Genomic DNA, 72,089 nt, shown 5'->3' with positions numbered 1-72,089 from the left:
AGATCAGGTATCCGAAGGATGGCCGTTATTGATCAGTCGAGCTGTGAACCTTTAGAGTCAAGAGTATTTATCAGTGTCTAACGCTCCTCTGACTCTTGGTCTCGAATGGAAACTGACACCGGTTGAAATATTCGCCTCCACATGCTGTGAAGCTGAATGTCTTGTCCCGGTGCTCCAGAATCACAACTAAGGTCCCATTTGCATTTGATGGTCTCATTAAGCAGGCCATTAGGGAGCCGGGCTTTTGCAGAAGGGAGTTGCTGCGTGGCAATTTGCGGTTTGATTGCCGTGGGATAAGTTCTCATGACACTTTTTCTGTGCCCTTGAGAAGTACGATGCACTTTTGTCCCTAAAAGGTGGCTCGGCAGTTATCTTATTAAAGTTATTGTTAGTACTGACAAAACTAGTCATTCTGGCTCTGATGATAGTGCCATCCCAATTTTTAAAATATGTTACTTCCTCATCAATACCAGCCTGTCACTCCCACACAGAAGGTGTGGTAGAAGGTGTGAGACGTTAAGAAAATCTTTGTGGAACTCACAGCTGTCACTTTTTTGGAGAGGAGAATTTTATATAAAGGTGTCTTTACTTAAACTGAGAAATTTTATGAGCCAAAATGACACTTTTCTCTATGACTTTGTGACAGGTGACAGGTCTGATTCCAGCTGCTCCACTGGCTCCAGTGTTTAGCAAGACGAAGAGTTAGGGGGAAGGAAAATAAAAAGTGGATTTTTTTTTCTCCTAAATTCCCTGTTTTGACGTTACTTCATATTTCTACGTGCAGCAGAGCCTTCATCGCTATATATAAAAACCTGAAAGTGACAGCGATTACTGTCTGCAGAAAACAAGCCAGAGTTTTAGCTGAATCTATGTCTCTTTTTTCCCAAATTCTTCAAAAGACCTCACATTTCAGTGTCTCTTTTCTACAGCTTTTGTTACCGGCGGGCTGATGGGAGGTCTTTTTTGTTGTTTGGCCGTTTCTGTCACAAAGTTTCAAACTACTGTAATCCTTCCATCTGTTCACCATTACGACATGGCGGCTGAAGTTTGAGGAAGTAAGAGAAATCCTTCTGATGAAGCTGAGCAGCATTTACATCATCAGTTGATTTGTGGGTGTGAAGTCAGGTCTCTCTTCGTTACTTCAAGTAAAGAATCCTTGCAGACTGTAAGCTTCATAAGGAGCCTCTGAAGACATGCATCTGTGATGATTATTCATTCATTCATTCATGGAGCTGATCCCAGCTGACTTTTGGCAAAGGGCAGGGTTCACCCTGGACCGCTTTCCAATTGATTACAAGGACACATATAGAGTCAAACTGTCATTCACGCGCTCATTCTTCCGTCGTGGCAATTTAGGATCTCCAATGAACCTACTGCATGATTTAGGCTTGATAGAGTAATCCCTGACCCCCTGATTTCGTATACAGAATAGGAACGCAGAGGGACAGATGGTGGTAAATTTTGCAAAAGGGATGGAAATGGCTGTAGAGAATCCTTTTTTTCAAAAGAAAAGACAGGAGCATAGGATAACGTATAAGAGCGGAGTTAGGATGACGCAAGTACACTACATCTTGTATAAACAAGGTAAACTGAAAGAGATAAGTGACTGCAAAGAAGTTGTAGGTGAGTGCGTAGTCAGACAGCACAAGAAAATTGTTTGTAGAATAACTGGTGACAAGGAAGATCAAGAGGACAAAGACAGAGCAAAGGACAAAGTGGTGGAAGCTGACAAGGAAGGAGTGTTGTATGGTTTTCAAGGAGGAGTTGAGAGAGGCTCGTGGTGGTCAGGGAGAGCTTCGGCGTGATTGGACAACAACAGCTAATGTTATAAAGGAGACAGGTGGGACAGTACTTGGTGTATCATCTGGAAGGAAAGTATATAAGGAGACTTGGTGGTGGAATGAGGAAGTGCGGTTAGCAAAGAAGAAGTGGGAAACTGAGAGGACTGAAGAGAACTGACAGGAGTACAGGGAGACTCAACGTAAGGTAAAGATAGAGGTAGCAAATGCAAAACAAAGGGCGAACGATGACTTGTATGCTTGTATGGAGGGAGAGAATGATCTGTCCAGGTTGGCGAAACAGAGCAATAAAGATGGAAAGGATGTACAACAGATCCGAGTGATTAAGGATAGAGAGGGAAATGTATTGACAGATGCTAGAAGAGTGATGGGAAGATGGAAAGAGTACTTTGAAGAGCTGATGAATGTGAAAAATGAAAGAGAGGCAAAGGCAGAAGAGATGACTATTGCAGACCACAAAGTAGAACAGGTTTGTAAATGTGAAGTGAGGAAGGCATTGAAGAGGATGAAGAGTGGAAAGGCAGTTGGTCCTGATGATATACTTGTGGAGGTGTGGAAATGTATATGAGAGGCAGTGGTAGAGTTTCTGACTAGATTATTCATCAGGATCTTAGAGAGTGAGAAGATGCCTGAAGAATGGAGACGAAGAGTGATGTTGCCCATTTTTAAGAATGAGGGCGATATGCATAATTGCAGCAACTATAAAGGGGTTAAAATAGATGAGCCATACAATGAAGTTATGAGAAAGAGTAGAGGAAACTAGACAGAGAAGAAGTCAGCATTTGTGAACAGCAGTATGACTTCATGACTAGAAAGAGTACTACAGATGCAGTATTTGCTAACAGAGAAGCACAGAGAAGGCCAGAGGGAGCTGCATTGTGGTTTTGTAGACCTAGAAAGAGCATATGACCGGGTGCCAAGAAAGGAACTCTGGTATTGTATGAGGAAATCGGGATGAGGAAATCTGGAGTGGCAAAGAAGTATGTTGGATGGTGCAGGACATGTATGCTAGCTGTGAGACAGTGGTGCGGTGTGCTGTAGGGGTACCTGAGAAGTTCAAGGTGGAGGTGGGACTCCATCAGGGATCAGCTCTGAGCCCCTTCTTGTTTGCAGTGGTGATGGACAGGCTGACAGATTAGGTTAGATGGGAATCTCCATGGGCCATGATGTTTGTAGATGATATTGTGAGCTGTAGTGGGAGCAGAGAACAAGTTGAGGAAAAATCTAGAGAGGTGGAGGAATGCTCTGGAAAGGAGAGGAATGAAGGGTAGTCGCAGCAAGACAGAAGGTATGTGTGTGAATAAGAAGAACCTAGGTGGAACGGTGAGTGGAGATCAAGAAGTTGGAGGATTTCAGGTACTTGGGCTCAACAGTCCAGAGCAGTGGAGAGTGTGGCAAAGAGGTGAAGAGACGGGCTCAAGCAGTTTGGAATGGGTGGAGAAAACTGTCAGGGGTATTATGCAATAGAAGACTCTCAGCCAGAATTAAAGGAATGGTGTACAAGACAGTAGTGAGACCAGAGATGCTGTATGGCCTTGAAAGAGTTACAATGATGAAAAGACAGGAGGCAGAGGTAGATGTTGCAGAGGTTAAAATGGTTCTCTTTGGGAGTGACTAGGATGGATAGGATCAGGAATGAGTCTATCAGAGGATCAGTACATGTTAGATATTTTGAGAGAAGTTCAGAGAAGCAGAGGAGGGATACAGAGGAGGGATAGCGAATATATTGGGAGACGGATTCTGGCATTGGAGCTGCCAGGAAGGAGTGTCTAAAGGAAGACCAAAGAGAAGATTTATGGATGTAGTGAGAAAGGATATGAAGGTAGTTGGTGTGAGAGAGGAGGATGCAGAGAATAGGGTTAGATGGAGAAGGTTGATTCACTCTGGTGACCCCTGAAGGGAAAAGCCGAAAGGAGAAGAAGAGGAATCCGTAATACCCAGATGAAACCCACGCAGTGATGAAAGGTCCCCTGTCAGAATTGAACCAGGGACATAAGCTTTTCGCAATGGTGTCAGTGGCAGCATTAAGAGGAAAGGATGATACCTATAACAAAAATCTCTTAACAACATCTCGTCGTGCCAGGGAATGATGAGAGGATTCCTGCACATATGTTGACCTTAAAGTGATGTGAACTCCTGCTTTTTAAAAAAAATACAAATCGGTTCAGTAATTGAGAAATTTTCAGTAATTTAGGCACACACACATGTACACACACCATCCCTCCTAAACTGACATCATTATGCCTGAATTATGAGAGAAATATTCATGAAAAAGCATCAGTGAAATGAGAAATCTGATTAGGTGAGAGGGTAATGATCCAAACCATTCACTCAGCTGAATACAGCAACACAATGAGAGGGGATTATATTTTGAAAACACACAGAGAACGCATGAACGACACTCAGAAACTCTGCAGCTGAGAACTTTGATTCAATGTGTGAATAGCTGGATGTGATGTTTAAAGCATTTTAATGAGCTACTTTGAGTGTTTTGTGTAACAAAAATACCTCAAGACAAACAATGACTGCAATCACTCTCTAAAAAAGGGAATGAAAACATTAAAACCTTGAAAATAAGAGGAATCATACAGTCATAGGAAACATTTGAGGGTGGTTGAATGTCAGCCTTTGTTGTTGTTTACAAAGTGCTAGGTTTCCCATTTAGTAAGATGTAATGCTTTTGATATACCTGGATGAAAATATTTTGTTATTTAAGAGTATATTTGTTATATATTTGTGGCACATATAAATGTGAGCCCTTTTGGGATCAGTGCTGAAATCATAACCGAATCTAAATGCAATTTCACATAATGAGTTAAGAACAGAACAGAAATACAGAAATATATATATACATGTATATATGTATATATATATATTTGTTTTTAATCTCCCCTCCGTGAGCTGCCACCTTACTGTGGTGGAGGGGTTTGTGTGTCTTCTCAGTGATCCTGGGAGCTATGTTATCAGGAGCTTTATGCCCCTGGAAGGGTCCCCCAAGGCAAATAAGGCCCAGGTGAAGGACCAGACAAAGTGTGGCTCAGAAGACCCTCATGAAGAAGACAAATTTTGGACATACTTTTCCTTTACCCAGAAGCGAGTCACCAGCGTCCCTTCCTGGAGCCAGGCCTGGGGGGCCTTCACCCATGAGGCTCGGCCCAGCACAGCCCGCAGGATCGACATGGGTCCCTCTTCCCCTGGGCTCACCACACACAGGAAGGGCCAAGGGGGTTGGGTGCAGAGTGAGCCAGGCAGTGGCCAGAGCAAGGGACCTGGGCGTCCGCTGCAGAAGCTCCGTCAACACTGTATACACTGTATACAGTGGAAGCCAGGGGCTGCTGACCTTGAGATGTAGATAGGTGGCAGGAATACTTCCCAGACCTCCTCAACCCTGTTGAAACACCTTCCAGTTAGGAAGCAGAGCCGGGGGACTCTGGAGCGGGCAAATCTATTTCCGGGGCTAAAGTTGCTAAAGCAGCCAAAAAGCTCTTCAGTAGCAGGGCCTCAGGGATGGATGAGGTCCATCCTGAGTTTGTAATGGCTCAGGAAGCTGTAGGACTGTCCTGGCTGACATGCCTCTGCCGCATTGCATGGATGTCGGGAATAGTGCCGCTGGATCGGAAAGGGGGATTGGGGTTGTGCTCCAACTACAAGGGGATCACACTCCTCAGCCTCCCTGGTCAGGTCTATTCAGCGGTGCTGGCGAAGAGGGTCCACCGAGTTGTTAAACCTTGGACCCAGGAGGAGCAGTGTGGTTTTTGTCCTGGCCGTGGAATAGTGGACCAGCGCTATACCCTCGGCAGGGTCCTCAAGGCGTCATGGGAGTTTGCCCAACCAGTCTACATGTGTTTTGTGAATATGGAGAAGGCATTCAACCATGTCCCGTGGGCAATCCTGTGGGGGTTCTCTGGGGTACTGAACCCCATCATATGGGCTGTTCTATCCCTGTATGATCAGTGTTGGAGCTTGGTCCGCATTGCCGGTTGTAAGTTCGACTCCATCAGGGCTGCCCTTTGTCACCAATTCTGTTAAGTGGCTGCAGGATCGAGTCTCGCCTCTTGCAGATGCTGTGGTTCTGTTCTGTCGCAGCCAAGTGTGAAACGACCGGGATGAGGATCGGCATCTCCAAATCCACGACCATGGTGCTCAACCAGAAACGGGTGGAGTGCCTACCTCAGGTCGGGGAAGAGGTCCTGCCCCAAGTGGAGGAGTTCAAGTATCTTGAGGTCTTGTTCATGAGTGAGGGAAGGATGGAACGGGAGATCGACAGGCAGAACGGTGCGGTGTCTACCAGTATGTCATGGTTGATCTACGTTCCCAACCTCACCTATGGTCTCGAGCTGTGGGGAGTGCGGATACAAGCAGCCAAAATGAGTTTCCTCCGCAGGGTGGCCGGACTCTCCCTAAGAGATAGAGTGAGCAGTTTGTTCTTCTGGGAGGAGCTCGGAGTAGAGTTGCTGCTGTAAAGCACGGAGAGGACTCAGATGAGGTGGCTCGGGCATCAGATCAGGATGCCTTCTGGATGCTTCCAGGGGGACGTATTCTGTGCATGTCCATCTGGGAGGAGACCACGGTGAAGATCCAACCACTGGCGAGACTATGTCTCCAGGCAGGCCTAGGAACGCTTTGGCGTCCTCCCAGAGGAGCTGGACCATGTGGTCCGACTGCTGCACCCGTGACCCGATGCCGGATAAGCGAGGGAAGATGGATGGATGTTTTTAAATCTTGTGTACTTGACAGATAGATATCTAGGAAATGTCATGCTGAGATATATTTCTTTGGTTATTTCCTCTCAGATTGGGCACCCAACAGCAGGTACAGACAGATGCCAAAGGAAGGGGTCAGGTGTGGACCTGGGCCAGCTGCTCCCTGGAGGTTTGCCTCACTGCACAGATTATGACTGCAAACTGCTCTATTTATTGGTGCAATGGCACCTTTGGCAAAGGTGCACAATGTACCAAATGTACCAAATGGACGAAAGCGTGCTGTAAATCATTATCACGTGATCTAAAATTAAGGTGAACTAGCCAAAGAAGAGGTAGGATATAAGCACATGAGTTGTACCATTGTATCACACCTGTGACAATTCTATGTCACTGTCTAAAATTGACTAGAAATATCAATAATTTACAATCGTCTCTTATATTTTCAGATTGCAAATCTGCAAAAACTCGGCAATTCTGCAAAAAGATAAATGCAGTCTTGTTTGATGGAGTAGCATTTTTTTTTGTGCCTGAGGACACCTTTATCTAGACTTTGAGTGAGTCTCTGGGAAAAAAAAAAAAAAAAAACTATGTCTGAGCGACATTTCTGACCTCTCTCTTCATCTGAATCAGATCAGGTCCATTGAAATGCCTGTAAGCCATCACTAAGAACCTTTTCAAATAAAGGTCATTGACAGTTTGGTAAAGCATCTGCTCCCATTTTGATGTCTGCGTTATGTAATGGCAGCTGTCATATGAGTTGTCAAGGTCACATGGGTCAAAGAGTAAGTGGGTGTTCGCAGTTTACTGTCTCAGTTTACTTCCATTCACTTTTTGGAGCAGCAAGATTTACTAACTGTTTCTGTGGGAGAAAAGTGCAGTGAAGATCTATCCAGAGCTGCTCCCACTGCCACAAGCAGACCGCCTGACACCCTCAGGGACCCTTGGTCTGAGCCAAATAGGGCTCCTTTGAAAAAAGCCATTAGAAAATCCACTGTGAGAGTTTATTTTTGAGTGAACACTACCTTGGTGAAGTGCAAACTCCACTATTGAATTAAACAATACTGAGGCTTACAGGCGCAGACACAGAGGGAAAAAAAGGAAGGAAAGAAGATGTTAATGAACATACCATAACTAACAGCATTTGTCTGAGCCGCTGCTGAAAGTGATAACGTAGCAACCAACATCAGGGATTCTACTGCTTGTCTCTCCCTCTCTCACTCACACAAACACACACTCACACACAAACAAAAAATTGCACCAGCATCATTAAGCTCACAACAAGGACAATTTTGGTTCAATTATTTAAAGCAGGCTGTCGACCTTTGTCCTTGCAAAGTTACAGTGGGGCAAAAAAGTATTTAGTCAGCCACCAATTGTGCAAGTTCTCACGCTTAAAAAGATGATAGAGGCCTGTAATTTTCATCATAGTCACACTTCAACTATGAGAGACAGAATGGTGGGAAAGAATCCAGGAAATCACATTGTAGGATTTTTACTGAATTAATTGGTAAATTCCTCAGTAAAATAAGAATTTGGTCGCCTACAAACAAGCCAGATTTCTGGCTCTCATAGACCTGTAACTTCTTTTTTAAGAGGGTCCTCTGTCCTCCACACGTTACCTGTATTAATCAGTATAAAAGACACCTGTCCCCAATCTGAAACAGACACACTCCAAACCCCACTATGCCCAAGACCAAAGAGCTGTCAAAGGACATGAGAAACAAAATTGTAGACCAGCACCTGGCTGGGAAGACTGAATCAGCAATAGGTAAGCAGCTTGGTGTGAAGAAATCAACCATGGGAGCAATTATAGGAAAATGGAAGACATACAAGACCACTCATAATCTCCCTCGATCTGGGGCTCCACACAAGAACTCACCCCCTGGGGTCAAAATGATCACAGGAACAGTGAGCAAAAATCTCAGAACCACACGGGGGAACCTAGTGAATGACCTGCAAAGAGCTGGAACCAAAGTAACAAAGGCTACCATCATTTACACGCTACACTGCCAGGTACTCAAATTCCTGCAGTGCCAGACGTGTCCCCCTTCTTAAGCCAGTACATGTCCAGCCCGTCTGAAGAGAGCATTTGGATGATCCAGAAGAGGACTGGGAGAATGTCCCATGGTCAGATGAAACCAAAATAGAACTTTTTGGTACAAATTCCTCTTTGGTGTTTGGAGGAGAAAGAATGCTGAGCAGCATCCAAATAACACCATACCTACTGTGATGCATGGGGGTGGAAACATCATGCTTTGCGACTGTTTTTCTGCAAAGGGACCTGGACGACTGAACCGTGTAAAGGAAAGAATGAACAGGGACATGTATCGTGAGATTTTGAGTGAAAACCTCCTTCCATCTGCAAGGGCATTGAAGATGAATCGTGGCTTGGTCTTTCAGCATGACAATGATCCCAAACACGCACCGCCCAGGCAACGAAGGAGTGGCTTCGTAAGAAGCATTCCAAGACTCTAGAGTGGCCTAGCCAGTCTCCAGATCTCAACCCCATAGAAAATCTTTGCAGGGAGTTGAAAGTCTGTGTTGCATTTGACTTCTGTTATTCCCAACAAAGGGTATAAAACAAAGTATTGAGATGACCTTTTGTTATTGACCAAATACATATTTTCCACCATAATTTGCAAATACAGTCTTTAAAAAATCAGACAATTTTCTTTTCAGGATTTTTTTTTCCTCATTCTGTCTATCATTGTTAAAGTGTACCTATGATGAAAATTACAGGCTTCTCTCACCTTTTTAAGTGGAAGAACTTGCAAGATTGGTGGCTGATTAAATACTTTTTTTGCCCGACTGTAGTAAATGAAAAGGGTGCTGGTGAAGATTTCTCATTTGACTATTATTTTTCCAAGTGATGGTTTGTAGTTATTACAATCATATTTTAGTTTGCTTCACCAATACTGAATGCAGTTTTTCATAATCTCTCATTGCCAAAAATAGACACGCCATTTCTATTTGCCTGACAAATAACAGCGAGAGAGGGAGAGAGAATATAATGGAAGAGCAGGTTTGATAGAAGATAGTATTTTCAAGTCTGTGTTTTATATTTTGACTTTTATACAGTTCTCTGTTTAATCCTGTATAGCAAATGCATCCATTCTATGTCAGCAATCCTCATCAGTGTTGCCAGGATCGTCATCATCATCATCACCGCCACCACTCCTGTCATCAACACCTTAGAAACAGCACTCAGTGCAGCAGTAATCACATTTGGTTGGCACTTCCTGACTGGAAGCCAAGGTAAATGCTTGCACCCCAACTGGTCGCTGTGCTACATTAGAAGTGTCAGATCCAAATTCTAAGGTTCAGAGAAAAATGATGTCTTTGCCAACAGCAAAGACATCAAGAACAATGACAAGAGTTCCTGTTGGTGGAAAAGGCTGACCAATGATTCTTAGGCTCGACAGGATTGGACCCGGGGTGTGCTGACACACCTGGCCTGCCACAGTGCAAGAGACTGCAGATGTAGCCTGCGATTCTTTATAACTCGAGTTGTAAACATAACATGCCAAAAACAACAATGGGTCGGATTTTTTCTCTGTTTTCCTGATCTACGCCAAATCTATTCATTGCATAGTTTTATGGCAATTATTTAGCATTGAATTGATCAATATAGTCTACATTTCTAGTCAGACGTGGGTCAACTTTCCCGTAAAATCTCATGCTTTATATCATTGCTATAATCACTTATTCACGCACATTCAGAGTCTGGTGGTGGAAACTCCAAGAAAGACTCCATCCCACTCATCGGCTTGTAACCTGCTCGTGTTTAGCTTTCTAACTTTGAGTGCACGTACACCAAACCCACAAAACCCGGGAAGGAGGCACTGTCTCACACAGTAGTTCAGCTCAGTGATTGGAAAGACACTTGAAAAGAAAAGAGACTGGCATTAAATCTCAGACTATTTTCATTCAACATGTTCAGCGTTGAGTACAGGCAGCTGTTTTTGGAAATGGAGAAATGGGCAAGATAGTCTCGGGGGGTAGAGTAACACACCCTGATTTGGGCCATCGCCTCTCAGTGAATCTCTGAGCTGCTGATTCATCCTCCGGGACCAAAGATCACCAAGGACACACAAGATGATTTTTCTTTCAGGTTGACAAATTTAATGTTCCCTCACAATTTAATGAACAAAATTGTGGTATATCAGCCAGTTTCCTGACATCTAAAAGTAAATCAGAGACCTTGCAATTTTGCCAAACTTCTCAGCTTGTTATTCTTCATCTGGTGAATATTAGCTACAGAAGGTTTGTCCTGTCTGCTGAGAGTTCCTACTCTGATACTAATGAAGGGAACTGGGAAAACCTTCATTTTTCAACTTTGATACTGTTATGGTAACGTCCCACTGTGTATTTCGCCATCACAGCAGGTTCATTGTCTGCAACCAAAGTGGAAACTATTTGTAAACTTCAAACTTAATAGCTCATGCAAATGGTGATGAACAATGACAGTGGATCCGCAAATGAGACGCTCTGACTAAAATATTATTCTCAGGTGGGACAGTGACATTTCAGATTGCATTTGGGAGGACCTTTAATTAATATGACCCACCATACTCCAGAAAGTCACATTTATTTCCAGTTATCTCTAACTACTTCTCTTACTAAGACACTTGATTTGCTCTGTGGACAGTTAACCGGCTGTTTGGTTTCCCAGCATCACATTTGCAAGTCAGAGTCCCAGTGAAGTTAAAAGTTGCTTTTTTACTGAGTCTGATTCTATGTTTTTATTCAGTTTCAAAAGCAGAAACAGCTACTGATTTTTGGTTTATGGATATTCAGGTTGTTGTGTGCTGGAATGTTGATAAAACTGTACCCCTTCCCCTCTGCTTGCAGAGGTGGGTTGGTCAGCTGCTCATTATCCAATTCCAGTTAACTAGAGGGTTCTACAAATTCTGCGGCACACAGCGCTATTGGGGCTGCGGGGTGCCAGAGACAAGCTGAGGTTTGGTTATAAGTTTTGTTATAATTATTTTCACAAATTTTATGGAAAAAAAATCTTTGTATTAGTTAGACTACATGTCATTTACAAATACCTGTATACAGGTACATAGAGTCAAGTGTTAACCAAAGAAAATAGATACTTTCGGACTTTTCTAAAATGATCCAGTGAGACAATTAAAGCTACATCATCAGTTATCAGACCCAAAAATCACTTAACAGTTGCTTTTTATTTACATGGCACACCCATAATAATATTCCAATATCACTCGATCTCTGAATCCTTCCAGAATTATGGATTTCTTGTTGCCTCATTTACCCTGAATTTCACGCTCATGTCCTTACTGATTAGTTTTCTTTTGAACGGAAGGTCTCATGGCATATCTGTTAGATGATCAGGTAAAAACAGCCCCCCCCCTCACACACACACACACACACACACACACACACAGATCCAGATCTTGATTTCTTTGCCGCAAAGTCAGTATTATTATCAGTTAATGAGTTCCATAAAGCAGAGCTGGGTTTATATCTTATCTCTAACCCACCCTGTCTTCTGATGTTCGTATCATCCAGTCGCTCAATGTATCTGGCTCTGTTTTAAGCCACATCAGCTGCTGACAGACACACAAGCAGAGCAGTTAAGACTCCATAAATGCAAAGTCAGTGGTGAGTGTTTCATTCAGCAGGGGAGCCTGCTTGATACCTCACACTAGATTCTGAAATGAGACCACAACCTGAAACATGAACTGACAACTGCTTTAGCAAGATGCCAGTTCATGTGAAAAACGGAGGAAACAAGATATCCAAAGATGGTTGCAACTTTCAGCACTGTGTTTTGCAATTTTCAATGAGTGCCGTGTATTTCGAGTTGAATGAGAAGTCGAATGAGATTTCCAGGCTTACTTACAGCTTAATTATGGTACTTAACTTGATGGTATATGGGCTTGATATGAAGCTGATGGTGAGCTGAATTTTATTTGACAGAGACAAATGCAGAGAGGCAGAAGTTTTATACTGGATGTTGTGGTGATGGGTCTCTTGCTTGAAGGCAAATCACTTTCAGACCCGTTGACTAAGACCATGCGCTCTGTGATGGAAGAGTCCACTGACTTCTCTTAAAGTGAAGAGCTAGGGGTCCGGAAATAATACTTCACAGAGGATTCAACCAATGATTGACGGGAGCTGTATCTGTTTATTTTCATTATTTGTGTTTTTGTGCGTTGCGCCCTTTTCTTGGTAAACAAACCAAAGAAACATGTCTTTCTGCGATGACAAACACTGACTGGCCTATGAGCTCTAGAGGAGGGGCTCTCAATGTGGGGTGTGATTGCAGGGATTGCAGTCCATATCATTTTTTTCAGCAAAATGAAGATTAAGTATGTCAAAATATTGCAACGTTCAAAAATCATCAGAAGATCAATCTTTTTTGTCAAAATCTTTCTTTTTTGACTTTTATTATTCTCATCTGCCCATTATTTTCATTGTTTGGATGATTTCATATTGTTTTACTCCACAGAAAAATCTCATTAGAAAATAAATAGATATTGGACAGCCAAAATTTCGGTATCTGTGAGAAATAATAGGTAAACCACAGTTTCTTCAAGATCAGCAAAATTTTGCAGCAAAATTAAGAATATTTTTATGACACAACTTCACCGTAGTTGTGTGTGTGTGTGTGTGTGTGTGTGTGTGTGTGTGTGTGTGTGTGTGTGTGTGTGTGTGTGTGTGTGTGTGTGTGTGTGTGTGAATATATTTGCAGAATTTAAATTAAATTAATTTTAAATTAATTAATTTAAATTAAATTTTAGGCTCTTCCATCTTTATTTTGTGAGTGCTAAACCTCTGAATAGAAAGAAAGCCTGTCCCATATGATCATTTTCAATGATTGTTCCATGTATTATCTCTTACCACTATTCGATAGGAGTGATACCTTTCCTTAGGAAACTGTTACCAAGGTGCCCTTGACCACAGTGACACTTCGTGTAGTTTCCCAGTCATCAATATCACCGTGTTCCTCTACCTGATACCTTTCAAACTGTAAAGCAGAATAAAGAGCAGAGACAGAACAGCCTTCAACACCTCCAGTAATCTGCTGCTGGACTCACCTATAAACACGCCTGATTTCATTTAGAAAAATCTGATGCCTGCTGTCAGGCTCCCGCAGCCTGATGGATGGATTACTTGCCTCTGGCATCGTCCTCAGTGAAGAACAAAAGATTTTCGTAACAGTCAATATGTATCTGTATTCTGAAAAGCCCTGTCATTGCTGTGGATGGTGCAGGTTAGACATTTCGTCTATACTGCAGAGTAGATATAAATACAAAAAATAATTATAATTCTATGACTGTTAATGCAAAATAATAATAATGGACATGACACCCATAGTCTGAGACAGAAAAAAACATTAACAAAACCATACTTAAAACAATATTCATTACCAATTTTGACGTGCAATATTTTTCTTTTTAAAACAATTGATCACAGTTGACTAATCTGAATTATCTGGAGATATGTTTCTACAACATTGGATTGATATTTATATGTGTGTGTGTGGAGGGGAGGGGGTCTCAAGAAGGTAAACTTATTTCAACCTAAGCCCATAAGTGGCTTGTTTATTTCTGTCTCTTATTTGTTGAATGATTCATTAATTAATTGAGATCAGTTTCAGTATTCCTGCTTTAAAATAATCATTGGAGTGTTAATTATTAAAATCATGCCAAATAGGTCATATTAATTATCATTTCTTATTCAGTTGAGCTTATAACCAAAAGTAAACACCATAATATAGACGGAACTGACTTGTGAATCACTTCCTAAAATGATTTATAAAATCTTGGCAAGTAAGCTACAAAAATTATGAAAGAGCATCAATATTGCATGGTTTAGTACACAACCTTGTAAATGAAAGAAGGTAAAGTACATGCTACATCATGAAACCTTAAACTTTGTGACAGAATATCCAGAACCACCAAATTTTGATTCATCGGGCTGACAGTTTTGTTACTTTTGGTGGGGCATCGCGAGATCTCTATGAAAAGAACTTGCTACTGTTCCAAAGTGCCTCTTGAAATCCCCGCACATTATGCTTAGCCTCAACAGTCAAAGGCTGTTACCATGTCAGTAACTGCGGTGAATGTCATTAGCTACAATTATTCCTTCAAACATGTGCGTTAAAGAATCCAAAAACCCCTCAGGTAATTTTTCAACTCTGAGCAACTCCCTCCCTCATCCATGGTTCCCACTGCCTGCATGCTTAAGTGACCTTGGATAAGACACTGATCGCCCAGTTGTTCTCAATAGCTTGGTTAGGACCTTGCATGGCATGGCAGCTCTGTTGCCATTGGCGTGTGTGTGTGTGTGTGTGTGTGTGTGTGTGTGTGTGTGTGTATGGGTGAAAAGTAAAGTCGAGAGTAAAGTGCTTTGGAACCCCTAAGTGATTCAAGCACAAAGTGGTGACCATCTACCATTTACTATATCCAGAAAAAAAAAAGTCAAGATGCTATTTACTCAAGAAATATGTTATTGAGAGACAGAAAAAGAGGAGTAGGAAGAAGAAACTCCTCTTAAAATGTGTTTTGGACAGTTTTTAAATAATTCATACCCATTTCTTTTTCCGTTTTAATTTTCTGACATCAGCAAATTGACAAAAAAAAAGACAACAATGACGTTGGCCGAACATCTGCATCTGCACATTAAACAAGTTGAGAAAATAGGGACAAAGTGACTTCAAGAAAAGCCAACGGTTCTTAGACAACTCTTGATTTTTGCAAAGGACACACTGAGGTTTAAAACAGGGTTACGAGACCACAAGGCCACAGCTTGTGGCAGAATGAGGACCACCATGATAGTGTGGTTGCTGATGTTGCTCCTGCTGCTGCAGATGAAAAATGTTTTGGATATCATGACGGTGAGGAGGGTGATGGAGAACACGGCGGGGAGATTGCTGTGGAGGAAACACACGGCGTGAACGAGAAAATTGATTACAAAAATGAGACAGGGACAGTAGATGATGATGATGATGATGACGATGATGATGATGATGATGATGATGATGATGATGATGAAAATCCAATGCACCCTGCCCGCTGGTGTAGATTTCTCCTTTCTCTTCGGATGTCATTCTAAGGCGGTTGGCGTCCATTGAGTTGCCCCCAAGGGGGAACCTTCATCTCCGCCCCTCCCATTACGCAGCGTTGCCACGGCGACTGCTGGTTTACGCGATGACGTCGGATGTATATGAGCGCAGGCGGCGGGATCTCGCTCTCCCTTTTACCGCCATCAGAGCGGAGTCTTTTTCCTCTCCCGGACCGCTACACTGCGCACCACTGCTTCTCCAGTCCACCCTCCGACTACACTGAGAAGGTAAGAGATGGAGCCCGGTTGCGGCCTCGGAGGCGACGCCCGACACGTTACGCGACGTTTCGGAAGTAAAATCGACATCTTGTCAAGTGAATAAAGCAGCGTCAGTGGTGAACGGCAGATCTCTGCTAATGCTAGTGTAGTCAGACAGTGGCCGCAGCCATTGAGACTCGCTCCTCCATGATGTGAGAACGTTCCACATGATTAAAAAAAAACACCCCACAATCCCGTTTTCACTTGTCCTCTGTTGACTGTTGCAACGGTCGAAACACGTCGACGTTTAACATTCACCGTCATCGTCGGAGGTTTTCGACATTTGTTGACACGTGTCTTGTATATTCGGAGTTGACCTTATTTTTTTGGAGGGTGGTATCCAGGGCGTGGAACTAGTGAACTCCGGCTTCAAGGTACGCGTCACACGGTGCTCGGTCGAACCCGTCTTACGAGATTATTATTAGACATGGGGGTGGGGGTCAAACACTGTACAGAAACGTTTGCAACACTTCCAAACTGGCCCATATTTCCAGGCAGACAGCGCCGTGTCTGCCGGAGCTGGTCCTCCCACTTGCTCAGACCGAGTAGTGCGCATCAAGCTAGCGGAGCAGCAGCTAGCGCAGCGAGCCGGACTCGGCAATGTTGTACAGTGACAATACCGGGCAGGCCGGCTAAAGTTAGCCTCTTAACTGGCTAAGCAGGACAGAAGGGAACAGGTTGACCTTTGGCTGTTCGGTTGACGTTTCGACAGGTCGGATTTTTACTCGTCGTTGAAGAAGTTGAAACATGCGGCTTCCGGAAGCAGGCAGACTCTCCCACCAGAGGCTTTGTCCGTCATTGATGGCTTGCCACCCTGGGCATGCAACACGTGGTCGCGGGGCAGGATTAGAAGAAAGAGCCAGAAAAAGCTCGCGTCAGTCAACTGCACCACTTTTGACCAGTTTCGTGTCAATAGATCTTTTAAGTCAAATGTATAAAATAATGGGTTTAGAACTCACTCTATTTGTCTATCGTTCCGTTTTGTCAGTGCTATTCTCCCACACGGTTTCACCTAGTCATACTCGCATGGCACGGTCAATTACGGATGTTCGGAAAGTAGTGGATATACATTCTTAAACACCAATTTTAACTGACACAATTTCACATGCTATATGTATCTGTAATTCTTCCTATGGACCACATTCAATGAAATATTTGAGCCCTCTTCTGTAGCACAGCTGGTTGGCCTAAGTTGTCTTTCAGTTTGCAGGTCTTCCTTAATTGTCAAGAAAAAGCAGTCATCTCATTTTTGAGTAGATTGGAAAAATGTTCACTAAGCTGGCTAAGAGCTTTTTGAAGTACTTTGCCATCAATAATTTGTTATTTGTAGAGTCTGCAAGATGTCTTGCTATGGGTGTCATCTTACACTCAGTGTTATGGAGGCATATTGAGCATATGTACTTTGCACTATTATTCCATGCTCAGGTGGAACTCATTTAGTTGTTTTCCCTGGCAAATAACAGTTCTCCCCATTCGAAATGTCCTATATAGAAAAGTCAAAATACATACAATCTCAATCTATTCCCTACCTGTTAACATAAATTTGTTCTGGGTTTTTGTTCTGGTGGTAAAGCCCCAGCTCAAACTGTAGTATCCCAATATAGATGAGCTACCGTGCCCTACAATGAGAAGTGCAAAATTTGCACTTTGTGAAATGCACCTTTTTGCACAAGCTGCATTTCAGTGTTTAGGTTTTGTCGATCTGATGTTTGCTTTGGTGAATAGCTTTGATTTTTTGGAGGGGGATTTTCTGTCAGCCAGGGTACAGGAAGTGTAATTCTGGAGGTTTACCTGTTCTCATTGAGAATGATAGTGCTATTTTGAGCTTGTTTATAGGCAACATTCTGAATAAGGTGCTGGTCAGTTTCAATCCACCAAATTATTTAACGAAGGGCAGCAGTAGTGGCGTGTGCAAACTTGTATAGTAAAATCAACAGGAATGTAGATTAATGTTTAGTTGAGACAATTGTGAAAAAGTAATAGTAATGTCTGTGAAATCAAGACTAGAGTGTCAAGTGACTGAATTTTAGAGGACAGTTGAGAATTCCCTGTTCAGTTAAAACGTTCTGCGTTGCATGTTTAGATTATAACTGTTAGATTATCCTGTGTATCATTATAATAGTACTAGGTGAGTACAAATTGAGAAACGCATCTAAAATTGTAATGGGGGGGTCTCAAAGTCTGAAAGGAGAACTTGTGATGTCACAAAGGGGAAGCAGGGAAGCAGACTAACAGGAATCCCCTCACACACGCACACGCACACACACACACACACACACACATACCACTGGGGCAGTGCAAGCTATGATGAGACATGGTGGGAGCAGTCTGTCTGAGGGAAGGGAGTCCCCTTGTGTAAAGGGAAGCTGTGATGTTATAAAGGGGATGCAAACTGTATTATGTCATTGCCTGCAATCAGCTTTTTCCAGAAGACACCCCCTATTTATAAGATTAATCAAGCTTTTCTTCTGGTGACTGTTGTCATGTTCAAGTTCTCCTACCTGTATCTCATCACTTAAAGCCAACTATTACTGTGACTCAAAGCCAATGGAGAGTTTTAGCACTAAGGCTGACAAAGACTGCTTGAGGGTCAAACCTTAATATTTTGAAAGTGACTAAGCAATCATGGAATTAGCTTTACTTAGTAAAAAAACCAAAAAAACCTAAGGTGCTAACATATTATGACAGCCTGAATGTGTTTTTGATCATGGCCAAAAGGAATGGTGCCCTAAACATGGGTATAAAGCTAATATATTGCATCAGTTTATACACCGCCCAACAACAACTGATACATTTTTGGGACTATAAATCAATGCTTTTGGCAATTTAGAAATGTGTCATCACAGTTTGTACAGTAGCACTTACTCTAAATTGATTAGTTCACACCTAGCTTTGCCTACAACTTGTGAAGGAGTTATATGCATTTCTGCAGCTTAACTGATGATGGTGTGGTGGTTGGATAAGGCGGACGACTATTTTGAATACTGCCTTAGTTGGTGAATCATCATTTGTTCAATGTTTAATAAAGCAGCTTGTTGCGAACCTGCGCATATTGATAAAAAATCCACATTAAGTTTCCTCTGTTGATCTCAAGTGAATCTGCTGAATTAGGTATAAGTATTTAGAAAAAATAGTCTTGGTTATTGAGAAACTTTTGAGACTGAGTCGTAAAAGTTTGAGTGCAATTTTTAAAAAAGTTGCCAGCTTAGTATAGTTTAAATTCACTATCATATCACTTAAAATGTGATGCTACTCTAGTTTCTGTATCTGTGAGCAGTGAGAAGAATATACTTTTGGTATGGGGGTGTATGAGGATCTCCTTTTGCTAAGAGAAGCGTATCTAGATTTTCAGTCAGTTAATTTGATTTGCGGCTATGACTGAGGTTAATTAATTGGAAAAAAAAAACAAAATTAATGCTGCGATTTCAATACATTAGGTATTTCATACAAACTGGGTTATCTAACTTACCCAACTTTTTTCCCACTTTATTGTTAGCAAATCACTGTACAAAACTCAAAGAACAATGTAGTTCCTTTTGTTCAACTAGAACTATAGAACCATGATTGTCTGTTGAACATCAGTCATGTAGATGCTGAACATCTTGGGTGTGTGAGGGGCATCGGATGTGGCATAATTTTATGCAACTGGATATCAATTTTCATATGCAAATTAGTAGAAAACAAATATTTTAGCATTTTCAATTGGAGTGAAAGTCTGTCATTCTTTCACTCCGTTCTTTTCTTTAAATCTGGACTGTTTATTTAGGTGGTATCTACTACTCCTATATGAAAATATATCTGTCCATATGTTCATGGTTGTGGGCCTTGGGAGCCAGCTTAGGGTGATGACAAGATGACTGGTGCAAGCGGCAATATTACAGTAGAATAAACTACAGCAAATTACAAGTGGCACAAATGGAAAGATCAATGCACTACACATATCTCATTTAGCCTTATTATAGTGAAAGTCAAGCACAGTTTTAGAGAACCTGCTCAGCTTTACCTGGCAGTCTGATAACTTCCTGTTGGGAGAAGGGAAACACAGCAGTCGTTTTTGTTTCGAGAAATAAGCATTTAGGGGGCTTCTAATTTTAAGATGTTACTACTTTATGGGACCTCTCAATGTATGACTTGCAATGGATTAGACCTATATTAAATGCCACCCCAATAAGTATTAACTGGAGAACAAACTAGTTTTAAGTATGGATGTATTATATAATAAACATTTTGCCCTCTGTGGTTAAAAAAGGATAATTTGCATAAGTTATGGATTGGATTGTATAGATAATGTTTTGCCCTTCCTTTCATAATATGTGATGTAGTTGAACTATCCCACCCTTTAGACCAGGGCTATTATTTTCACCTGGTGGCTTTTCATCTATGACCAAATGATTCGATGCTCAAGAAGGACAAATTACACCGTTGTTTTCCATAATGGCCAAAGTCAACAGAGATTTATCCGTTCTGGTACCTGTATTGACAATCTGTTTCTCCAACGAGCTGCCCTTGTGGTCCTGATCTACTTACAAAGCAAGTTTTCTCTCCTCTCCACAACAGCACACAAGAAGGCTTTACGATTTAATGACAGCCACTGCGGAGATTGTAAGATTTAGACACTGTAAGAACTTCCAGGTTTTGATCTGTTGTCTCAATAGTGCCTTTCACAGAGATTGTCCAAGTAAGGAATAGTGCTCCACCCTAAAGCCTTGTTTCGTTGGGAAAGTCTATTAACAATACAGTAGCGTTTCATGCTTAACTTACACCTTATTGAAGCTGTGAAACATTTAGCCTCAATAATAAATTAGGTACATTTAAGGTACATTTTCCTCCAGAATTAATAGGGTATATCTGATTCTCATTTGGTGCAAAGGTTACAATAGGTTTAGGGCTAACCTACACACACCCAGGCTTTCACACTAAAAACTCAAGACTTGTGGGTCATTTCAATGGCATAGAAGTCATAAGTCTAATATGGGGGTAATAATTAACAATAAACTCAAATACCCAGAATATTCAAAGAATACATTTATCTCTGCAGGAAAACTCCTCACCTGTCTTTGAGTTGACCTCCGCTGCACCTAGGGCCAATGATATATTTTGTATGTTGCTATTGTCAGAATACCTCCTACATTAATTTAAACATGTTTTTTGTCTGACTTTCATTGAACAGTAGATTCCCTAACTGGAAAATATGAAGAAACTTGTGTAAACATTTGAACACACAAGGAATTACAGGAAAATTCGGGGACTTTATTGTTCAGTGATTTCTGGCAAAATGTATTTCGATAGTTTTTTATCGTCAAAAATCTGAAATTTTTATAAAAAAAATGGTATCTGCGCATTAGGATTGGATATTTTCTCATGGTAATGCATAGTTGTAGCATTGTCTCGTAAAAGGTGTGTTAGCGGTAGAGCAATTGTGTCTTGAACCAGACATTTCTGGTTTTATTCCAGGCTCCTCCTAGTGTGTCGAAGTGTTGTTGAGCAAGACACTGAACCCCCAACTGCTCCCCTGGTGCTGGTGGACGGCAGCCAACTGCTCATGGTTCATCCATGATGGGTTAATTGCAGAGTGTGAATTTCCCCCTGGGATCAATAAAGGATAAATTATTATTAAAAGTGACCTGACTATTTTCTGCAAATTCTAGTGACACTTTCAAGGTCTTGTATTTTAAATCAAGAAATTATATAACAGCAGATTACAGTACATGCACAAACATGCTATTACCCATTGTTTGCTTGTCATCGGTAAAAGCGTCTCGGACTGGAAATTTGTACAAATCACAAGTAAAAGTTTCAAAAGGTGAAAACATTCCTTACCTGGAAGTAAGTACTTTGAGGCTCAGTGCTGCTGTTGCACATCATGGTTGTTCAAGAAGTGTGACTGAATCACAATTTTCTTTTATAGTATCATTTTTTTTACATTTCTTGAATGAATATCATTTCAATGACTGAAGTCAAAGCAACCACCAAATTTGAAAAGGCTTAAAACTTGACAAAGACAGATGTTTCTCATTCATTATTCTTTCTTGACAATTATAATGTACATTTGCTACTTTGGCATTTACTTATTTTATTTGTTTATTTATTTTCAAGTGACCAATAAGGTTTTGAGGATCAATGGTAGTTTGATTGGGCACAGAAGATTTGCATTTCCTATTGGACACAGTTGGAAATGAGGTGCCAGAAATTTGAAAATCTCCACGTGCCAAAATGACGATAACCCACAATCATATATGTTTTTTTATGCAACTATTCAACAACCCAATTTACTAATACAGCGTGTGTGAATGTAAACCTTCATTGCAAAACATTACAATCATTACATAACGTTACAATCATGTTATAGCATAAAAATGCCTCTAGCAACCCTGTCCTTCAAGGTGTTAATCAGTTTTGCCAGTAACATATGTATTGGCAGGTTATACTGGTGGCTGGAGAATTTGTACCTTTTATGTGACACAGTTTCCAAAATAATTACACAGCAGTAGGGATTTTGGCCCATTCCTCCATATGGATGTTCTCCAGATCCTTCAGGTTTCAGGGGAGTCTCTGGGCAATGTAGACTTTCAGCTCCCTCAAAAGATTTTTTTATTGAGTTCAGATCTGGAGACTGGCTAGGCGACTCTAGGACCTTGAGATGCTTCTTACGGAGCTACTCCTTAGTTGCCCTCGCTGTGTGTTGTTGTCATGCTGGAAGATTCAGCCGTGACACATCTTCAAGGCTCTTACTGAGGGAAGGAGGTTGTTGGCCAAATTCTTGTGATACATGGCCCCATCCATCCTCCCCTCAATACAGTGCAGTCGTCCTGTCCCCTTTGCTGAAAAGCATCCCCGAAGAATGATGTTTCCACTGCCATCCTTCACAGTTCGGATGGTGTTTTTGGGGTTGTACTCATTATTCTTCGTACTCCAAACACCACAAGTGGGGTTTAGACCAAAAAGCTCAATTTTCGTCTCATCAGACCACTTGACCTTCTTCCATTTCTCCTTTTGATCATCCAGAGGGCCATTGGCAAACTTCAGACATATGCTGGCTTGAGCAGGGGACCTTGCGCGCGCTGCAGGATTTTAATCCATGACTGGCGTAGTGTGTTACCAATGGTTGTCTTTAACTGAGGTCCCAAATCTCTTCTGGTCATTTACCATGTCCAGCCGTGTAGTTCTGGGCTGATCCCTCACGTTCCTCATGATCATTGATGGCCTGCGAGGTAAGATCTTGCATGGTCCCCCGGACCGACAGATAAACAGTCATCTTGAACTTCTTTCATTTTCTCAGAATTGTGCCAAGAGCTGTTGCCTTCTCACCAAGCTTCTTGCCTATTGTCCTGTTGCCCATCCCAGCTTTGTGCAGGTCTACAATTTTATCCCTGATGTCCTTACACAGCTCTCTGGCCTTGACTATTGTGTAGAGGTTGGAGTTTGTTTGTTTGTTTGTTTAGACAAGTGTCTTTTATGCAGGCAACGAGTTCAAACTGGTGCAGTTAATGCAGGTAATGAGTGGAGAACAGGGGGGGCTTCTCAAAGAAGGACTAATAGGTCTTTGAGGGCTGCAATTCTTACTGGTTGGTTGGTGCAATAATATGCAAATTAATTACTTAGAAGTAATTCAATGGGGTTTTCTGGATCGTGTTTTAGATTCAGTCACTCACAGATGAAGAGTACCTATGATTAAAAAATTACAGACCTATGTGCTTTGCAAGCCGGAAAAGCTGAAAAATCCGCAGTAAATCAAATACTTGTTCTCCCCACTGTATGTACTTTATAGTCGTTCTGTAAATTGTGTTACTAGGGACTGTTTCAGGCAGCAGGCAAATATCATTGAATCTACAATCAAACCTTTTGTGATCGAGTGTTCTACAGTCCCTTTTGAAATAACTGATTGGTGTCTTAAAACATTAGTAGTCAATCTCACTGGGTTGCTGTGATAATGGTGTGTACACATGCTAGATATGAAATGTGTAAGACTTGACTATGTCAGGCAGGTTGTATGGTCTGAGTGACTTAATTAGCCCAACAGCTTATAAAAGCAGCCCAGTACAGCATTCAGTGTGTCCATACTGTCCACATGGTCTTCAAATTCTCAGCATTGGTATAGTTGCAAGATTTGGGGTAAATATTTGAATTTCTACAAAAAATGTCAGAATTAAAAGTACCCTTTCCTGTATATTATCTTATAAAAGGCTTATAGGATTTGAATTGACTGTTATTGCTGTGATTTATATTTATGAGCATTGTGCATTTGAAATTAAGATATGCTTGATTATGGTATGATATATGCTGGTCAGTTCAATATTCAATAGAAGACTGATTCTGGCTATTTGACATATCTATTATTCAACCCAACTGTCAGATGTTAACTTTGACTACAGTCACATCTTCTGTACCATGTCCTTTCTATAGTCTCTTCATTAGGTTTAATGTTTAAAGTGGAACAAAAGGTAAAAATGGTATCTGTCTTGTATTTCTAAACTCAGTTTCTCTTTTTCTTTAGAATCACTTGAGACTCAGCTAAGATGGCAGACATTGACAAGTAAGTAATTGTGTCCACTTAATCAAGAATGTAGCCTGTAACACAGTATTGATGATCTGGCCTAAGCACAGTAGACACTCAACGGGATGTAGCGAGAAGTGCTGCATGATGAGTTTGGACCCATAGATGGCAGTGCAGCAGGCTTTCCCTCCAGGGGGGTTTAGACTGTTATTGGCTTAGTTCGCTGTCGTCCAAGATGCCACACCCAGGTTCAGGTTGCATTTTTGTACTGACTCTTAACCATGCCAGACGTATCACAGCAAATGAATGCCTCCCTTCTCATACAGGCACTTTTGGTCATTGATTATTTATTCATTCTTCCCTGTCGTACTGCATACCATCAGTTTGTGATAGCATGCAGATGAAGCTGTTGTAGTGTTCAGTATTCCTGCACTGCATCTTAAAGTCGGGCGTTTTAGTGCTTGGCACAACATCATATATTTAAAACAACTGTTTTTCTAGAACTACCCTGCATTCCATGGTTTAAAAAATTGTATTGATTGGAAATGTGACTCAGCTAAACCCTTCTCTGCCCTTACTGCCTCCTGTATGTTGCATCTCCAGAGTAGAATTAAATCATCAAATATCCACATTTATTTTCTCCATTTTGGCCAGACAAGTATGTCTTTTCCAAGGAGTATAATTTGGCTGTAGTAGCTTGCCGGGTGGCCAAACAAGCTTGTAGCTGCCACTTAGAAGTGTCAGTAGATGGTGGCTACTGTTAGGCCCGTGCAGTGATAAACAGACTAAAGTGTTTGTGTATTGGCTGACCTTCCCTAATGCCATCCACCTCCTCTGTCTCCCTGAGCAGCAAAGACCAAGCTGAGATGGACCCGGCAGATATGGAGGATGTGGAGGAAGTAGAGGAAGAGGAGACGGGAGAAGATGAAAACAGCAAAGGTATACCTTGCTGCTAAAAAGCCGCTGTACAGGTTTTTAGCCCACTGGAATCACAGTTGTTCGAACAAATTTGTCTTCAGCACGGTTTATAGAAGGCAGTCATCCAAGGAGTACAACAACCGTGAACTCACTCTGCCGCTGCTTGGTATTTAAACTGAGTCAAATTATTTGCATGACATGGTTTTGAACTGTTAGAGCTGAAACACAGTAATCTGTTTTTATTTTAGGCTCTTGATGCTGTTTATTTGATGTTCTTCATTAAAAATTGAGACTGTTTCCTTTACTAGGCCAACTTTTGCTTATTTTGGATAGATATAGGTGAAAGTATAGCTTTGTCAAATTTTAGCACATGTGAATAGTTTTTAAAGGCAGACTTAATGAAAGGCTGGTTGTGGCTGCCTGTGAGTGATATGTTCGAGCAACCACTCTGAGGAAACGCCCTACATAAGGTCTTGATGCTGATGGAGGATAAGTGATACAAAGTAATACAATTAAATTTGGCCAATGTTAACATGTAGTGCAAAGTCATTAACCTTTAATTCATAAAGCTAACTCATCAAAAATTAACAAATCACGGCTTGTGCCACTTTTTCTCTTTCTTCCCATGTAAAATCTATTATTAAATGGTAAAGGACATTTTAAAATCCGACCCTGTAAAATTAGAACAGGGGTTATGGTAAGACTGATATTTTGCATATTGACTTTCTTTATATGTTCACCTGCCACTTTAATATTTGACATCTGCAATTTATCTTTTCAAGCATCCTGTATTTGAACATTCAGCAAATGACTTTATATGACCTAGTCAGTCATAGATGAATTTCTTTGACTAGAAGCTGGGTTTTGGACTGTTGATCTGTGCTTGATGGTAACACATTACAAGCAAAATGCCTAGGACAGACTTCAAGTGACTTTCACCATCTTTAATCTTCCCTTCTGCCAGCACTGATGTGTCTAAGCTTTGATAGGTGCAAGCAATGTGTTGGCCACTCTAATTGTACCATCTGTCACCTGTCTGGTTGCACAAAGGGAATGCTTTATAATTGGCTACATTGAAAATATGAACCCTAGTAATGACTTTACCTCATCTGTTCCCCACACACATTCATAAATACTGGAAAATCCCTGTCTATTCCATAGTGCCTGGCTGCTCTCACCCATTCCGTGTAACTTGTTACTTTGATCCCAAAAGATCAGTCCATAATCACATAATACAAGTGAGTGGTTAGAGGTCAGTCTGTTTCTCTGTGTGCCATAATAACAAAAAAATACTGCATATTTTATAAAAGGTATGACACCAGTCTTTCTTGAATGCTTGCTACATCAGTGTTTATGGGTTGTCAAAAGCCAGCTGTGCAGTCTGTTGATCTAGTCTTGCATATACTGCTGCAAACAGGCCCTTTATGTCTTTTTGTATTTGGATCTAGGTCCTAGCATTCAAATAGACACATCAGATTCTTATCTGTCCCAATTCTGCACAGGTGTGTAATCCTAACTTTCACATTTTTGCAGACTGTTGACTTGTGTCTTATCACTTCACAAAAAAAACCCAAACTGCACCTGCAAATGAATAAATGAATGGAGGCATTGTTGTGGTGCTGTAATGAAAGGTTATTTAGTTTAGCAATTTATTTGAAAGTGACATGACAGACAAGCTTGGCAAATGTACTTTCGTTATACAGATTGAAAGTGACATTGAACTAAAATAACTGTAAATCATGCTATTAAGAAGCCTTTTTTCTTAAACATGATTGCTGTGTTGTAAATGTGTAAGGCCATCTTCCTGTTTTGGGGGAGGTTAGACTACCTTGATCCCATACACACCTTTATATACTTAGAGAAGACATGAATCTAATTTCTAACTTGAGGTTTGCATGAGCGGAGTATTCGCATCCTTCTCTTGACCTGATCAGTCTGCTTATCTTTATCTCATGGGCTGTGTATTATCGTGTCCACAGCTCGTCAGCTGACTGTGCAGATGATGCAGAATCCACAGATCCTGGCTGCGCTACAGGAGAGGCTTGATGGCCTGAACGGTTCACCGTCAGGATACATAGAAAGGTGAAATCTTATACATTGTCTTAAAAAGCATGCCCTCTAAATTCTTTTCAGGATGGAAACCCCAAAGATTGTCTTTCACAGTGACTCTGTAAAAAGATAATATTTGACACAATTATTTATCAGTCAAGAGTATACATGTGATATGTCATAACAAAGCAGTGCAGTGTCTTTGCGCACACTGCTGTCTCTTATCGATGCAAAATAAGAAGTGCTGCTCTCGTTGTTTCCATCCTTAACCTAGTAATTGTAATTGAAACAGACGTGCACTTTCTGTGTTTGGTTTCTGGTAGTCTTACAGTGCGCTAAGATGGAATTTGAGCACAAATGTCAAACAACGGTCAGAAAAGTCAACTAAATGTAGCCCTGAATAGTGTCATAATGTTTCCAAGGAGACCCCCTGCTGTAGGATGCTCTGACTGCGATTATGGATTAATTTATCCTGTGTTAGGTATCAGCGGTAAAAAGGCATCCTTGGGAGCAAACAATGCATAATGCTATAGCATCTGTTTGGTGAGTGGTCATTAAGTTGAATTAAATCGACCCATGGTCAATTCATTCAGTTGAGGAGTCTTAACCCAGTTTGATGTTTGGGATTTTTTCCCTATTGAGTATTTGTTTGAAAAGTAGCTTGACAACTGCAGTTCAAGATAAGTGTACCGTGACTTATGGACAAGTGCTCAATTAATCTGTCATTCTATGAAAGAATTCAGCTGGTGAAATGTGCAGACATGTTTGAGTTAGGGGGTCTGCAGTCCTCATCGTTTGTGTTCGTTGAATTTCATGGTGTCTTTCTGTTAATCTAAACTTCGTTTTGGTGCTTCTTTGCCCTCAGATGTAGAGGCAAATGGCATGAGTAAAGTTGTTGTTTATGCGAAAGATCCACTTCCTTTCAACAACTAATGGTTTTGTCCTAATGACACAAAAATCATGTGCACTATACATACCCGTTACTCAATATGGAGAGTCAAAACATTTCCAACTGCTTATTTGCACTCGTGAAAAATTGCCTGTCAACAAATTATATCATCCTGTTATTGCATTTTTTCTCCAGATGTTACAATATCATTCATAAAAAAGAACCTGAAAGAATGATGTAGAAAGTTACAAAATATACATTTGGATATTTCTCTTCAAAAGAGATTTAGTCACTTCTAGGTAATTGATTTTTTCACGTTTGGATTTACTAAAATGGTCTTACAACCATTGTTCATTCAATCAACATGTCTCAGTCGCAGATATTAAGGCGTTGACCTTAGGAGCCCAAATAACAATTGCAGCATTTTTTTGCTTTAAATTTTGGAATATTGATGTGGAGCCCATTGTTTTTAGATGCTGTTGCAACATTCTTTGTTGCGGGGTTGTGACGGCAAGCAGCTTTTTCATCAGCTTGTCAAGTGTAAGGCAGTTATCACTCCACCCACCAAACATCCTCAAAGCAGTCAGTGCCAGATGTGTATTCCCCTGTCAGGACAATGCAGGACTTTAATTTACCATCCAGCAGAGGGTTGACAAGCCTCCCTACAGTTCTCATTTCCTGCCCCCTGCACTTCTTAAAATCACTGCTCAATAATCAGCTAATGGATGACCAAGTAGGCTTCGGTGATAAAACAATATTTTATCGGTGGAAGACATTCATAAGTGGCAACTGGAAACAGTTCCCTGAATGCAAATTGCCATTCAAACACACAACACTTTTGGTTGCAATAAACCACCATATAAGCATGCCTCATATCGTGTCACCTTTTGAAATATTAGTGCTTTTCGTGACTGATAATGGTGGTTTAATGGCTGTGCAGTGTTAAGCACAGTAGAAAAATTGTGATTTTTAGTTATCTTTCTGGCCGATGCTGGATTTCTGCTGTCAAGAACTGAAGGGAAAATATCCAACCAAAAACAAAATGTGACCAAAATTACTTCTTTCATCACTTGCTCTACCTCCCATTTCAGGATATATATAGTGTTGTAAGTCACCACAGGCTATACCTCATTTTCATTTTATTTTGTTCACCTTTAAAAAATTGTTATGCTAGTTGAAGTTTTATAAGGCCGTCGATTAAAAATGATCACTTTTGGTATTTATATAAGGATTTTACTGAAAGGTAGTGTGCTTTTAAGAGCTGCCTCTTAGCCTACAAAATCCTGTTAAGCTTAAGGATTGAAAGATTCAGCACCATTGAGTATGGAGACTTAGTCTCATCTGAGATCTTTATTTTCATGTCTTCTTAAAGAGAGACCAAAAATTTGAGTTTCGCTGTCATTTATAGGTGGTTCTGTGTTTTTTTTTTGTTTTGTTTTTTTTTATTAATTTTCGTATTATTTTTTCCCCGGTCTTAAAATATGGAAATTGCAGTACACACACACACACACACACACACACATTCAGAGTTGCCTTTAAAATGAATATGCCATAATTTTGCCTAATTTTCTTGACATTTGTTATCCCACAGTTTACCAAAGGTTGTGAAGAGGCGTGTTAATGCCCTGAAGAACCTGCAGGTTAAATGCGGTCATATTGAGGCAAAGTTCTACGAAGAAGTACATGAACTGGAGAGAAAGTACGCCGCCCTCTACCAGCCTCTCTTCGACAAAGTATGTCGTAGACCTCTGATTTATTTCTACAGCTCTGTTTTTTCCCTGCACTTTGACTTTAGTAAATGGAAGCTACATAATGATTCTCCATAATACTGCTTGAGAAGTTCCTGCGTTTGCTGATCGATATTTGATCTGTTGAACACTTGAGGCTCCATTTTTGTGGCCTTTGTCTACCTTTTTTTTTTTTTGTGTAATTTCACATTGTTACAGACCTCTTCAAAGAACACTTCCCATCATAAAGAGGATGCTACTGATTTCTAATATAACTAGACTTAAATATATACATGACATTCACAAATGTTTTAAGGCAACTGTCTTTTCAGCTTTGAATCTGTTACTACACAGCTTATACTATGTATATGTTCTGTGCTCCTTTAGGCTTCAAATTATTGAATAGTTTCAATAAGTTTCAATATTTTGATAAGGCCGTGTTGTCTGGTTGTAGTGGTTAAATTGTTAGACTATGTTTGCACTCATGACTCAGCAGGATTAAAATGTCCAGTCTAGTAGATTGCGGGATCAAAACATCACCAGATCCATATCCCTGCCTCACCCAGCATGTTAACATTTCCCTTGAATCCTGATGAGCCCTGGTGTCTAAAAACAAAAAAGGCAACCCTCACGGTTTCAAGGTTACTGACGTTGCGTTAGAACTTTTTTTTTTTTTTTTGGATGACACTGAGGGTAGGGTAATTTGGATTGAACAGGCTGTCCTTTTACTGCCAGTCCCAACCCACAAAAATACTTACTTTTTGTTGTATCATTTATACTGTAAACACCTGATCATAGGAAATGTGCACTGCTGGGACGCCAGAGGTCCAAACTAACAATTTATTTCCCTGTCTACAGAGAAGTGACATAGTGAAAGCAGCTTATGAGCCCACAGATGAGGAATGTGAATGGAAGGCAGATGAAGAGGAAGAGCTGACAGTAAGTAAGCAGGTACAGGTGACGTATACACCTGCATGTCACACCTAACTAAAAACACATCCCGTCTTAAATGCATGTAGCCTTGTCTTCTTAACCACAAGGAAATGGCCAGTCCTTTCCGTAACTGAACCACTGCATGCAGCTAATATTAAAACCAAGATGTTGGACATTTTTATCATGATTGGATTTTCTGTTTGCTCTGAAAGTCATGCTTGATGAAGTTAGCTGTGATCTTAAGCAGCTTATCTGTATCTCTGCTGGGAATATAGTGCTTCAGTGCCCACCCCCCCCCCCCCCCCATATTTTTGCGTCTACCCCTCATTTTTGCTTGAATCTTTGGATTTTGTATGAGGGACCCTTTTTTTTTTCTTGGCATGTGAAATGTTGAGCGAGCTTCATTTTGAAAAGAATATCTCTCCTTGCTCAGGATGAAATGAAAGAGAAAGCCAAATTAGAAGAAGAAAAGAAGGATGAGGAGAAAGAGGACCCTAAAGGCATCCCTGAGTTCTGGTTAACAGTTTTCAAGAATGTGGACCTGCTCAGTGACATGCTGCAGGTACATTCATTCAGACCAATGCTGGAGGGGCTTCAAGAAATAGGTCACAGACTTCTGTGATCTCAGTGGCTTAAAAAACAGACTTTGCTGCCATCTATTGGTATATTGGTGACAAACCACAGAATCCTGTGCTATACCTTGTTTCATGCTATACCTTGGTTCTATGTCATTGTTTTTTTTCCCCCATTCACAGGAGCATGATGAACCTATCCTTAAACATTTACAAGATATCAAAGTGAAATTTTCAGATCCAGGACAGCCCATGGTGAGTTACTTCGACACAAAGCTCCTCTCTTCTCCTTTTTAATCATTCTGTCCAGTAATAGCAGTTTGATCTTCCGCAGAGCTTCACGTTAGAGTTCCACTTCGAGCCCAACGACTTCTTCACAAACACAGTCTTGACAAAAACCTATAAGATGAAATCAGAGCCAGATGAGAGTGACCCCTTTTCCTTTGATGGACCAGAGATCATGTGTTGCACGGGGTGAGTACAGCTAAGTGCCATTGAAACTAGGAAACTGATATCTTAAAATAAATTCAAGTGTTTGCATGACTATCTTAAATGTGAATGATAGGGACCTAAGCTTCTCGGTTCAGTTTAATTAATGTCTGTTTTTTTTCCAACTAAGAGTGTCAATTCTTTTCGACCCTTACCTTTATTTTGGGCCCGGTGGTTATTGCGGCTACAGCCTGTCCATTTTAATCAGCAGTGCCACATTTTATGAGGGCAGCAAACAAAACCTCAGCAGCAGATCAGTACAACATGACAAGTGTTGACGGCTTGAAAAAGTTCCTCTGCTTCAGCTGAGGCTACTTCCTGGACCATACTCAAATATTTACAAATGATCCAGGACACTCCTGAATGTCTGCATTTGTAGAGAAGTTAATTTGATAAATTTGATTTCTTTGCTTCTTGTTGTGAAGTTGAGTGAGGGTAATCACGTCCCGTATGGAAATGTTACACCATGCAGGTGCCTCTAATGGTGAGAACTACTGTTGAAAGAATTACCAGCATAGATTAGATAATGCTTGAGAAAAGACTTGACATTGAATATAATTTAAAATGGTATTTAATATAACCGACGTTTCTTATTTTAGCCCTATATTTTCTGATTGATGGATGATAATACCAGCCACCTTTCCATTTCAATTCATTATAAACCGAAAGTACATTTCAACTTCTAATATATGTCCAACATTACCTTTATTGCTGTCCAACTACAGTTGTGCAATTGACTGGACAAAGGGCAAGAATGTCACGTTGAAAACAATCAAAAAGAAACAGAAGCACAAGGGTCGTGGCACAGTCAGGACGGTCACCAAAACAGTTCCCAATGACTCCTTCTTCAATTTCTTCACCCCACCAGAGGGTATGGACCCGTGCCCATGATAGTAGGAATAAATGGTGTCAAACAAATGTTTGCCAGTTTGTTTGCTGTCTTGAAATGTGTTTACTCAGATCTTCTCTGCTCTATTTACAGTCCCTGAAAATGGAGATTTGGTAAGTTTTTAAAAAATGTCCTTTCCATCCACATGGAAAAATGTCTGACTTGTTTTTTCATTTTATAATTTTATGATCCACTACAATCAATGGATACAGTAATTTAAACCACTTTGGAAGAAAAAAATGCTCATAAATGAGTGTTCACTCAGACTAATGTTGGCAAAACAAAGAGGAACTCAAGGTCATCTCATAATAACTAAAGTTATTTCATGAAATGCCATGAGTTGAACATCCCAAGTGGATTATAGCAAGTTCTTCATGCTGTCATGGTAAGTGTGACTGAATTTTGCATGTGCAAGTTCTAAGAGGTTTCTGTCTTCAGGACGATGACTCTGAGGCAATTCTGGCCGCTGACTTTGAAATCGGTCACTTCATCAGAGAGCGTATTGTACCTCGGGCCGTGCTCTACTTCACAGGAGAGGCCATTGAGGATGACGATGACGACGTGAGTGCAAGCATCTCAACTTTTTAATCTCAATACTTCAAAGATGAGCCAAGATGGGACAGTGTGATTGGAATGTGCCCAGTACCAATCAGTCCCACAGCATCTACCAAGCGTTAGTTATCAGCAACAATTTGCATTTGTCCTGCTCTTTTGACAGCAGAGGTCTCATTAGAATCCCCCATCCCATCACCACCACCTCACACTTGTCATTAACCAGGCACCAGTAATCAGTGTCCCCTGCTTGCTTTAGTACTCATTTGTTCTAAACACTAATCCCCTCCCCAGCTGAGAATCGACCTTGCAATATTTCATCGTTTTTTTGATAATCCATCAGTTGATTTAATTACAGCACTGTGGATTTGAAGAGACTGTTCTACTTCAAAAATTAAGGGGGAAAAACAAACTTTCCCAAACTAGCGACTAGCTTCTCAGACACTATCCAGCGAGAGAGCATTATTTAGCCTACTACTGTTGAACAGTATACAGCTCAGAGCCCAACACATTTGTTTATTGGTAGTTTTATTATTAGCTGAGTTTTAAAGCTTGGCCCGACTTTCACTGCTTACAATTGCCTTTTTCTTCAAATTCATTCATTAATATACTGTAATTGCCAGACTATTGAGTGCACCTGAATATAAGCCGCACCAGCTAAAAATAACTCACTAAATTGTACATATATAGGCTGCACTTGTCTATAGGTTGCAGTTGTCAGCATTGTAACATGAGCGATTTACACAGGAAGATGTTACACTTTTGTTAAACTTGATGTTAATTTTTTAATTAAATACATACTGGTAACATCCACAAATGGGTACTGGAAATGCTTTTTCCTGAATAGTACCTGTAACACGGCTAATGAAAAATATTAATAAATAACACAAGGGAAAGTATGCATCCATCCATTTTCTATCCCCGCTTTGTCCTGCTCCAGCTGATTGCTATCCTGTCTTCCTCCTGTGCACTTAAAGCGTTCAGTTCTTCAATGGCAAAATTTAACAGCATCGGAATTTCACGGTAATTTCATTGGTCTGAAGTTACAAGGCTAAATCTTTTGGCGGCATGAAGCCTCGTTAGCCCTCCAAAAAATCCATAAATTAGCCGCATCATTGCTTTAAGCTACAGTGTTCAAAGTGTGTGAAAAGGTACCAGTATATAGTTCAGAAATTGGGGTACTTGGTCTTTAAATTGCTCTTAATTTTGAATCTGAAAGCTGCAAGAAGAAAAAACTGACTCAAAATATCCAAATTTCTTTCCCACTGTAGTTCGATTACTGCTCATCTACCTGTATCAATAGATTAATATCCTCAAGAAGGACCATCTCTGCTTAAAGGATGAGCTCAGCATTTTTTGCTGTTGTGGTATCGGTACAATACAGTGGGCAGACACCCTGTGGCACAATCATAAAAGCTAACTAACAAAGTTTGGACGTCGTGTGTCCTCAATGGCAGATGCACCAGAGAACTGCGTGTAGTATCCAAGTGAACTGCATGGAATAGCAGTCAGTAGCAGATGGTGTGAACTGACCTTTTTTCCTCCCATTAATATTGTGTGTGTGTGTGTTTGTGTTTTTCAGTATGATGAAGAGGGAGAAGAGGCGGATGATGAGGTAATGCCCCGTCTCCTGACAATGTAAATATTGCCGAGGCGTAACTGCCAAGTGTTGAATTGTAACATGAGCTCTGTTGTATGTTCAGGAAGGTGAAGAGGAGGCTGATGAAGAAAATGACCCAGACTATGATCCCAAGGTGAGCAGTTCTCTACTCATGTGCACTTATCCCCCAACTCTGAGAAACCACTCAGTCAGCATTTTTTAGCTTTTGCACTTGATTCTTAACAAGCTGTTGAGGTTTAGTCTGAGGAACTTAAACACATCATGAAATGTTAAGTGCACATAATACCTTTCTGGGGGTCTTGAGTTCCATGTAGTTAAGAGCAGTTTTGGCCAATTCAACATACAGAATACATACTGTCAAATACAATTCATTGTACACCAGCTTTTGGTTTGCTTCAGCTTTTTTTTTTTTTTTTTGTAACTTATTTTGACTTGACCAGATTAAAGCAAAACTTTTCTTTTTCCTCTTCATTGTCTTTGACTTGTAACTGAACTTTCATTTTGCAAATTATAATAGCCCAAACCTAAACTGAATGTCGTTGTCACTTTTAACTGATCGTGGGCTCAATGACCACAGTTCAAAATTCTGCACGTCTACATGTACTGCACAACAGTACAGTCATGTCTAAAAGTAGGGAGAACACAATTCTTCCTCATTCCTTTTGGACAGTATGACTTCTTTTGCTTCCCAAATAAAGATTTATTTCGACTCCAAATAACTAAATAATTAAAACACAAATTAGATTACCATAATTTCCAGACTATTGAGAGTGCACCTCAATATAAGCCACACTGGCAAGTTGATGGCTATCATTGGCTTCCTCCTTCAAACTAAAATCGTCAAAGTTGTCTTCGGTGTCTGAGTTGAACAGACTCAGAATTTCCTGGTCCTTTCATCAGTCCAATATGACAAGGATAAATGCTTTAGCGGCGTGAAGCATGTTAGCCCCCCCACACACACAAAAAATCCATATAATAGCCGCATCGTTGTTTAAATGAAAAAAGTTGCGGCTTATCGTTCAGAAATTACGAAAGAACTACTGGTAACAAAAACCTTTATAATCTCTTAGGCAATTTGAATTTTTTTTTTTTGTTTTCTTTTGCCATCCTGTAATTTGGACAGTTTTTTATGTTAAACTTTAATTTGATTTAACCGTTAGTCTCAGCTGAGTTAGTCATGACTTTTAAGTTGTACTCAAACTTTTATAAGCCCTTCCCTCTGTGAATATGTTTTAGGATGACCCTAAAATGTGAAAAGATTCAAGGTTTTCGGTAGGATTTGTTTCAGGACTTCTAAGAATTTGGAAAATCTGTTTTTCTAGCATTTCATTTCTTCTAATGGGTTTTGGGTTCACTGGTGTCAATAAACACCCAGATATAGTCAATCATCAAAGAATGAGATAAATTGGCATTTAGACTGTAAAATTCGGTACAAAGAGGAGCGACCAAAATGTATTCAGTGTTGCATCCCAGTGTGGATGCTGGAGGTGTGACAAGAGGCTGACAGTTTATTTATTAATGATGCCACATAGCTTTTCTATCTTCACAAGCATTTCAAATGAGGGAAATCCTCAAACTTCACATGTGCATGAATTAAATATGCATGTATGATTTGCCCTATCCCGTCCTGCCTAAACTGAGTGATCAGTCTTGCAATCTATCATCGCAGCTCAATGTGCACGCACAGTCACATGACGATATGATCAACTAACACCGGCTTTCCCCTTGCCTCTTAGCTAAAGTTATGAAAGCAATCCATTTTGTTGAATGAAAGCAGTCTCTTGAGTAAATTACAAGTAAAAACTGCTGTTTTTGCACCTTCAATCCAGTGACTCTTGATTTCAGATTGCAATTATTTTCTTATTTTGCCAGTGTTGGTTCACATCGTTAGATGCTGCTACATGTGCTTTTTTTTTACAAGTATTTTATTTTTGGGGGGAACATTCCTGCAGTGTGGTGCTCATTAGAACAGTGACTGTGCAGCAACGTGAAAGCCATTATGCATTCACAGTTCTGTATTTCCACGGCACAACTACGATAAATACCTCTATTCTGACTCCTGTCATCTGAGGTCCCATTCATATTCCTGATTCCATGTCCTTCCACACTGACACAAGCCTGGGTGTGAGCCAGTTATTATTCTGCAGGTGGTGTAAATAGATCCCAAGCCTGCTTATGGGGATGGAGTTACAGACATCTGTCTTTGGCAGGATTTTTTTTTTTCTGATTAACGTGTCTGGATGCCAAGCTTTCTTTAGCTTGCCAAGCTTGTATGCCACTTTGTCTTCAGGTTCCACCCTTAGGTTCTTGAGCTAATGTTACCACAAGTCCAACAACTGTTTCTCTCTTACTACACCATTTCCTTCACCAGCGATCACTCATCTCAGAACATCACTAATTTCACTTACTGTATGCTGCTCGGTATCTATAATTAAATCAGTTCAGTTAACTTTTAGTTGGTTTGGAAAAATTTAGGATCAAAGTTTAGTTGGACACAAATCATGCAGTGGATCTGACCCATAGCCTTGTAAACCCTAAGCACATACATGTAAATATCCCTTGCAAATTGCACATGAATTATAATTTAGAGCAACTGTTGGCACCAGTCCACACCTCCAGTGTGCTACACAATCACCGGGTTAGGTCTTAAGTTAAATAATGTTGCTTGAGTTTACTTTTTTTTTTTATTGTAAGTTTTAAATGTGACACACAAACTAGCATGACCTCTGCTGCTGCTTTGCTGAACAAAAATGTCTTTGACATTCTATATTCTGCTAGTTTTTGCTTTTATTATTTTTTTTTCCTCCAATTCATTAATGTTTCATCTCCAGTCACTTTTGGCATATTTTGTCAGCTACTCTTTAAATTTTTCCTCACTAGGTTTAAGTGGTGACAGTAGAAAAATAACCCTATCCTGGTAGGTACAGCTTGTGATTTGTCAGCTTACTACCATCACATTTCTGCCCTCCCCCTGCCCTTTCACCTCTGGTTTTGGCTTTCCTTTATTTCCCCGCTGTCCTACATCAGCTTCTGCACCCCATACGTGAGCACACCCCTCCTGCTGCTGTGCTGCACAATTATTACTTGTCTAACACACTGGTTTGTTTGTTGGTGTTTTTGTTTTTTTTACTTTAACCCATAGTGAACTCCGCATTTGCTCATGTATCATTCTGTATGTTGAACTTAGTCCAGCCCTGTCTCTCTCCTCCCCCTTCTTTGTCCACCAGTAGTTTGCCAGGATGAGGATTTGTTCCGCCATAAATGTCGTGTTCTGTGCCTTGTTTATGTATGTTTCAATACCCATTTAAAACATTGATTCAGTCATCCCTAATTTGTCTTGTTCTTTTCAGCTGCCTTTGTTCCATGTAGACCTGCTTTTTTACATAACCTAATGGCCTCATGCTTTATTTTGAAAAGACAACTAATTGTTGGCATATTATCAATAAGGCTCAATTGTTGATTTTTTTTTTTTTTTATAGCTGTTTATTTCATTATTTGCAATAAGAATCTGTTTATGTCCAAAATATACATCGCAGCAGATATACACTAATCTGTCAAACATCTAGCCTTTTATCATGTTGAAGCATGTGTTACCTCATGTTTTTTTAATCAGACATGTATCTCAGTGAAGCATTAAATCACTTCACTTGAAAAGAAGAAAAAAAAAGCAAAAAAGTCTTGAGTTGAAAAGCATCTGAATGGAATAGAAGCAGAAATGAGCTCAGTCTCTGAGTGGCAAAATGCAGCCCAAACAGCTGCAGTCTGCCGTTGTCGTCTAAATTCCGCTGGATGGATCCCAACTATGATTGAGTGTTATTTACATTTCTGTGCACTATTCCGCCCTTATCTACTTTCTTTGATTTGGCAATTGATTTTAAACTCTATAACTTGGGGTTCACTTCAGTGATCATTTGTTCTCCTGCACTAATTGCTTCAAGGCCTTCCTCCAAATGCTCTTAGGGCATGGACCAGAGTATAACTGATTCAATCAAATATGACAATTTTTCTTGTTAGTATTCTCTATAAGGGCGGGAGTTGGGGCAAAAACATATTTTAGGTAATATAGGAATTGGCGCCGAAAGTGTTTTGTTCGAGATTATTGAATAGACTAATCCAGGATAGGGATGCCACTGTATCCAACTGTGGCTACAGCTTCCATGTCTTGACAGAAATTTTTACACAAGCAGAGTAAAGTATTTACATCACCGTGAAGTCTACACGGAATAAATGGCTGCATTCAGCCCTGGAGCTCAGGGCGAGATGTGGAATTTAACTGGGTTCATGAGACTGTTAGAAAATCACCCTCCACAAACATCACCAGTCACATGTACTTATGAAATTTATGCAAAAACTGAACAGGATTCATTGGGATGTGTCTGAAATCAACCAGAAATCTCATCTTCATCAGACACATTCCTGTCAACTGTATTATCCTGCTCCAAGGTCCAGACATGAACACTTAAAAATTAGCTCTCCTTATTAAACTTTTGAGTTTTTTGAGGTGGTTTGGTTGTCTCTCCACTGTTGGTTTGACTTGCAGTGGTGGGTGGGTGTCTTTGCAGTTTTATGTAACGTACACCATCCCTGTGATTTACTTGCAGAAGGATGCAGCCCCCCCAGCTGAGTGCAAGCAGCAGTGAAGCCTGGCCTGGCTGCCTTGAGGATCAACTGCACTGTTAACAGCTTCTTACTTTTAAAGATGGGAAAAAAAAAATATAAAAAAAAAATAGTTACTTACCGCCTTATAATGTTTTGTATTTTTCTTGGTAGAGAATTTGAAAACAACAAAAAAAAAAAGTTTCAAGATTTTTGTTACAAAAACCCATGGTAATATACTGGGAGCATTGCTCAATATACATAGTATTTTACTAGACCTGTTTTTCCCTTCTCTGTACAATAGATAGAATACTGGAAAAAAAAATCTCCCTCAAAAAGCATGATCTTGTTTCTTCACTGCTAAACTAGTTTGGGTTCTTGTGAAGTCTTTTGTTGTATTTGCTCTTAGACAACAGCTGTGGTTTAGACTGCATCGCGGCATGATGACTTTATAATCCCTCCTTCCTCCTGTTAAAACTCCAAGTTGGTCAGTTGTGGTTGTTAGAGATGATTCTTTTTTTTGTTTGTTTTCCTCTTTTTAATCCTTTGCAGGGCCTTTAGCACTTGTTAAAACTGTAGCATTTCCATCTCTGCTGATGAGAGGAGAAATGGGTGACCTGCAGCCAGGTGTCTATTTCATTTGTATCTTATCTTGGTGAGCGCGGGACCAGGCATTGTTGTCACTTCCTGCGCTCAACTATTTTCCCCACTCTCAATACATTCCAGTAAGCAGACTGGCTGGCACCATCGGTGAATCTGTCAAACTGGACCAACTCCTCAACACACTGATCAACGGAGGTGTTTGTACTTCACACGGGTGGCTCACGATTGTCTGGTAAGAAAGGTTCCGGAGAACTCCCTCGGAAGGGTTTCGCTTGGTGGCCACCTTGTGCTTCAGGCTCCTCGCAGGCTGCCAGTTGCGTGGCTGTTGTCTTTTCTATAGCACTTTGTACCTCGTGTGTTGTGTACCAGTCGCGTCCTGTCATCGTTAAGCTGAGTATTTCTCGTGAGCAGCACTTTGTTTGAGGGGCCCCCTGCCAGAGCAGAAGGAGGCAGGTTGCTGTACCCTCGCTCTGTGGAGAGTTCAACTTGTGCTATCTGGTTTTCAAGTGCATTACCTTTATTATTAGGCAAGGTGCAAATGGCAGAGGCTTCACAGGGGCAGGATTAAGGTGGTTAGCCAGGTGGACATTGGGGGGGACGGACGGACCAGATTTTGTAGTTGGTTATCATTGGTGTCCTACTCAAAAAGCATTTACCCCCCTCCCCCATTCCCGCTCATCACTTACCTCTTGTGTTACCTATTGTGAATGACCAGGTGACCTCAGCCCAGCCCCCTGAGCTCTCGTTCATGTTTATCACTGTGAAAGACGAGAGGGAAAGAGTGACAAGGCTATAATGTGGCCAATGACCTACCGCCCTCCTCCCTACCCACCCCACCCTCTTTGTACCCAGAATGTCTCAAAAGCGTCATGTCAGAGCAATACTTAAAAAATGTCAGGAGGGGAAACAGCGTAGCTGGTCTCCTTCCTAGTCCGTTCATGCCTTTTTCTAAAGTGTTGGTTGTGTCGGGCATCATGTCCACAGTGAAGAACAAGGGTACTTCTCACACATCAGGTAGTCGCAATGGTCATTGGAAAAGGACATGGCCGCTTTTCTTGTAGGGTCCCTCTGAGCAGCTGTTGTCAAGGCAAAATGCTATGTTACAAAAATCCTAGTGTACTCAATAACTATATGTGTATGGTCATGAATAAATTGGTTAAACATGTGTGATATTGTTGACTCCTTTTGTATCACTTTTCCTTCCATGTTTGTAGTTTTTAAGATTATAATGGCAAAACCAAACGTTTCTGGGAGAAAATTGCTGACTCTTTCAAGTTTGAAAGTTTGCCTTGAACCAGCAGAGGGTGCAATGGCATCACGTGAAGTGTTCTCCGATGACCTGCCAGCAATGTTTTAGAAGTCCCTGTCGGGACGGGGAAGCCACACTGAACTGGGTTCAGTAAAGAAAGTTATTAAAAATGTTGGTTTAGTGTAAAAAGTCTTGATAGTCAAGCCCCTCTTCTGTGCTGAGCCTTTTTTGTTGATGTGCATCATCATGGTATCCAGGTCCGAATGGCAAAATATTGCAAGTACAAATACTCAGGTAACATCCCCGTCCCCGTGATGTCGCTGAAGTTGGAATATTTAAGTTCAGCAAATGACTTGTGGCCCCTTCCAAGAGGGAAAAGCCATTTAGCTCAGTTGTTTAAAACCCAACTAAAGTGTGACCCAGATTCCAATCTGCTCTGGATAGTGTATTTGAAAGTTTCTTATACAGACCACTAGTTAAGAACCTCAGAGATAAGCGGAAGTCAGTGGAAAGTAGATTACTCTTAAGTAGGGACATAATGTAGCATAAAAATGAATTGCTCACATATGTAGCCAGCTTTATCTTGGACACGTCAAAGGAAAAAGCAGATGAAAGCTAATGTTAATGACGGCCTTTCAATCCGTTCTACCAATGAGCCGAATTGGTTGTCGACGACACTCGACTACATGGGCTTTATCTTGACTGAGTCCTGCCATCATTGATGTCATGAGGTTGACCTTTGCTCCAAGAGGCCGCACTGGGCAATTATCACAAAACCTTCTGAACTTGTCAATTTATTTTCAATGGAGAAAAACTATAATGTAATTAATGGGGTCTATTTTGGAAGACTGTTGAAATTTCACCATTGTAGGATGATTAAATGCACGTCCTATTCAATATTCAAAAGTGTCCTATGTATAATCTTATTAGAATCTTGATTTTCTCATTAGGAATGACAATGCATGTTCCCTATTTATTTTCATGATGCCATATCTGATACGCAAACAAGCAGACTAATCTGCTTTGAGACAAAGTGGCATCATTTTGGGGGAAAAAACAGCTGTAACAGCTAACAGTACTTCATGTATGGCACTACAAACAAAAATCACTTTGGGGACACAACTGAGTAACCCATCCAAAGTCTTTAACAGAACACACAGGATGCAGATCGTGTCTCTTTGTACAGGGTGCCAAAAATAACCCCTTAAACAGCACAGTCTTACTACTATATATTACACAGTAAACTCATTGTTCCCATATGAGACAATTTGTGTTTTTTTTTTGTGTGTCTTAATATAATATATATATATATATATATATATATATATATTTAATCATACAATTGAACATTTTAAAGGCCCTGGCAATCACCGCCCTCGGCGTGACGAGTCGGGAACCTCCGCCTGATCCCTCGGTTATTTTACGAGACAAACAGATAATAAGCTGTGAAGAGAGAGAGGGAGTGTGTGTGTGTGTGTGTGTGTGTGTGTGTGTGTGTGTGTGTGTGTGTGTGTGTGTGTGTGTGTGTGTGTGTGTGTGTGTGTGTGTGTGTGTGTGTGTGTGTGTGTGTGTGTGTGTGTGTGTGTGTGTGTGTGTGTGTGTGTGTGTGTCTGGGGAGAGATCGGGTGCCACTCAAGGGGGCGGCGCACCTCTCCCCGAGACACCTCCCGCCCCCAGCAGGCAGGCAGGCAGGCAGGCAGCCTCCTCTCCCCACTCCTTCCACCGCGTCACATGTCTTCACCTCCTCCGGGTTAGACAGCCCGTCCATCGGTCCGTCCTACCGTCCGGCTTGGCAGCGCTCGGGTGAGGATGCTGGAGAACGGGAGGAAGGTGCTGAAGGAGGGTCTGTTGGAGAAAAGGAGCGACGGGCTGCTGCAGTTGTGGAAGAAGAAACACTGCGTCCTGACGGAGGACGGCGTGTTGTTACTGGCGCCCAAGCAGCACGATCACCCCCAGCAACAGCAGCAGCAGCAGCAGCAGCAGCAGCCCCACGGCGGCGTGGGGAGCGACGCGGGGAAGATCAAGGAGCTGCACTTCGCTAACATGAAAACCGTGGACTGCGTGGAGCGCAAGGGCAAGTACGTCTACTTCACCGTGGTCATGACCGAGGGCAAGGAGATCGACTTCCGGTGCCCGCAGGACGAGGGCTGGAACGCGGAGATCACCCTGCAGATGGTCCAGTACAAGAACCGTCAGGCGATCCTGGCCGTTAAATCCACGCGGCAGAAGCAGCAGCTGCTGGTCGTCCAGATCCCCGGGCAGAAGACTCTCCGCAGCGCGCCCAACGTGGCGTGACCCGCGGCTGGACGCGCGGATGCCCGTGCGACATTTGCGGTAAGATGGGGGAGGGTGGGTTCCCCGGGACCAGCCGGGGAATACCTGCGTGGAAAAATGCTCCCCACGCAGCGTGGATTCACTCCAGTGAGCGGGGACTGACGGTGGAGACGCGTAAAAGTTTTTTTTTTTTTTTTTCCCCCACGGATCAAGGCCCACGGATGTCACGTTTTCATCTAGTGGGGGGTCTTCACGCCTCCTGTCATCTAAAAACCAGCAGAGGCTGAGATCTCAAACATCTGCAACACAGCTGCAGGGCTGAAACAAAAAGAGTAGAATTCATTGTAAAACAGCCATACCTATTTAAATTTGAGGACTGGGGTTGCCAGTTCACAAACTTTAAAGTGTTTCCAGTGTTTGACCTGAGATCCAAATAACATTCATTGAGGTCATTTCAATTTGTTTGGGAGTGAAAGGTGTTTTAGCGAGTGTACGTGTCGTAATATGATCGGTGCTCCTGTGTGTGTGTGTGTGTGTGTGTGGAATCACTAATTCAGTGAAATAACATGGTCACGCTCCTCTATCCCAAAATAATGTAAGCCATTCGCCTTGAAAGCAGCGAGTTCATCAAAAGCGGGCTAGTTTTATCTGATTTACCGAATCGCGGGATGAAATATCTAAATTCGCCACCCGGCCGAACATTCCTCGGCTCCTCTGGCAGGATCTAGAAGTGCCGGACTCGAACCGGGGACGAAAACATGCCACAGTTGACTTCGACTCACTATACGGAGTCTAAAATCCCCTCATTGTGAAAGGAACCTTCTGTCTTGACGCGCCGACACGCGTCTCGCAGCTCCGGTTTGTGCTCGCCCTGACCTCCGTGGCTGTGAGCCCTCAGACGCCATCAGTCTGCCATCTGTCTAACGGCTTGCATCCGCAGGTTGATCGGACGCTCGACTGGAGGACGACTGTCGACTGCACCCCTTCCCTGCCGTTGCTCCGCCGCCGACCTGGATTCTCCGGGAGAAGCCCCCCTCCACGTCTCGGTTTCCGCAGACCGGCTCCTCGTCCCCTTTCAATACAGAGACTTATTTCACTAAAGACTGATGGACAGAGAGCATGTGAGAACACACCTGTATTCGACCCCACGATGGCCTCGCCTCTTTATTTATTAGACGTGTATATATTTTCTATGAGACGTTACGTTGTTGATAAATGTCGGGTGCGGTTGTGGCGGGAGTGGAACATGAAGTACATTTCGACGGGACATGTTACACATAAACTCCAACGGGAATAAGCCTTTATATGTTAGTTATCTTCGAGTGGTTATCCATTTTTTCAACTGAACCAAAGACGCATATATTTCTTCTCTCCCACGGGCGTTTCATTCTACAACATGCCAAAAAAACCCGCTCAGCTTATTTGCATTTTTTGATGTGAATCGTCCGATACGTCGACGGCCCTTCCCGGTATTTCCATCGTGTACATAGATGATTTTTCACTCTCCGTGTTATCTGGTCTCTGTGTTCACTCTGTATCAGCCTGCTTACAAGTCTTAAACCCATATTTTTGTTATTTGTTTTTGTTTTGATTGGTTTCTGGAATGGAGGTTCGGAGCATTTTTAACTGACGGACACACCTGGTTGCTTTGCCTTTTTGGCGAATGAGACAAAAAAACATCGAGCCAAGTGAAAACCAGCGTACTTGTGTGATTGACTGTGTTTGTTGAGGTGTCCTGGCTTCTTCTACTTCACTGGATGAAGTACATTTTGTTTGGAATCATAAACTCTACTATTTAGCTTTTGCCCTGATAAGATTTTGAAAGTTTAGAGATGGAAGTCCTAAATGTTTTCACTCCAATTCTGATGCACAGCATTTTTTTTTTCCCCCCATGGTGAAATGAGTGCAACTCTTACACTCCACCACCACCACCATCCCCCAGCGCTCTGCTTTTGGTCCATTTCTCCACACAAGCCAACGTTCTCACCAATGTCTCGACCTTTCAGCCACAGCTTGGCCAGACGACTGCATAGTGTTTGAAAGGCGCTCAGGTGTGAGCGCTTCACCTTTTTCGCCCGTGTCACCTCGTGAAGGTTTCTCTCCAAAAGCAGTGGTAAAAAAAAGGTCACTCTAGAATTGTTCTTACATTTTTTTTTTTTTTGTCAATTGAAAGCTTCTCTTCCACTTAGCTAACTGGGTAGAAGTGACCCAAACACTTGTCTCCATGCAGCTCCACCTTCTCCAAGTTACTTATTTAAACATCCCCGCTGTTGCTCTCTTACAACGCAGGGATGTTTTTTTTTTTTTTTTTTTCTGCAATGTGTTTATTTCACACCAGCTCGTGTTGTATCTGTCTGCCGGGAGCGTCGCCCCCACCCCGGAACCGAGGCATGCCTCCGTGTCGCCGTCATCTCCCGGCACGGGGCTCCGGCTGCGCCCTTCGTCTGAGGTGCCCGGTTTGGTTCATCTCCCTGACACGCCTCTCTGTTGCCATCTTGACATGCACAGTCCTCGTCATGCCCTTGTCCAATTTCTTATTTCAACGTGAGATCTATTTTCATACAGCTGGAGATACATTCCATTAAAAAGATACATAACAGCTCCTGTGGTTTCTTTTTATTCAGCGTCGCACCGGATGAATGTCTGGGCCCCACAGTTCAGGGGTGTCGTTTAACCGACCTGTTTAACTAGCTGCTGCGCTTTCAATCTCTGCTTTCATGTTTCACAAACATGGGACCCCCCCCCCCCCCCCCATTTCCTGGTCTAAAAGTAGAAGCCGTGCTGAGAATTGGGTTTCACCGGCAGTTGTTGCTGCTCAGATAAACCGCCGGAGCATAATGTCAAAAGCGCACGTGGCTCTAGACGCTCTTTAATTCAGTTAAACATGACGGCATCGTTTCGGATGCATGAAGGGTAAGTGTCTGCTGAGAGGGAGCAAGGCCGAGCGTGAAAGCGGCTTCACTGTGAATTTTAAAAGCGTGGACCTCAGACTTACCTGCTGCCCTCCAGCTATGTTTCTCTCTTTCTGTTCCTCAAAAGGATTTTTAATAATCTGGCGCAAGGTATACAATCACCGTCTGACACGGACCTTACTTCCTGCATTTAGTTGAAGTGATAGCAATGCAAACAACTAAACAGCCATGCAAAAATACGGCACAAAGGAGCTGACGTGTTCCTCGTATTGCTCCACTTTGGACAAATTCAGAAGAGGGGATTAAAGTGGCCTGAAAATGTCACTGTACTTTCTTTAAAAAAAAAAAAAAAAAATTCAAGGACATTTTTTGGAGAGTAATACAACTCGAACCAAAGGTCGTCAAAAACCACATCTGAGTTTCTATCCACCAGCTTTATTTTGATTTACATCCGTTCAATCCCAGAACCCCAAGTGACCTTTTCTGTCAACTGTAGAGAGCATTTAAATCTCATTATAAAATAAAAAGGAACACCGCTCAGAGGGACGGCGTGCCGGGATTGAAGTCTGGCGGAAGATGACTTCATGCTGCAAGAACATTTGAATCTGAGGGCAAAATGCCCCCTCAAAGGAGTGACTGATGTATGTGAAAGCTGTAACACAGTCAACGAGGAAGAAAACTGATGTCCAGTCAGGATTCCGCTGGAATATAGAGAAACATGAATGTGTTTCAAATTGGACTTTGATTTGAGCTAAAAGGGAAGAAGTGAGACGACGTTTCTGGCTTTGTAAAAAAAATCTGATTATGCAGATTAGCTTGCAGCATATCACAGCACAGATATGCTCTCTCTGCTGTTCATAGAATTCTAATTCTATTTAGCAAATAAAATGGTAAATCTCTGTATGATATACATCCAACATTTTATCATGGTGAACCCTCTTATTTTAGCAAGTACAAATGACAGCAATTGATCTGGAATTGACGCTGCAGTCCCGAGACTCAGTTGGACACGACAGGAAGAGCCGATGAATTTCATGGTTTGAACGTGTTTATGAGCATTTGTGGTTTTGATGTGAAGCCATGGTGAGCAGCTTCCGCGCACAACATTTGGAAACAACAGTTTGAGGACATTTGAACTTCACGTAACCCCCGACAGTGGACCACACATGATACTATGAAGGTTGCCAAGGATGGTGGTCTGGACAAAAATAAACTTTCTAAATGTTCTGTGTAACAACTTCACAATAAATCAACCCCTCTGCCCTCGCATGGGGATAAATTTGGTTGAAAGATTTATACCTTCAGATATGATTTTAGAGCTGTGAGGTCCTTTGGATCCCGCGTACCTAGGAGACAATACAATTCAAAACAAAAGAGCTTGTGTCCCAGAGAGTTGGGGCTGCCGGTAACTTTATTGACCATAATGTGAATGATCAACAGTTTTTAAGAACAAGCCGTTAGGGCACAAAAAGCATCCCTGCTCTCTACTGTCCATCTCTACACCTCAGAAGGTGAGTTCCTCCGGCATTTAGTCTCATCAGGCCAACACAGAGGGAAAAAAGGAGCTCAGTGAACATCCCTTTTTTTTGGAAAAAAAAACAATGTTGCACTTGCATCTAAAAATATAAATAACAAAAGACTATTTGAAAAATGATGAAAAAAAACATGTGACCTACTGGTCTAACCTAACCCAGATTCTTCTTCATTATCAGCCCAGCTCCGCCCAACTGCAGCCATATGTGCAAGATTAGAGTTTCCAAATGGGAAAATATAGAGGCCTTCTGTGTGGTGAGAAATTCATTTTGATACATAAAGTACGGCTTGCAAAAATGCTAACAATCAACTGTTTTACCATATCATGGATTTTTTTTTTTTCACCGCTGGGCAAACCAATGTTTAGTTTGTTTGTTTAACAGTGACAAAAGGGGCATTTATGTAAACGGGAACTATCAAAAGACAACTTTTATTCAGGTTTGGTTTGTCCTTCGAAAGGGATCTGTAGAGGACATGGTAAAGTTACAGTCTTTGTTGCTGTTGACATCCTTTCAACATGGCGGCGTCTTTCTTTGAAGCCGCCGGCAGCACCTGCTCTCAGATGTTACACAACAAGCTTCTGTGTAGCTCCACTTTGGCACGCAGCTCTGACTCACAGGAAGACGTGGGGGCTTGTGACGCAGGGTGCTTGGAACTGTGACTGGCTTGAAGGAGCTCCTTGTCAGGATTTCAGATAATATTAAGGAAATCAAACAAACATTTTTGGTGGGCTCACACCTGCAGGGTGCTTGGGCAGTCTTTCGGTGGATGATACGTCTATGCAGCTTGTCATTCATTCATCAGAATGATTTTATGAATAATGTAACTGGAATACCTTAACTGAAAGCAACACTGTCTTGTTGATTTAAAAGGGCTGGTGTGTGACACACTCATACTCTGATGGGGTTGTGAGTGATTTAAGTTACTGTAAAGAATTGCTCAAATATAAAGTGATTTGTTACATTTATATCACTTAATCAGTGACGTGCAGTCCGTAGAGGCAGGGGAGGCCGGGCCTCACCTGTCATCATGGAAAGAAAAAAATGAAAAAATAAATTGAATGGTTATATTTATTCAGTGATTTGTTCTATAAAGTTATTTTCCACTTACCTTCACCATTTTTAGTTATTTTTTTCGAAATCGCCGAAAAAACAATTCACATTTACCATTCAAATATGAAGAAGAGACATGCAGTGACACAGCAACCAGCTGAGCCCACTATGGATTGCACAATGATTATGCTAACTGTGCTGGCACGGTATGCACTGAGACTGTATTGCTGTCTCTGTGGATGTCACTATTAAAAAAAAAACACTTTTAATATGTGAGCTATATTTCCATAGTTTAGCTGATGTGTCTAATGTTTTTCGTCAACAAATGTAACGTGTTTCTCGTAATCATAAAATGACTGCAAAGAGACATTAAGTGAGGCACGCAATAATGGTGCCTCATGGTAGAGGGCAACGCTGATCCCAGGGATCCTTGTTACTACTCGGCTACGGAACAATAGAATTAGCTATAGCAAGCTACAGTAAACAGTTAGCAAGTCAAGTGCAGCCATCCAGTTATTTTTTCCCGATCTCATCAGGCTGTGTAGCTCACAATGAATGTAAATCTCCTGGGCAGCTTCTCAACTTTTTTTTTGGCCCAGAAGGATCTCATTCAAACTGTTCCTGAGGCGACAAAGTTGCTCCGGCCGGTGGTTACCGTTCCGGCTACGACAGCATCGGCGGAGCGCTCATTCCCGGCACCGAAAAGACTCATAACATACAGTCGGAACAGGATCGATCAAGGACGACTGTCTTCTCTTGCAGTGATTTCCATTGAGTCAGAGAGACTTTTAAAACTGAAGAACAAAAAAAGGAAGACTTTTACAAGCAAGTTATCGATGCTTTTCTTCAGAAGGAGCCACGCATGGACTTCATTCATAAGTAAAGGTAAGAGATACTAACGTTTTTTTTAAATGTGCTTTTTTGGTATGCTACAGTTTGTACAGGACTGCCTCAGAAAATTAGAATATTGTGATAAAGTTCTTTATCTTCTGTAATGCAATTAAAAAAACAAAAATTACTTTTTCGTGATATTCTAATATTTTGAGATAGGATGTTTCAGTTTTTTAGAGATGTAATACATAATCAGCAATATTAAAATAACAAGACGCTTGCAATATTTCAGTTGATTTGTAATGAATCCAAAATGTATGACATTTTTGTTTTTGTAATTGCATTACAAAAGATAAAGAACTTTATCACAATATTCTAATTTTCTGAGACAGTCCTGTTTATGTAAAGAATGCTGATATGATATTTTAAACAAAACACATCAACTGCTGCCAATAAAATGGTGAATAAGCTACTCTGTAGGGTCCATGTTTGTAAATCTGACTGTGATGACGTCAGTGCCTCACCAGCCATGAACCTCAATGCACGCAAACATGCAACTTCAAGTTGCACGTTTCACGTCAGCGAACGCGTGTAAGTAATAGCTCAGTAGAGCCGGGAAACACAGATATTGTTTACACAGGAAAACCGCAGACACAATAAATTGATAACAATTTGATTTACACATACCTCCTTGACTGATGGTGTAATGTCTGGGTTTTACAGTAACACGATCTGTGCCGCACCATCTGTTAGCAACATGGTTTGACATGAACCACAACCCAGGACCGACAGCAACCAGATATTCCGAGCAAGCCTTTACCAATGCGCGGTTCCCGCTTCTCAAATGTCCAGATGTTTTTTTTTCCACTGTTTCAAAAAAGGATGTGACATTTTACTTAGAGTTGCTGGGCAGAAGCATACGACAACCATTTCAGTGTTTTACGAATTTCACAAAGCCTTCTTGATGTTCTTCTCCTGTGGGTGTGAATGGAAACTAAGCTTGTTTTCCATGTGCCGCATTTTATGCACTATAAGGTGCACATAAAAGCCTTTAATTTTCTCTGAAACCAACAGTGTGCCTTATAATCCAATGCGCCTTATATGTGGATAAGTATTGGTTAATTATGGCTACCGTTATCAGGGGGCGTCGCCGAAGTAGCAGCGGTAAAAACGGTAAAGAGGAATTCCAGTCCCACACCACTTATGTGTGTATAAAGACCCCAAAATGGCAACTCTCAAGAGACACGCTTGCGACACAGTTAAAACTCAAGGCGAGTCACATAGTAGAACATGGGAAGAGAGCAGCAGTGAGACAATTCAACATTAATGAATCAATGGTACAGAGGTGGAGGAAGCGACAACATGACCTGCTCCAAGTAAAGAAGACTAAACAGAGTTTCAGAAGAAACAAAGCGAGATGGCCACAGTTTGAGGTCAAACTCGAACAGTGGGTTGTTGAGCAGAGAGCAGCAAGTAGAAGCGTCTGTATAGTCACTATTTGAATGAAGGCAACAGCGCTAGCTAGCGACATGAACATCAATGAATTTAGAGCGATCCGTCTTGGTGCTTTCGTTTTATGAAAAGCTTTGAAGTGAGACAAATGGAGTTGGAAAAACATTTTTTTCAACGAAGCGGCGCAAATACCAGTAAGAGCTATCGGTATGTATGGTACCGTATTGTGAATGCACTAACTTGTTTTGGGAGTGAACGGAGTTTTCAGAACGTTGGTTTGCGTTCTATTAATGAAGTTAGACTGACTGACTTCCATTTAGCGCAGCTTCATCTCGTGAATGCATAACACAGCCCCAGCCACTACAGTAGTTTCTATTCCAATGCGCCTTATAATGTGGTGCGCCCTATATATGAAAACAGTTTCAAAACAGGCCATTCATTGAAGGTACGCCTTATAATCTGATGCGCCTTATTGTACAGAAAATACAGTATATATGGTTTGGACATTTGGATTCCCTCTGGATGTTCTCGTCCGGATATGTGGAAGAGGTCCAAGCCGAAAAAAGCAAGTGTCTCACTCCAGATCAAACTAAACCTCTGTCTGGTCTGTTTGCGCTCTAAAAATACTTTTCAGATGGTTTGGAAAGTGTATCCAACAAATCGCTGGATGACTGTACTTATGTGAGTTAATTCACTGCCAAGCCAAAACGAGCAGCTGTCTCAGCCCTTGCACCCAGCCGGATCCTTCTGGGTTACAGTTCCCTCAGTGCAGTTGACCTGTTGATTTCTGATGGGGTTGTTCGGTTGTTGTGTCTCTTTTTGTTTCAAAATCTTTGTGGCAGCAGCACGTTGGGCTTAAAAATTTCAGCCAAAACTCGTGTCCCACCAAAATTTGAACTCAGATCACTGGATTCAGAGCTTGAAGCGCGAACCATTACACCACAGAACCCCTGAAAGTAACTGTGAAAGCAAACAAACAGCAAGCAGGTGTGAAATTTGACCCCTATTGGCTCCAATATTTTATTCTTTCTAAACTAATAATACCTAGTATTGAATTGGTGAAAAAAAAATTCTGTGTGAGGATTTTATTGATCATTTGTTAGGATGCATTTATGTAGAAGTAAGTTGAAAAACTTTGGCACACCAGTGTCCAGGCTACTGTAGTTCTCACAAAAATGTCAGTCTCTTCCACTTAAATTGCATCCGTCGGGCCTGATTGGTTGTTATGGCAACCCTTGCAAGAGCCATTGAGTTGGATCATGCAGTTTTTTCCACAATATTTTAATTCCCCATTGGGTTTTGAACTCGCATCTAGTGAGACATACAAGTTAATTGCCATGTGTTACTACTGGGACTCTGCTACCACCCACATCAAGCCCAACCCCGTTCTCTCCGTAATCACGGCTTGCTCGGGGGAATTGAAATGCTTTTTTTCCCCTCACACGTTTTAAAGTGACTGGGAAAGAGATAACGGGTACACAAAGAAAGGCCTATTATTTTGGGACACCTGGCATTCATAGGCTTCATCAGGGAATGAAACAGCTGATCAATGCAGGGAGCAGATTGTTCACACCCTCGCCATTTTGTTGTACGTGTAGGCGGTGGCAAGATGCGTGGAAGATTTCTGTTTCACGGTTCTCCGACAACTTGTTACTGCGCTTGTGCGGATTTCTGCAACGGATAATAGTGAGGAGTTTTGGCGCTCTGCATTGAGGATATTGTGGAATATGAAATATATTATCACCCACTTCAGATCTCCATTCTTAATATTCAGCACAATTAAACACTTGTCCTTAGAGTAATGATCCATTAGCAGGCCAGGCATGGCGCGGCAAAGGCACATAAAACTACAGGAATGGAATCCTGTGGACAACAAAATGAGCAGTTATTATAAAACAGCTGAAACTCAACTTATCTGATCATTTCTGACAGCAACAGTATCATATTTTAACTTTTCGGATCAGTCCAATATTGGAAGTATCGATATTATGAAACTAGAAATGAAATACTGTGAAATCTGGGAAATTTCCTCTCTTAACAACTATGATCAGCCAGATGTCCTCTGGTTTTCCTCTCAGGATGATGAATCATGACACCCTCCGACTGACGGAACCGTGGGTAACTGCTGTACCTGTTAGTTGACTGTCAGCTGAAATCTGTGAGAAGTGTTCACGGAGAACTTTTTCAGTGGAAATGATGTGACGCAGCGGTCAGCATTCATCTGTTCCTCTGCAGTGTGATGTGTCACGGCCCTCGAATCCAGAGGTATGATACGCCGCTGGGGTAAACCATGCTTGTAATAGCCTTACCTTCCTCCAGGGATTAGCCAGCTGTGAAGGTGTTACCAAGAAATCACCGGTGGACTGTATGTGCTTGGGCTAATTCAGTGCCACAGCCACGAGCGGCTGTCTCAGGTCATGTCACCATTTGGATTCTTCTAGGTTGCAAACCCCTCAGTCCAGGTGACCCGATGATTTCTGATCATCCGAAACTCGTGTCCTGCCGGGATTTGAACTCAGATCGCTGGATTCCAGTGTGCATTACACAATGGAACCCCTGCCCTCTTGTAACCTCTGCATCAAGTCCGATCAAGTCATATCATTCCAGAAAGCACCTACCCAGTTGTATTTTGTCGTCACATATATGGTGCATCGTGTGGCATAAGGGCTGCGACTTGCAGACCTTTTACCCATAACACCTCCACTGCACTAGCGTTCCAGGGTGTTTAAAGTATTTTAAAATATTTACATCCAGTGTCATTCCAAATCTGCGACCGATAACTAATATTGCTACGTCTGGTTGGTGACTCAGTTTGCTTAAACTGCAGTAATAGAATTGTTCTCAGTCCCTGGTTTTCAACGCAGCAGATTCCCATAATTAGCTTTCTACAACCTGCATTTGATACATTTATGGCTCATAATTTAGAAAACCCCAATCCAAGTTGCTGTTATGAGATTGTTGATGATGTCTCCCACAAAGAATATTTCAAGCAGAAACTCAGCTTTTGAATGTTTTTTTGGAAAGTTCTTTTTGGCCTCTTGTTTTAGTTTAATTTCCATTGAAGGTCAGGAAAAAACTCCCTTTTGGCAAACACTGATCAAAATATAGATTAATTTTCAACAGCCATGATTTTTGTGTTTTTGATGTGGAAACAACTGTCTGATAGTGAAATTTTATCTTCCACATTTGTGTGATAAGACGTGGCTTAACTACTTTAACACTGTCTCTTGGATAAAGGATTTCTCCATATGCACTTGGATGCAAACTTATAATAACCTCCCATTTGTTAATCAGGGAAGCAGTTGAAATGACTTGTTTCTCACTGAAGACATTTAGTTTGCTTTTATTATTTATCCTAGTCCCCAAAATATACATAGGAGAAAACATAACAACTGTTTTGAATGGGGATTCATTTTTTTATGATTCATTAAAACTTTTAAACATCTTCATTTGATTCCCTGCTATTTCATGTTGATTTCTTTTTATATAAATGACAGAACACAAGAGCCTTTCAAGAGCGATCATCAAATGGGTGGAAATATTAAGGGAAGCCACCGCTTTAACCAACACCTGCTGCCAACACTCCCTGTTTAAAAATGGCATCTGTTTCTCAGGCCGTTTTTTTAAAGCAGATGTCCTTTTTAAGGCAGATACGTACAGTCTATCCCACCTTCAGGTTGCATTTTGATACTCTCGTATTAGAAGAGATTTTTTGTTTTTTTAATCATACTACAGTGGAAATGATCTATTGTTCTTTTTTTTCTTTCTTAATGGGAAATACCTGTTCTCCAAAATAACCATGTGACGAAGCTGTGAGACTGGCAGTGTGTTAGGTCTGCTGTGTTGGCTCTCCTATGTCCCCTTACCCCCTTGAGTTTCTCTGTACTTATTGAGTTCAGTTCAAGACCATCTCTCCACACACACACACACACACACACACACACACACACACACACACACACACACACACACACACACTCACACACACACACACACACACACACACTCACCAAAGCACCTGTTGCCAAAGCAGCAGGCAGAGGCAGTGCTGGTCAGCTGGCTCAGCTCAGTGATTGCAGCAGGAAGTCGGTGATAAGAGACGAAATGTCATCTTGGTTTTGTCTGCTTCTGAACTCTTCATAAGTCCCTGACAGACATTCATACGCAGTGTGAACAGCTTTATTGAATAGTTTTTCATCTCTTAAGAGTTATAGAGCATCAGCTCAGTGAGGAGGATTAAATAAATCCAATAACAGAACTTTAAGGTGACTGGTTCATGATGTGTCTCTTTTTGATACAGGTTCATTCTGAGGTTTTAATATAATTCTTACACCTCGCTTTAATGAGACACATTCATGTGCCTTTATCCCTGTGAACCCTGGGAGGATCTTTCACAAAATTTGCCACATCATTGACCCTTTGCTTTTTACCCAACCTGGATTAATAACTAAATGATAGCCAGTTTCTCAAAAACCAATAGAATGCTACCAAGTCTTTATTTTTAAAATATCAAGTTGGGCTCCTTGACACAATATGAGAAATATTCACTGTAAAGTTCATTGATACTGATCTGAAGTCTTCCAGTTTCTGCATGACCCTCTCATGACCCACATTTCTGATATTCTTGCAACAGACTTTTTGTTACTTTACAGAAAGTTACACTCCCGCAGATCTATACTGATGAATAAATAAATGGGAATAAACATGGATGTGAAGAATTTAGTCAAGGTAAATGTGCAGGCTGTTAGCTTTGTCAAAATCTCATTTTGTTTCCCCTCTGTGCCTTCCACAATTCATCACACATCCTTCCAGCCCTCATAACAAACCCTTCTACCCCAACATGTTTTCACCAAAGACCCCATGGATGAACAGAATTGATTTCTAATAGAGACTTAAGACTGATGATCGCATGATTCACTCGTAAGAATAATACGATTGGATGGAGCACGGTGCCAATTAACAGCCCAGCGTTCCAAGCTGGATACATCCATAAAATCCACTTATCGTCTCTTTTCAGGCAAAGAGCGTGGAAGCTTCGTCTGCAGGCGATGAGTCTTTTCATGAGCAGCCACTGAAAAAGAAAGCTCAAATCCAGAGCCGACATTTAATAAAGGGAGAAGATCTGATGGGGGACAGTTTATATAAACCCAGTGAAAACATTCAGACATTGTTTTTAGCCTAAATTAAGATTGAAGTAGTTCAACATGAGTAACTAGGGTGAGCAGTCACACTGGTTGATGCATTCCAAGTGATTTTCCCATTAAGTTGGCTTCAAGTGTTTTGTTTTGGTGGGGGAAGGTTAAAGTCAACCGCACAATAACGTCTTTTCCGTGATTCAAGTTCTTCTGAATTCCTGCTATTTTGTTAGTGACACGAAACAGCAGTTCAAAACACTTCAACGCATCTCACGTTGTCTCCTTCCTCTTTGTTATTTTCTCTTTGTCTTGGGCCTGGGCCAGGCCAGTTAGTCACCCATGAGCCCATGTATTGAAAGTACCAAGAATTTTATCTTTCTGTATGGCAATAATATGTTCCTTTTTCGGCGCAGTTGCTGGCAATTCCCCCTTACAGCAAAAAGGTGCCTGGTTCGATTCGGACAGCTACCTTCAGGTATATGCGTGCTCCCCTGTGTCTACGTTCCTCCCACTGTCCAAAAACATGCAGTAGGTTCACCGGAGACCCTAAATTGCTCAGATGTGTGAATGAGAGAGTGAATGTTTGTTTGTCTCTTTATGGCGTGTTAATGAAAGGGTGAAAGATTCTTTGACTTGATATGTGACTCTGTGATAAAGTATTCTGATTGACAGTCGACTGTTTCAGGGTGAGTCCTGCCTCTCACCCAATAAAAGCTGGGATATGGTCCAGGATAGCAGGATAAGCAATATAGCTCACACCCTCCCAGAGCTAATGAGCATGGGGATGGAACTGGCTTGTTAGTCTGCGCAGCATAGAAATTCTCTTCTGTTTCCATCCCACACTTTCTTCCATCCTCCTTTGAGTTCCACGCCCCCTTTGTCACTCACCCAGTGAGACTCACTATTATAGTTTTGTACCATCCACCTAGGCCAGGGGTGTCAAACTCAAATACACAGTGGGCCAAAATTCAAAACTGGGACAAAGTTTCGGGCCATCATTGATATTTATTGAAAAAAATCTTCCTCCAGATATAACAATGAACCTTTTTATAAAGACTCAAACAAGATTTGCTTAAAAAATAAATATCGAACAAGCATAGCTTAATACTATACAATACATAACTTAATATTGCGCACATGCAAAATCCTGTTTTCTGCCTAAGTAGCTGGGTGCCAGTATTAGCATAAGGTCGCTATGACTACTGCACACAGAGGAGAGGGCGTTTATGGGTCCTGTTGTGATTTTCGTGCCAAAACACCAGCAGAAAATTCTGGGATTTGTAGAATTAGCAATACATGCACTGTAGACTATACTAGCGGGCCAGCTCTAATAGGCTAATATAATTACAGCGCTGGCCAAATATGGCCCGCAGGCCAGAGTTTGACGCCTATGACCTAGGCCAGGGGTCGGCAATTTGGACCCGGTTTCCACGGAAAAGAGAACACCGGGAGCCGCAGTTACTTTTTGACGTCTAAAATAAATGTACCACTGTATATATTGCTTTTTCATATTTTGCCTACCTGTGGTTGAAAGTCTCGTCAAATTGACGGCGTCTCGGCGGGTATACCGGCTTTCGCGAGTGTGACATATATTTTGAGCGTCGAAAAATAATAAATAGAATTTTATTTTGATATTTCAAGATCACAACAATCTTCCAATTTAGAACTAAAATTAAAAAAAGGAACTAACACAAATAAAACACACCTCAATGAAATAGTTACAATTAATTTTCTCAAGCCACTCGGAGCAGCAGTGTAAGGATGTTAGAGCCGCATACGGCTCCGGAGCCACGGGTTGCCGACCCCTGACCCAGGCCCTTCGGGGTATTTCTGGAGGAACTTGATGCACTCATATCACACTTCCCCATCGGCAACTCCGCCCTTACTCTTCTTGGTGTCTTTAACTGTGGGGAAAATGACAAGCTAGAACCGCCAGTTTCTCTCCTCCCCTTCTTCGACCTTCACCTCTCTCCCTCCCCTCCCAACCATGCCGCCGGCCGTCAGCTCGACCTAATCTTCACCAGAAACTGCCCTCCGACTAACATCTCGGTCATGCCTGTTGATAAGAAACAGCTCTCAGATCATCTTTTCATCACCTGCACCCTAGCCCCCTCCCTAAACTCTGTCCACTGTCCACCTGGTCTTACACGCAGACACCTCCGTTCACTGCATGCCAAAGATCTTGCCTCATCCACTAGTGCTTCTCTCCCCTCGATCAATTCATTTGCCCTCTTCCCCGCTGACACCGCTACTGACACACTGATTTCCAACCTCTCATCCTCAATAGAAAAACTCTGCCCCCTCACCTCCAGACCTGTACGGTCGACCCCACCTGCTCCATGGCTATTTGACACTGTGCGTAGAGACAGACGGACCCTCAGAGTGGCCGAACGCAAATGGAAGAAGTCCCTACTCCCTGATGACCTTCAAAATTTCCAATCGCTCCTATCCACCTTCTCCTCCATTCTCTCAACGGTGAAAGCCACCTTCTATCGCTCCAAAGTTCAATCCTCTGTATCTAATCCCAAGAAACTCTTCGAAACCTACACTTCTCCGACCCCCTCCCCCTACCTCTTCCTTTCTTCCCGACGTAAACTCCTTCAAAAAGAAAGTAAATTACATTAGATGCTCTGTCTCATACAATCCAACCCGCTCCACAGCCACCCTCCCCACCTACCGCACCAGTCACTACCCTCCCCGCCTCCTCCAACTCGTCCTCTTCATCCCCTCCTAGCCCACCTCAGCCTACCCTACCCCACTTCACCCCACTCTCTCCCCACAAGGTCCTCAAACTCATAAGATCCAGCCAACCGACGACCTACTCCCTCGACCCGGTCCCCTCCCCCCTCTTAAAATCCATAGCACCAGACCTTCTTCCCATCCTATCTCACCTCATCAACACGTCTCTCCAGACAGGCTGCTTTCCATCTGCCTTTAAGTCTGCGAGGGTCACCCCTCTGCTCAAGAAACCAGCACTTGACCAATCTGACGTCAAAAACCATAGTCCCGTCTCCCTACTACCCTGTCCACCCGCATCAAGTTCAAATCCCTGGTGCTCGCCTACCGGGCAGTGAATGGGACAGCCCCGTCTTATCTCCAAGTTACCGTACCCTCCGATCTGCCGCCTCTGGGCGTTTGTCAACAGCATCACTCAGAGCCCCTGGCTGCCGATCGAACCGGTCTCGGCTCATCTCGGTCTTGGCTCCTCAATGGTGGAATGAAATACGTCAGAACAGTGGGGCCGCTGCCCATCTTTCGCCATGGGCTGAAAACATACCTCTTTACCAAGCACTACCCTACTAATTGCACTAAGCCTCCAATCCCCCCCCCAAAAAAAAGAAAAATTGAAAAAAAATTGAATGAATGTATGTATGTATATGGTTCTGAGATGGCTATTTCATTGAGTTGTCATGTCTGACTTCTGATTACTGGTACTACGGATCTTCGGTGAATGAATCACACTTCTTGTAAGTCGCTTTGGATAAAAGCGTCTGCCAAATGACTGTAATTTAATGTAATGTATAGATAATAAATGAAGAAATTAATGTATTTTCAACTCAGAATGTCACTCCCTCGCTTTTTCATCCACCAAATATGTTCAATCTCTCTGGATAGTCTAGGAATATAAAGGACACTGAAGTAAATCTGCTTTGAGGCCTCTCAGAGCTTTAGCAAGACAGACACTTGTGGTACCTTCTGTTTAAGAAGATAGGATGTCACAGGGTGTTCTTCTCCCCTTGATCCCAAAATTCATAAACACACAATGACGTATACACTCATGCCATTCTCATGTTCTCGTGTTGTGTCCCTTCTCTCAGTCATGCCCCCCCAACATTTTCTAATCATGAAGATTCTCCTGGATGTAGTCTACTCATGAGAGTGATAGAAGCACCTCCACATGGTTCCTGTTTTGGCACACAGACACACAGACACAGCAGGAAGGACGCTGACACACCTGGTCTTTTTACTTAATCTATTGCAACTGACACGAATCAAGTGAAAAAATGTGTGTGAGTCAAACCCTCTCAAACCATAGAAAAGACCTCGTCAAGTGAATCAAGTCTGACACACCTGCTGTTACGTTGCTGTTGCTAAAGTATGGAGATAAAAATATGCAACGTCTCCGCTGAGGATAATGCACAGATTCTTAAAAGCCATAACTTCACAAAACCCTTTCCTCCTCATTTGCACACTGGGTGTGAATTTGCATGCTGCCTTTCACAGACACACTGAATGGGCATTTAAAATGTTTTTTTTAAACAGAAAAACAACAGAACAAAGAAAAAAACAAATCATACTGGACCCGCGTGTCCTTGTGAAGCCGAGTTTGCTGTATTTTTTATTTTTTATTTTCCACACAATGAATCCCCTCCCCTATCAGCCTGAATATGCAGGTGGTGGGAGAAAGCGACTGACACACACACACTCACACGCACACACACACGTACACACAGGTAATATGGTGTCTGCCACTGATAACAGCAGTCATGAGCGTCACCCATCTTCCTCTGACTTTTCAAGGTCACTGATAGGCTGGTAACAGCAGGGACAGCTGTCCCTCAGCCAATGGCAGGCCTCCTCCTGTTTGCATGAATGGCTCACTGGCTCTTTTGCATGAGATAAGGCCTTTTGTTTTTTTTTCCGTTACGGCACTTGTCCTTCCAGCACCAGCCACCAACAGCTAAAAATAATGGAGATGCCTTGTCACTTTGCAGGCAAATAGATGTTAAAAAGGAGAGTTGTCAGGACGCGTTGGGCAACTGTAATTATTGGTCTTTTGAAATAAATTGTTTTTTTTTTTTTTTCCCATTTTGCAGCAGTAGATTTGATTCTTTTGCAAGCTGCTGGCTGGTGAAGAGAAAATTCATTACTTCTAGCATGGAATAATATCTCAGGTTTCAAACCGATTTAGGTGCTTTTGTAATTTTTGTTGTTGTTGTTGTTGTGTTTGCATTTCTTCTTTCTTTTAATGAAGGGATGAGAATAATTCAGATTCATGGCCAGTCTGTTCGGCAACACACCTGGCAAAGAGCTTGCAGGGGCTTAGCGAGAAGCTAGGTAAACACCGGAATACGTTGATACATTTGATATCTGCGGGGAGAACAAAAAGCTCCCGTCTTCATCATTCTATGGAAAACATAAATATCCTCTGCTGATGGCTCGGACCGAGCGGAGGCCCATTGTCACATTCAGTTAATATCACCTCCGTGTCCGTCACCAAGAGGAATGATGGATGTGATGACAGAGGATTGTTTATTTCACTGTGCAAAAACTCTCTGATTGAAGGCAGAAAGCATGCTTGAGATAAGACCGTTAAACCCCACCCCATTTCAGAGATACTTTATCTGGATTCTTCTGGGTCTCAGAGAATACTAATGATCCCTTGCTGGACTTCTCTTCAGTGGCAGGTTTTTGGGAAACATTTTACATTTTACTTATAACAATCTAAGACGACTAAGCTAAAGCAAACCAGGGCAGTGTAAGACTGGTGCCAATGTACGAAAGAAACTTTGAATCCTGTTTACATTAACGCTCACTGATAGTTTTGATCTTGATTGAGAACCTCGAGAAAGAGAAGAGCGCGAGCGTCTCCGAGGGCTGGAATTACTGACAATGGCCTCACAAAGTGCAGACAGGGGGAGGCCGATATAAGCTGGATTTTAAAAGTTGCATGTTGTTTTTAAGGCGTCAAATGCAGACGCACATATTTGTATATGTGTGAAAATAATGACAATGGTGCTGAGTGGCCAATGAGGAGGACACTTTTCTCATGAGTAAATATACCAAAATAGGTACTTTATTTCGATTTAACAAGTAGAAACACAAATCTCAATTAGACACATCTGGTTTAGTTCATTTTGCTTGCATCTGATTTGCAGAGAAGCTAAATGAGAAAAGTCGGCTCAGTTTCCTCTGTGACTTCATGGATAATCATTCTGTGGGAAATGACCTTGGAAATGTAAGACTCAAAACTCATCAGATTTAGTATTTGATTTTGAGTGGAGCTAAGGTATTCATATGTATTGTTTGACTTTATGAAGCCAAGGGCGATAGTCCTTCTTCGGAGGAGGAACATGGAAGGCTCATTTTCATAGCAATGACGCAACGCCTCATTTCTGATGTCCTTTCTGAATTCCTTTACAAATCTATGAGCTGACATTCTGTCATAAACGCTGAATAAATGATGAAATTAAGTTTGTTGCTGCAGATGTTCTTTGTTCTCTTTTAACGCACTATTACTATATTTATTGTGTTAAGTGGTGTTTTTAATTTTTTTTTCTCATCAGTCCATGACCCAGACGTTTCACACAGGCTAATCTAATGTCACATTTTAGCACATCAACAGGCGTGCTGGAAACAAAGAGGACTGTTTATACTGAGGACAGAAATATGAGAAAGGTTACTGAAAACCTTTTACAACAGCAGAGTAAAAAATAATATTTCCTATGCCAATATCTTCCTGTTGACAGTGGCATCATAGTAATAAGAAAAGCACAGACAGGCATTGGCCAATGACTCAGATAAGTTGATGATGTGTTTGTGTGCAGCAGACGTTGAAAGAGTGTATGTTCTCGGTGCCGTGACACCCGAATGGCAGGGGCGGCTGACCCGACGTTCGCAACATTTGTGCGAACACAGCCTTTTGTCCTTGAAAGGCAATAACCTGACATTAAATCTTCTCAAATTACAGCTAATCTTTATTGGCCTTCCTGACAGGAGATTCCTCTCAGGCTAGCACCTCCCCACCCCCACACAATTCAAGATGGATACAGACATTGTTCAATCTCCTGGAATGTGAATAAGCACTGACACACACTGACTCAGCAGCCAGGCTGATGCTACTGTAGTAAAGCAATGGTTCTATTCAGGTAGACCTAATCTCTAGCTGTATTTGATTTTTTTGTTTGCCGTGTGATGGCTTGTGCCTGTGCCTGTGTGTGTGTGTGTGTGTGTGTGTGTGTGTGTGTGTGTGTATGTGTGTATGTGTGTATGTGACACCTCCCCTCCACTTTGCACTGTGCATGTTTGCATACTAAACAATAGAAAACAGCCCAAGGACACATTATCCTTTTGGTTTCTGTTCCTTTGTCTTTGTCTTATTTTTAACCCCCCCTCACTAATCCTTCAGAATCTATAAATTTATGAGTGTGATGTTAGAAATAGACCTTCTATTTGTATTTGGTGTTCAAAAAAATGTAGTCAGGGCTATACAAGGTTTCGGGTAATGCAGCTACAGGAGAATGGAGGGGGTTCGATATCTGATTCACTTCAGTGGGGAAATTTGTAACTCAGCCAGCGCTTGTGGGTCTGATGGACCCGTTGCATTTTGTGGCTTTTGATGCCTCACAATCAAACACTTTTATGTTAAAATACTGAACAGATGTTTACCTTATCCCAATTACAATTAGTATAAGAAATATATATGGTAAATATTTGCCCTTTACCTGTGTTAGGTCACATTTGTAACTTATTATTTAAATATGTATTCTGATATATGTTCTTCACAGAAAATGAGCCAAAGTCAGTGAGTCTCAGTTTGAAAAATTAAATAATTCTATCATTTTTATTTTAATAAATAGTGAAAACGGGTCCCACAGGCCCAAACACCACACAAGGGTAAAATATAATAGTAAAAATATTTTGACTTTAAATGGGTTAGAGTTAGGGTTAGGGTTAGGGTTGTAACTGCTCTTACCATTTTAGAAAACAGAGCTCCAAAAATCATAAGTATGATACGTGATTGTGTTCTGAGCAAGCTATTTTCAAACAAATGCAATCTTTTTAGTGTTCTTTAGACCTTTTAAATAGTACACTTTTGTCCCCAACATCTTGAGATGCAGTGACTGGCTGCTTTGTGAAAACAAGATGGAATTGTTTGCAATTTGCGAGACAACAAAGAGGACGAGATGCAAAGCTATAATAACTTCTATTGTACGATATTGCTTCTAAATACTTGTTTGATATGAGTGCAAATTTGAAAGAAACATATCAGTCGAGAGGAGACGCTCCAGATGACAGAAAGTAGGTCAATTGTATTTGCACTTTGGCTGATATCCAGGTATTTTATACAGTTTATGGTATTTATTTCTGTTTTGCTTCTGGTCCTTGTCAGAATTAGCCTCCTCCGTTATGTTGGAAATGACTTATCGTTCCATTTTTCTCCTGCATGGTGACATATTTCATGCAAGTCAAGTCTCCCATGTGTTTATTTATTATCCTCAAGCGCTTTATGTTTCAAACTTTTGACTGTCTCTGGTGTCAAACATTGTTTGAGGGCAGGTTTATTGTTATTTTAACTTGAATTTCACACTTCCCATTTGGTCTCTCCTAGCTCCTCATTAGTTTTACCACAGCATTGTGCAATTTTAAAATATTCAGTGAACTTTAGATCACTTCCTGTGTCATCATGGTGTCTGAATGTTTTTTCTCCTTTCCTAGACGTGACATTATTGAACAGAAGAATGTAATTGTGTAAACAAAATGTCAGCGGACAGAGAGCGAATAGTTCATCTTGGAAAAGCTTCCTAATTGTGTGCTTTTACCTCATGTTCATGTACAAGCAAACTATCTCATATGTACATCTGCACGTCAGGACATTTAAGCCCACTGAGAAACAGACATATAAATACCATGACAAAAGCTCAGTAATACACTATGATGTGACCTCACCTCAGAGGGAGATAGTATGATTTTTATCTACGTGATCTAAAGAACAAACATGTGTACCTGTGTGTGTGTTTTATGAAGTTTCACTTCAAAAGCAAGGAGTTTTGGTCTTAAACATCAAAACCAAATGACTATGATGTAATATAAGAATTTTTGTCCATTATCCACTACTTATCCTGCACTCAGGGTAGCTTGAGCCTATCCCAGCTGTCCTCAGGTCAGAGGCGGGGTACAACCTGGACTGGTTGCCACTCAATCGCATGGCTACACGTATATAAATAGACAACTATTCACTCACTCATTCAGGGCAATTTTTTCCCAGTTTTTTTTTCCAATTTGAAACTGTTGAAGTTATATTTTGTTAGAACAACATGGATATTTGGGAGGAGTATTATGTTATCAACTAAAAATCAAATGCATAGATATTCAGCTTCTGATAAGTCGATAATATTAAATATATATGTATATTTGAGTATATATATGTAAACGTGTGTGTATATATAAGTGTGTGTGTATGTATATAAATGTATGTGTATATGTATAAATGTGTGTGAGTATCCATAAATATGTGTGTGTATATATATATATAAATGTGTGTGTGTGTGTATATATGTATATATATATACACTGTATATATAGAGAACGAGAGAGAGAGAGAGAGAGAGATATCAATCAGTTTATACATATATATACTGTAGAAAGAGAAATAGACGCATCCCATCCTCTTTGTCTTTCCTTCACCCTCTGTCTTCATCTCTTCCCTCTGTTTACTTCTCATTTTATCATTTAATCTGCCCTCTCTTTATCAACCCCTTTCTCCATCCCTGATCCCATTTCAATATATTCTCGTCATTTCTCAAAATTTCTCTCTAATTCCTCCCAGTGGCTGTTCTCTTTCTGCCTATTTTTCCCCCTCCTGTTTCGTTTCCTGCCCCGATATTTCACACCTCGTCCTGTTCTCTGATTCCCTCCATCGGCCTCTCCGTTCTCATTTCTTTTGTTTTATGTCCCCACCTCCTTTCTCCCTGCATATCCCTCCCCCTGCTCTCACCTGTGTTCTTCTTTTGACCTCCCCTCTTCTACCACTTCCAGCAACCGTGTCATCCTTCTCTCCTGTCCCTCACTCTCACAACTATTTTCCAATTTCCCCACCTCTTCTCTCCCCTCGTTTCCCCATCTTTCCTCATTCTCTTCTCCCTGTAGCCATACTCTACTGCACCCCCTCTATCCCCTCATGCATTTTGCAGTGAAGGACAATGATCTCATTCACGCTGTCTTGGGAAAATGTTTGTGACACTCAGGAGTACTGTCAGGACCATCACAGATGAGTGTGTGTGTGGGGAGGGTGTCTGTGAATGTGTGTGTGGTTGCGGGTTGGAGAGAATGGAAAGATGAGTAGGAGGTGAAGCTCACGGTGAAGATTACAATGAGTGGTGAGAGAGGTGGAGAGGCGGGGGGGGGGACGACTGAGGCTTCTTTCAATGTCACTCCGTAATCCAATCCAGCGTGCTTCATCACTTCCTTCCTCCTCTCCCTATCATGTGCTCCCACCCCTGCGGTCCCCCATCCCCTTCCTTAATGATCTATGGTTCTGTCTCGCTGACAGGTACATGCATATTTCTTCCCGGAACGATGCTGTCACTTTTATGAATGATCTGGAGACGTTGCGGTTTGAATAACAATAAAAAATGACAGCGTGAATTTAAATGTTGTGATTGTCACAGGTGGGGGCTGCCACCACTCTGGATTGAGCTGTGGCTCCAGAGAAAGGGGCTCGGTGCAGATTGTTTACAGTAATGAGTTTTGTCCTCAGGCTTTATCGGGGGGAGTGTACTTAGATGTTGGATTGATGAGGCACCTCCGATTTGAAGAAATGCACGGTTGAACTTGGAAATGAGAGGATTTGTCCAAAACATTGATTGTGAGTGAAAACTCAGGTCAACCAAACAGAGGGGCTGGAAATCTGTGTTTGGGGAAAATGGGGCAAATAGCACGAGTGCATTGGAGGATGCAAAAGAGAAGCAGTCAGTAAAAGTAAAAAGTGAAATCTACTGCAAAAAGAAGTGATAACCGAGCAGATGTTTGAAATGACACAGAAAGATCTTTTATCGTCTTGAAGGAAACTTGTTGCAAGAAAAACATTGGCAATTGTTTGCGCTACCGTTAGTAATTCGAGATCAGTTATGTCTGTCCCCCCGACCCTCATACCATCCCATCTGTATCACACTCTAACCTTCTATCTCTTTGTCTTTCTCAAGTATTCTCTCTCTTTCCACCCCGACTGGTCGAGACAGAAGGTCGCCTGCATTGAGCTTGGATTTGTCCAAGGTTTCTGGCTTGTAAGAGGCAGCGTCTCCTTGCCACTGTCGCCATGCGGTTGCTCACAGAGGAATGTTGGGTTTTTATAAATCATTTAAAAGACTGCGTTCCAGACCTGCTCTACATGGAAAGTGTCACGAGACAACTGTTGTGATGCAGCACTGACATCAAATTTAACCCACAGACATGGAAACAATGCAGAGGTGCCCTGCTATTATTGCAATCGCGTAATACTTTTTGAGCATATACATTGGCTGCGAGACAGTGCAGTTGTACACAAATCATGCAACCATCTGTTATTACACAACATACTAGGAGGTGAGGCTTTATGAGACACCTTACGCAGGAGCTCTACACAAATATATGAGTAAAACCCAAACTGTAAGCATGATGTATTCTGACCCTGGTTCATTACATTCGACCAGAGGGGGGGAAATAACATGCTGCACATAAACAGAATATTGGACACTCCAGATGACATTTAAAAAAACATAATCTTGTAGCAAATACATGAAATATTACTTCAGTTGTTGGGAACGGCTCACCGCATTCTGCTCTGGCTGTGGGGGAATGACCATGGGGAAGGGAGTTGATTGGGTTATAGAAGTTAGATTTTCTTTACATTTGTACCTGAATGTCATAATCCACAGTTGGGAATTTCTCTCCGCCATCAGTACACATTCACAAGTAATTCCCAATGATAATCTCTCTTCTCCATCACTCCCACATCCGTCCCCACCATGTTAGAGACATTGGTATTCAGCTCAGAACGTGGTACCGAGATGTCACATTTAATAATGTACAACGGAGACTTTGTATCTGAGTCTTTGAGGCAGATGCCCCAAAATATCCCATTTTGAATTATTGTTCCTATTTATTATTGCTGCCCCTATTCAATGACTCATGTGCTCTTGTCTCCATTGGAACAAAAAATAATTTCTTTGGTTTCATTATAATTTTAATGGTGATGGCTTTCATTTCAGAATTTGAAAATAGATATCTCCCTAATATACGCTGAGGGACAATCATCTGTTCTCAGCAGGCTCGCCATGATTGCGTTGTGTGAAAATTATTTGCTGAGCCTTGAGGGAGGCATTCACCTTTACCAGTTGAGGAGCATGTGTTAAGAAGAATGAAATGCATTTGATTAAAAATTGATTTAGTTGTATTTTGTGTTGCTTGTGGTGATTCAGAACTGGAGTCCAATCTCTAGGTTCTTTGGGTTCTGAAAATGTTTACTGATAAAGTGACTCTGACATCAGTGTCTCTGAACTTCACATCCACCTTTGAAGACAAGAAACCAACTCTTTCTTGACCTGATGATTATCACAATGTAAATCAGTACATTTTCTGTATTATTACACAAGATTTGTCAATAGACTAGAAATCAGAGGGATCTTTGAGATTGTGTTCCAGCAACCTCATGTTCAGTAAACAATGTGAAAGCTCGCTTCTGCCTCCTGACTATTATTTTAAATACTAGACTTACAAGCTGACAGATTTTAAGTCAACATGATAATTCTGCGCAAATGGAAATGCTGCCAAAGTCACTCACACCGGGGTGTCTTCATTAAAATCAAGGTAAACACAACACCGGGGTGTTGACCGGTTACACACAACGTAAACTGGAGAGCTCCAGCAGGTGGGAACTGACAGATGTGGACAACCTGCTGTTGTGAGAAAATAGATATTTCACCAGAGTTGTAAGGAAAAAAAGGACATTTTTGTGGAAATACCTGTAGTATAAAATTAAAGTAGAAGGGTAAAAGAGGCCACATTTTCATCTCATGGTAGAGGAATAGAAAAGACAACAGATAACTTCCTTCTGCTGAGCTGATAAATTAAGTGGTTTTGATGTAACGTGTGCACAGCAGGAAACCCTACAGTATGGATGGTGCCTTAGGTAAATTGGCACTCAGGCAATGTGAGCACGCCTCCCCGAGATAGTGCAGTAAAGATTCAACAATCCTCGGAAACAGGGAAAAGTCGTTCATTATTGATGATCAAATCCCTCTGAAGGTGCCTAAAATAGAACAGTGTAGTTGCATAATGTGGAGTTTCGCAGCGCTGGTTGTGATCTTTTTATCATTATCTGGTTTCATGAGCGAGCGGGGCATTGGGAACTAGCCTTGCTGTACTATGCGGATAGTAGGTTAAGATCATAGTGATATTTAGATCGGAGGGTAACAGCATTACATGTAAGTTAGTTTAGAATCAGCATCCACGCTTACTTTTAAAATACACAAAGAAAACCTCTAAATACAAAACAGGAACTCACTTCTGCAGAACGACTAGCAGGTTCTTCAAGTTTTATGAGCAGTTTCGGAAAGCTGTGGCACGGAGTTGTATCTGCAATGCATAAGGTCATATATGGGTAGTTTAAGCGTTGTGTATGTGCTTGTAACATTTGGATGTTATCAACGAAGCGGACAGGAGTTACAGCTAAAGAGTGTTATCACATCAGGGAGCGTGTGAACGTCCTCCCATGGTACAGGACTACAGAAAACTTAAAGTTTCAAATGATAAAAAGGTGCCGAAACCGTTGAAACATATCTATTTTTAGTAAGTCTACATGGAAAATTATATGTTGTATGATGAACTTGATGAATGATGAACCATTGTTTTGATTTAACAACGATTGCGACTTTGTATTTGAATAATGCATGCAAACTTGGAAGTCGGCTAATTGTCTTTTAATGAACTTTCATAATTATTGTAAACAGCAAATAGCGGAGCGCACGTGGGCCAAACATGAGAGCTGTGGTTCACATTTGAAGAAGCCTGAGGGCGGAAAAACAGATGCACCTCAGCACTATCAGCTGTAGCATCATCTCGGTCTGTAACAGCAATTATTGCAAAATTTGTTTTTAAATTAATTAGTGTCAAATTATCATTATTGTGGTGTTTTGACAAAGAAACGTGGAGGAGTTTAACATTTTAATACAGAAACCCCACCAACAACAACAACCTTGAACATTTGGGTTACATTTATACACGCCCCCATAGCCCTTAGTCCCCGAGGGGTGAGAGGCCACACCCTTAAATGTCTGCCACACAGCTCCCCCAAAAACCCAGAAGGGACCCTGAGAAAACAACTAGTCCCTCACGGGAGTCCTGATCAGTCTGCCGAAATGGTTGCGGTGTCCCACAGTCACAATGGCGGGAGGCACCAGGCACTGGACCTGCGGAGGTGCTGCTGGGGGCCTGGATAGAGGGCGACCACAGCGGGGAATCTGGAAAGGGGACACAACTTCACCCACCACCCTTTGTGCTGGCTTCAACCGATGCAGCGTTATACGCTCCCTACGCCTGCCCATGTCCAACATGACTCTTTCGGCCTGTCTCAAGCACTCGGAACGGGCCATCGGAGGAGATGCTGCAGTGGCGAGGGGTGAGCGTCATGCCTAATGTACACGAAATGAGCCAACATGAGCTCTGCCAGCACAAAGGATCGCGGAAAACGGTGGATGGGGCTCGGAAAATGCAAACCTAGGGACGCAACAGGATCCGCAAACGTACGGGGACGTACCTCTCGGGCAAAAATTCCCCTGGACTCGTAGAGGCTGGCAGGACACCAACTCGGTGGGTGAGGGGCTGAGGTAGTCCTTCGGCCCCAGCATGACCCATGGCAAACAGTCTACCCAGCTGTCACCCTAGCTGTCACCCTGCAACGCTGTCTTGAGGGATTGGTGAAACCACTCACACAAACCATTAGGCTGTGGGTGGTATGCCATTGTGCGGTGCACCGTCGTCCCCAAAGACCCTGCCAGTGTCGACATGAACTGCAGACCCCTGTCTGAAGTAATGTCGGGCGGGGTGCCGAAACCCAAGACGACAGAAAAACCTGAGACACTTCTGCAGCAGTCGTCTAGGACAACTGGACCACCTCCGGCCAACTGGTGGTTCCATCAACCATGGTGAGGACGTTTGTAAAGCCCTGCAAAGGAGGTAGGGGGCTCACTAGGTCGACATGGACGTGGTCAAAACACCTGGATGGAATTGGAAACAGCTCAAGGGCTGCCCTAACGTGCTGATGAACCTTGGCATGCTGGTACACCACACAAGCAGCCGCCCATTCCTTGACATCTTTATGAATGCCAGGCCAGACAAACATGCACACAAATTTCATAGATGTCTGGACCCCTGGTGTGAGAGCGAGTGACCAAAGTGGAAAACTTGAAGCCGCCAAGCCACGGGAACCACTAGGCAGGGCCAGCCAGTAGAGGGATCACAGAGAAGGACTGGGCTACCGCCCTGCACAGCCACATCCTCCAGCTCGAGCTCAGTGTACGATGACTTCAGGGCGAGGACGTCCATGTCACCGGGATGGTTGGCAGCCATAGCCACAAAATCAATCCCGACATGCCGTTCCCAAGATGCTGGGCAAGGGAAATTGGTCACCTGCCTGCTCTTTCAACGGCAACAGAACAGCAACCTGCGGTGAAATGCCATGCCTCAAGAAATCAATGATCGATTGACC

General features: G+C 41.8%; 2 protein-coding genes and 1 long non-coding RNA gene across 6 annotated transcripts; all 3 read left to right on the top strand.

The window, feature by feature from the left end:
* Nucleotides 1-15,678: 15,678 nt before the first annotated feature.
* Nucleotides 15,679-41,350, top strand: nap1l1 (nucleosome assembly protein 1-like 1). Of its 4 annotated transcripts, none has more exons than XM_086146851.1 (16): nt 15,679-15,823; nt 24,348-24,386; nt 25,198-25,286; nt 27,245-27,347; nt 29,795-29,936; nt 30,789-30,869; nt 31,297-31,425; nt 31,619-31,690; nt 31,770-31,909; nt 32,650-32,795; nt 32,907-32,926; nt 33,252-33,374; nt 34,948-34,980; nt 35,069-35,119; nt 37,867-37,903; nt 39,588-41,350. In XM_086146851.1, the coding sequence occupies exons 2-15, from the start codon at nt 24,370-24,372 to the stop codon at nt 37,870-37,872; spliced, it is 1,152 nt and encodes a 383-aa protein (XP_086002977.1). In that variant the 5' UTR covers nt 15,679-15,823; nt 24,348-24,369; the 3' UTR covers nt 37,873-37,903; nt 39,588-41,350. The 4 variants fall into 4 exon arrangements, with proteins under 4 accessions (XP_086002977.1, XP_086002975.1, XP_086002976.1 ...); XM_086146850.1 differs by having other exon boundaries at nt 15,681-15,823; nt 30,789-30,881; XM_086146849.1 differs by lacking the exon at nt 37,867-37,903.
* Nucleotides 41,351-42,983: 1,633 nt separating this feature from the next.
* Nucleotides 42,984-45,646, top strand: phlda1 (pleckstrin homology-like domain, family A, member 1). Its single transcript, XM_086146847.1, has 2 exons — nt 42,984-43,768; nt 44,649-45,646. The coding sequence occupies exon 1, from the start codon at nt 43,244-43,246 to the stop codon at nt 43,727-43,729; it is 486 nt and encodes a 161-aa protein (XP_086002973.1). The 5' UTR covers nt 42,984-43,243; the 3' UTR covers nt 43,730-43,768; nt 44,649-45,646.
* A 2,372-nt stretch (nt 45,647-48,018) lies between these two features.
* LOC147234098 (uncharacterized) lies at nt 48,019-50,005 on the top strand. The gene is made up of 3 exons (XR_015106104.1): nt 48,019-48,131; nt 48,333-48,408; nt 49,968-50,005. It is a non-coding gene; the product is annotated as an uncharacterized LOC147234098 (long non-coding RNA).
* The last annotated feature ends 22,084 nt before the right edge of the window (nt 50,006-72,089 follow it).

Source organism: Fistularia commersonii, chromosome 5 (assembly GCF_037954325.1).
Source record: "Fistularia commersonii isolate RoL2024-O1a breed Wild chromosome 5, RoL_Fcom_v1.0, whole genome shotgun sequence".
In the NCBI taxonomy this organism is placed as follows: domain Eukaryota; kingdom Metazoa; phylum Chordata; class Actinopteri; order Syngnathiformes; family Fistulariidae; genus Fistularia; species Fistularia commersonii.
The sequence above is the reverse complement of the archived record's forward strand: the minus strand, read 5'-3'. Positions and strand labels throughout refer to the sequence as shown.

Coding starts and splice junctions, on each gene's coding strand:
- phlda1 (XM_086146847.1), top strand. CDS start 43,244: ATGCTGGAGAACGGGAGGAAGGTGCTGAAGGAGGGTCTGTTGGAGAAA.
- nap1l1 (XM_086146848.1), top strand. Junction 31,691..31,769: donor CAGATCCAGGACAGCCCATG/GTGAGTTACTTC, acceptor GATCTTCCGCAG/AGCTTCACGTTAGAGTTCCA. Junction 35,120..39,587: donor ACCCAGACTATGATCCCAAG/GTGAGCAGTTCT, acceptor ATTTACTTGCAG/AAGGATGCAGCCCCCCCAGC.